The sequence below is a fragment of the Pinus tabuliformis genome, chromosome 8, assembly GCF_031772625.1.
Source record: "Pinus tabuliformis cultivar Carrire ecotype Pingquan chromosome 8, CPIR1, whole genome shotgun sequence".
In the NCBI taxonomy this organism is placed as follows: domain Eukaryota; kingdom Viridiplantae; phylum Streptophyta; class Pinopsida; order Pinales; family Pinaceae; genus Pinus; species Pinus tabuliformis.
Window position 1 is genome coordinate 1,924,966,414 of NC_142294.1, and position 72,089 is coordinate 1,925,038,502.

At 36.3% G+C, this 72,089-nt stretch overlaps 1 protein-coding gene across 1 annotated transcript; it reads right to left on the bottom strand.

Moving 5' to 3' along the window:
* Positions 1 to 39,397: 39,397 nt before the first annotated feature.
* On the bottom strand, positions 39,398 to 41,441 carry LOC149244210 (UDP-glycosyltransferase 91C1-like). The gene has a single exon (XM_089367946.1). The coding sequence runs from the start codon at positions 41,286 to 41,288 to the stop codon at positions 39,858 to 39,860; it is 1,431 nt and encodes a 476-aa protein (XP_089224072.1). The 5' UTR covers positions 41,289 to 41,441; the 3' UTR covers positions 39,398 to 39,857.
* Positions 41,442 to 72,089: the final 30,648 nt, after the last annotated feature.

The window sequence follows — 72,089 nt, forward strand, 5'->3', positions numbered from 1 at the left end:
GAAAAGGAAGGTCTTGCTTGTGGGAAGAAATATGGGTCACAACCACTACTTTCATCCAACTAACCTACTTACATTCTTGATGAAACCATTTTTCAAAAAACCTCAAAAGCCTCTTGTGAATGTGTCCTCATCTTCACCGAGCTTCTTAGTAAGTGCGAGGAGGGATTGAAACTTGTTGCTTGCAATAGAGCTTGACAAGTAAGATTGTTCCATCCATTTAGCGATTGGATCATAAAATCATGATGGTCGTTTGGAAAGCCTCGTGATATTGGAAAGGGTGAATTTTTTATTTGAGAGATAGGATCACGCTGCGAATCTTGTGTGGGAAAATGGACCTGATCATTCTTATCAATCATGCCAAGACAGTGAGGACTTTACATAACCATCAGTGAAGGCTGAAGTACCTCACCTGCTTGATCAAAATCTGAAGAGAGAGTTGTTAAACAATAAATATCAGAGAGTTTGAAGCAACTTTCATTGGATGTGCTGATGAGAAAATGATAAGATGAGTGACAGTCACCCAAGATAGAGAATTGGTCAAATGAGCTGGTTGAAACATCAGAATTCTCAATTTGCAATGAACAAACAAAAATCCATTTGAACAATCTTGGTGTGACAACTTGTGCATTCATTATCACACAGGGATAATTTCGTTGTGATGAGATGACTGATTTACAATACAAGATTCACAAGGAGTCTGAGGAGCTGACCATTAAGGGATAAATTTGATAAGTATGATTCTTGTGGGCAATGATAGTTTTTTAGATGATCAACTTCACAATTCCATGACTTCATGAGAGATGGACATTCCTAACCCGAGTTTGATGTGACAGGTTTACATGAAGATGAATGATCTACAACAGATTCGTGAATTTGTTCATAAGTGAAATTTTTAAAATTTGACAGATCACACTTGGAATACCAAACATGTTTTACACAGGAATCCACATCGAATAATATCATGAAAATAGACAAATTGTGCGAGAAAAACCATATTTGATTTGTTCAGGGGGCTTACTAGAGTCACAAGATCCTGACATAACCATCAATGGAAGTTGAAGTGCCTTGACTCCCTGGCAGGTCCCGGAACTTTCCAAAATTGTAGAATCACATTTTGAAGCTTGAACCTGATCATGCATAGTTTAAGGGTGGATTTTGTTGCAGGTTTCAAAACTATTCTCCAGATGACAATCATCTTTGTCACAGGTTTCACCAAATTTTTCAAATTCAATAACAATTAGATTACTTATTTGAAGAGGCTCTTCTGATAGTACATTCAAAGATAAACGCATTGGTTATATCTCATGAGAAAGTTGATTTGAAGTGTTGTCTTCATATAAAAGAAGAGATGACGGGGAATGGGAAGATTTCTCTGCGATTTCACTATTTTCAACTTCATCATGGATAGCCTCACTGCCTTGTGTCAATCAAGGAGATAACCCATTAGATGAAGAAACAAAAGAACATGGAGTGTCTTCATCACAAGTGGATGTGATTTAATTGTAGGACAGAAGGCAGCGTGAGGTGAAGAGGAAGTTTCTATGTGAACATCTTCTTTGACCAAAGAAAATTCTAGATCTAAATTAGAGTCTTCATTAGAAACCGGAATATCACATGATGTGAATGGGCATTCGTCACGGCATATGGAAATAGAGTTATCATCATTGGGATGACTACCGCACAAGGCTAGGGGTTTATTGAAAAAATTGATTGCACTAGATTTTCCATCTAGATTAGAAGATTGAGAATTGTTCAAGAATGGAAACTCATTGTTTTGATGCGGACAATTTTTAAATAGAGAAGAAAAATTGGGAGTGTCCTAACCTTTCTGCTCCTTTACCTACGTGATGTGACTGCTTTGTACCTAATCACAATTTGAGCCAGAAGCTTGAAAATCAAGAGAAGGTGAAGAACTGGTTGGTTAAGCAAATTGATCAAGCGAGTCATGGTACAAGGAGTCATGATGTGAAGAAGATAGAGGATAAAAATATGGATTAGTCTTGAGATTAGAGTTGTGAACGGTGACATCCTCTTGCAGAATGGAGGAGTGAGTCTTCATAATAGGCTTCATGAGCCATTCTGGAATTTCTTCCATTGAAACGGGAGACGAATGAGAAGATGGACTAGAGATTTGATTCGCAGATTTCCCAGTTTCATGATCACCACAAGGAGGCACCCAAATTGAGATAAAAAACGAAGGAGGACAAGGAGGAAGTGGTGTAGTGGGTTCCTCCTATGAAATATGAGGTGCCTCATGATCTACAAGAGTTGGGGAGGAAGGGAAAACAAGAGGTTCACCATATTGGGAAACATGAACCAAGCATTTAAACTCATGTCTCAAGAAATCCAGGTTCAATTTTTTTTTAAGAATTTCACAACAAATGTGAAGGAACCAATCTGCACAATCCTCAAATGATTCTTTAGACCCCATTCTTAAACGGCCGATTCTTTCATAGACATCTCGGTGGCTATACTTATCTAAAGCCTTAACCATCATCTCGGAAAGCTAACTGAATGAGCTGATAGAAGAAGTCGGTAATGTATGACACCAATGTTTAACATGACCTTTGAATGTGAGGGTGAGGAATATAAGCCAGACATCTTTGGACTCTATTTGGTGACATTGACAAAAAGTCATAACTTGAAGCAGATGTACAGGAAAAGATGATTCACCCTCACCATTGAACTTGAACTCGGACAGGTCATGAATAACCTCCACAAGGATGGTAAAATTAAGCTCTTTAGAAAAAAATCTTGGGATTATGATTCCAGGAACAACCATTTTAAATAAGAGACTCAAACAAGAATCTACGGGCACAACCTATTGGTTGGCCCTCCTTCTAGCGCCATTTTTTTGACGGTGCTAGAAATTCGTCAACCAAGGGAATCTCCTCGATATGAAGTCCCAAATAGACCTCACACCATTTTCTATAGGATTCCCATCTAGTATAAAGGCCATATTTCCATATAGTTAGAGTTTTTCCTTAGCTCTAGTTGTCAGCACATGGGAGTGTTATGCTGCTATCTTCAAACATCAAGTTAAGTGTGCCTGGTGAGTGCATAATGTAACTGTGTCTAGGTTCTCTTACTGTAAAAAAGTGAGAGTAAAGTGAGACTCTAAGTGAGAGGTAATAGTACCACCCAGGAAGAGACACGCGCAAACCAGAAAGTTTTGTCTAGCATCCAGTGGAATAGTCCACAATAGATTCGGCAGACATTAAAACTCAAGTACAGGGGAAGTCATGTCCACCATCCAGCAGAGTAGTCCACAATGGATGTCATGGTAGTTATAACCCATAGAAAAGGAAGGTCAATCTAGTATCCTTCGGAGTATTCCACAAGGATGGTATAGCAGTCACATTCCCAATAAGGTAAGTACTAAAACAACTGAAATAGTTCAAATATCTTAGTACATGTGAAATAAACATGAATTACAAATGTTGGAAGAATAGTCTTACAAACATCTACAAGACATGCATCAAAACGTGATGGCTTGAATAGGATTTTGTATTAAGAAAATGTTCCAAGACAATTATGTACATCATACATCACTATCCCTAGTAGTGGGACAATGGAGCCACTCCTTACTCCTCAAATGACTGACTGAAAACTCTCTATGCTTCGTGGGATGAACCAAGGTGAAAATTCCTTTCTCATACAATGGGAGGGGTATATATAACCAAGGGTGATGCTTGGCCCTTGTGACTCTTGGACTACCCTCATGATCGTTCAATTTCCTATGACTTTTCAACTAACATGACTCTTCATATTCTTCTATGTCCATTGGACTTTCAATTTACATTACATTGATTTACAACAGATATGTCCCATAATAGTGATGTGGCCTTGACAACTCATGACGAAACTTAACATGAAACTACTAACATGGACTAGTTGGCTATGGTGGCAATGCCAATCTATTGTTTCTACTAAGTGATGGATGTGTTCTTGCATGTGTTGTCATTTCTCCTCCACATGGCTTGATGTTGCAGGGTCTTCAATGATCTTGGTCTTGAAAAGTGGTTGCATGCATGTGTTCCCTTCTCTTATTCTTGATGAGATTCTTTCGCCCATCTAGGTGCAAGCAAGTCTTCTAGCATGTTCATTCCTTCTTCATCTCCTTCATTGTCTCGTCATGATCTAACAATGTACCTGTTCTTGCAATTCACTCATGACGAGACGACATCAAATCAAAAACCTCCTAATCTAAGATGATGCATTGTTATCCATGGACTGGGCCCAGGATGGATGATAGGCTGGGAAGAGGGCCCAGTAACTATGCATTGTGTAGTTCCAGTTGATAGGGAGGGGGACTAGTCACTGAGACTATGCAGTGCGCAACCCAAGCTTGCCTAAGGAACTGTGGAGCACAGTCTTCACTGCCACAAAAAATTATACAGAAACCACTCGAAGGCAGGATTTTGCAGTTGAGATCCTCTGTGGAAGCTGCTAGGTGAGACCTTGGGAGGCAAGTCTGCATAGTTTTCTAAGGGAGGCAGACTAGGAAGCAGAGGGAATAAAGAGGATAGATCTGCACAGTTTTTGGGATCAGTGGGTCCTGGCTGAGGGAGGACACTAGGGGGCAAAGTTTTTCAGTTCTAGGAGGAAAAGAATGATTGGTTCTCTGAGCATTGTGGGGTTCTAGCAGGTAGAACCCCATGACGACACTTGTGCGAAAGTGCTTAAAACTTTGTGTATGAATGTGACAGATGTTTATATGGCTAAGATAACATTTATACACAAAGAACAACCTTCGAGGTCACCAGAAAGGCTCGCAAACTTGACATAACAACCAAACATGCCAAAAGACGAAAATTGATCCAACAGCTGAAAAGGAGCAAGACACTTAGAGGAAACACATGGAATGACTATCAATGCTTACAACCATGCATGTCATTGAAGACATAATGATATGACATTGACAAGTGGCTCTTCAAGATACACTAAGAGGCGTATTTCAAAATATGTCCTTTGTTTTCCATACCTACCCTCCAAAGTGTTATGCATCAGATGGAGTCTTCATGCGGTCTCGATCTTCTATCATACCATAGGTTCCTTGGTGTGCTTATCTTTCTCCTCAGCTTCTTGAGAGTCATCTAGAATGTAATCCTTCTTTGTGATCACTGAGAGACAAAATTGTGCAGTTTAAGCAGGCAATGACTGCTGCGGGATGAGGCCTTGGGAGGAGACATCTATGTAGTTTCAGTGGCCAGTGACTGCTGTGGGATGAGGCATTGGGAGGAGACATCTGCGTAGTTTCAGTGGCCAGTGACTACTGCAGGATGGGGAGGACACATCTACACAGTTTTAGGATGCAAGGTAGACTAGGCAGCTGAGATTCCTAAAGGACAAAACTGCATAGTTTTTGGAGACAGTGGGTTCCGGATGAGGAAAGGACGTTGGAGGAAGCCACTTAGTAGTTTTGGATGCCAAAGGAGGTTTTTTTTTCTGTGCATTTCACAATTCCATCCACCAAGCGAAAATATTTATTGTTGCAGATGCAAAGTGCACAGTTGAGGAAAGTTGGATGAGGCTAGGTTTCTAGGGGAACTCCCAAATTTGGTTAAGTGTGAGATCAGTGGAACTGATGTGAATAGTGATAGAAATTCACTATGATCACACACTTGGACACTTAGTGATACAACATAGACCACCAAGAACATGTAAAAACATACTTCGCTTAATGCAGCAACCTTTGCAGCAGCTTACGACAAGTGCTTCGATGATATACTTTGAGAATGTTGTAGCATCCATTGTCCTTTTAATTTTATTTTCAGTTTTATTAAAAAAATGAAAAAAATCAAATATTTTGTTGTAGCGAAATAAGGGGAAAAGCGGAAATGTGAAAGAAATAACTTATTTTATTTTATTGATGGCTTTTGAATGTGATAAACCTGCGAGAAGATCTGAGTCATTCTCTTGCAAGGCAACAGATCCGATGGCAATCGCGTGGGTAACTAGAACGAAGTTTATTTCAGAAATCAGACGCAATGGTGTATGAAATGTAGTTTAATCCGTTGAAGTCTGGATAAATCATAGTCGTCCATCAAAACGGACGAGATCCAATGGATATTGTGTCAAAAAGTAATTGGGTTTTGTTTTTAGAATCGGACCCGATAAATCTTCTGGCAGTTTTATTTCTTATCAAGTTCAGGTGGGAGTCAAAGTGTTGTTGGAAAAACAGACACGATAAGGTTTTGTTCAATAGGTTTAAAGTTTCATTGAATTTTGAAGGATTAGACCGTCCATTGACTGGGTGATCGAACGGTGATCGCGCACAGCTCAGGCAGACGTTATAAGTTTATGAACCAGAGTCTAAATTCTTTTCAGTTCCGTGATTAGCCATATTTCATGTAAATAAACCGATTTTGTTTTTTTAGCAAAATAACCAAAGTAAGAGACGAACGACTAAAATTCCAAAGGCAACAGTAATTGGTTGGGTTTCTTTGTGTTTCCGCCAATCGGAACACTCTCGATACATACGTGGGCCCAAGTCCACGAATAGAGTTTTGTCAAAATGCAGTTTGTTGTGTTGAAATAGTTTAACCATTATCAGAACATCTAGAGAGAAACTTCATCAACAGCCAAGTCACAGATTTGAACAATGAACAACCATTCTAAATTTTGTTACTTCTTGTTATTTTATTTTCTTGAGAATGAGGTGTCTTTTACCCTCTAATGTAATATTCTGTAGTGATTTTTACTTTCGACAGTAAGTAGATAGTTAAGCAGTTTGACAGTTTTGGTGATTTCCAACTGTCTCATAATGTATAAAAAGAGGAAAAATTACAGAGAAAGGGTTCGAACTTTGGAGAACTTGGATACTAGGCCATTGTATTCTTGATAAAATCGTTGATTAATGAAAGAATCAGAAGTTTTCCACACATTGTTGGGTATGATTTTGTGACTTCTCTGTTATGTGTCATCATATGTTTTCTTCCTTTAAGTATGGTAATGAAGCTGCAGGTCTTTATTTGCTTGTGTAAATGAAGTTAAAATCCCTTAAAAGAGCGCTCCTATACTTGAAGTTCCTACCTCTGCAATTCTTCTAAGTTACAGATAGTAGTTTCTGTGTAAGACAACATATTATCTTTAACTTCTCCAAGTGTGACATATAGTATATTCTGTGTAAAACATCATATTATCTCTGACTTCTTCAAGCTTTCTTCATTCATCATTTATATTTAACAATCAAATGGAATTCTGAGATTTTCATGTCACCTAAGTATTAAGGGTTAAAAACCAAGTCTTTTAGGTCCTTCATTTGAGAGTACAACATACAATTAAGTGACAAACAAGTGACAATAATTATAAACATTAATTTCTTAAGCATAATTTCTACACATCCAGGAAATTGGTTTCTGAAGAGACAACATTAATTGGCACCATTGTCGGGGAGACAAGAATACTTTTCCCTGGGTTTTTAATATTTTCCTCAGGTTTTTCAGTGAGGAGGAAATATTTGGCTGTATTGAACAAACAATAATAACTCTGGCTACGAAGAGACCCCATACAAGGTCAAATACCTCACAGCAGAAAGTTCAAGCCCTTTCAGCTCCTGAGAGGCTAGTTTCCAAGAGGGTTGGAAGGCCTAAGACTCCACTTACACCAAGTCCTACAATGTCTGCACCAGGAAACAATTCATCACATCTTTCACATTCATATTTTATTGACCAAGAGTCACCTTTTACATCCAATTCATTTCAAGAACCCAACTATCAAGAATAGTCTTTAGAGTCTGTTTCTTTTTTAGTATCTGCTATAGTTATTCAACTTGAACCTATAACTACATGACCACCTCTGCACACTCGATTTACTCCTCAGTTAGGTTCCACATCTGCTGGTAATCAAGGTTCAGTAAATTTAGGAGAAAATATGGTAGCACTTGCATTTTTAATGAATAGGTATGCACCTATTTAATTTCCACAACAGTTGAATCAAATGCCGCAAGAATACTTGAATATTCTTCCTCATTTCACAGGGGAGGATGAACAAACACAGAGAATCATATATTAGTATTTTGTAATTTTGCAGAAAAGCTAAATGTTGAACACATGGATGTTTTTCTAAGACTTTTTATCCAATCCTTGGATGGAGAAGCAAAAAAATGGTTTAAAGGGATTCCTAATAACTCTATTACAACATGGGAAGAGATGGAGCACCTGTTCACCCAGAGATGGGGTGAGAAAAGAGACCATGGGTATTCACTCACAAATTTTAATGCTATCAAGAAGAAGTCTGATGAAAGTGTTGTTGAATTCATCAGAAGGTTTAATAAATTCTACAATAGTCTTCTAATGGAGAATAAGCCCCCTCCTGCTGGTGCAAAAATAACTTTTTCAGGGGCTTTTGAGTCAAATTTTGGATTTACATTGAGGGAGAGAAGATTTGCAACCCTTGATCAGATCCAAACTGATGCATTAGAGATAAAGGAAAATCTGGTGGTTGTAGGCAAAACACCAGAGACACAGCCTATCCAAGATAAGGGAAAGGCTAAAGTAGAGTCCTCTCAAAGTCAAACATTTGAGGATATGAGTAATGTAGTTAAAACTTTGTTGAATAAATTGATTAAATTAGAGTTGGAGAGTAAGAATTCTCAGAGGAAAGCACAACATAATAGAAATTTTAATCCTCAATATAGAAGATAACCTCTGCAAATTTTGCAGAAGGATAGAAAAGATAAAGATCAGATTCAAGCACCACTGTATATAGAAGCAGATCCTGATGAAATACCAGAGCATTCTAGGGACCATGATGATCAGATTTCCACATTGTATGCAGTAGATGAAGATGAACTAGGTGTTGAGGGAGAAGAACATGAATATGCTGAAACATATGCCATTTATGATGAGAATGAAATTGATGAGTATTGGAAACAGTTTTCTGATTTTATGCGGGCAGAACTACATAAGAAATATGACTTGAGATCAAGGAAAAGGTCTAGAAGTCAAGAAGATGAAGGTCAGCAGCAAGTTCCAGCTCCCTTACAGAAGGCGAATCCACAAGAACCACAACTTGCAAAACAATTGAATAAAGGAAAGCAACAGTAGAATACAAGTAGCAAGACTTAAATGCTTCAAGGTGAGTCTTCTCAAGACAAAAGTGAAAAAATTCCTTTAGAAAAACTTGTTTCCATTCCACAAGATATTTCAGTCTTCAAGAGAGGTGAAGATGAAAATGAAAGGAATACTAAATAGGGTCATGTGTTTAGTCTAACTAAAGAATTAGAGAAAAATAGAATCCAAGTGCCCCTCACAGAGTTGGTCAAAACACCAGTTTATCAAAGAGATATTGTTGAGTTTATCAATCTAAGAGAGAATGTGAATGTAAATGACACTGCAAATCTGCAAGAAGATAAACTAGTAGTGGTTTTTGGTCCACATGTGGAGGAGGTGGATTCCTCAACCCCTCCTTTCTACATTTCTCTATTGATTCATGACTTCCTCTTGCACAATTGCATGTTTGATTCAAGAGCTTCACATAACCTTATGCCATTATTAGTGATGAAACAACAAAACCTACAAGTTACTAAACCTTACAGAGAATTGTATTCTTTTGATTCAAATAAAGTCAAGTCTCTAGGGGTCATTAAAGATATGGTGGTGTCACTAGCCCAGATCCCAGCTAGAAGCTTGGAAATGGATGTAGTGGTAGCAGATATCCCTGCTAGGTTTGGAATGTTGCTATCTAAGTCATGGGTAGACAAATTGGGTGGTGTTTTGAAAGTAGATTTTACATATGTTGTTATACCAGTTTTTGGTTGATAAAAAAGGAAGTTGTATAGAGAAAACAGATTTGTAAAAACAATCACAAAAAACGGGGCAAGTAATTCACCTATATGTAGTCAAGAGAAAGATGATTTTTCTTACTTCGTGTTGCATGATAATGCAAATTGGCTGAAGATAACCAGAGTTTGCTTTCTTCAACCAGTGTAAATACAGAGCTGCAAACCGAAGGGGTGTGGAAGTGCTTCTTTGATGGAGCCTATTCTAAGGAAGGAACAAGTGTTGGTTTCCTTCTAATTGCACCTGGAGGTAATATGTTCCCTTTTTCTCTTAAATTGGAGTTCAAAGCAACAAACAATGTGGCAGAATATGAGTCCTTGATCATTTCTTTGCAAACAACAACACAAATGGGAGTCAAGTCAATTTTTGTCTTTGGAGATTCAGAGCTAATTATAAAGCAAATAAAGAACCACTATCAGACAAAACACCCTAGGCTTAGGGCATATAGAAACGAAGTGTGGGATTTGGTTGAGAACTTCTTTGAAGCTTTCAACATTCAGTTCATTCCAAGAGATGGAAACAGATTAGCAGATTCTTTGGTTGTGGCTGCTAGTATGTTTAGGCCTCCTATTAATCTGAAGCTAAGATATGAGGTTGAAATGAGGCACATGCCTTTTGTTCCTGACAATATAAAGCACTGGCAGATTTTTGAAGATGATTAGCAGATTAAGGAATTCTTGACTATGATTGAAGATTTTCAAGGCACAGAGATTGATCAAGATGAAGATGAAGCAACAAAAGGTGCGGATTTAAGTGCTTTGAAAAATTCTATAGTTGATCAAAAGATTATTCAATTGAAAGATAATACTCTGCCAAGGGGACTTGTCCCTCTTGAAAGACTTTTTAACTCCAATGATGTAGCTGTTAGTTCAGAGAAAATTCCATAGGATGAGAAAATTTGAGATTACAATATTGGAACCTAGGAGGAGCCCAGGTTAGTCAAATTATTCAATGGAGTTCCACCTAATTATAAGGAGAGATATAGTAAACTTTTCAAGGACTATGTTGATGTTTTCGCTTGGTCCTATGAGGATCTTAAAACATATGATGTAAGTATTATTCAGCACAATATTCCCTTGAAAGAGGGGATTAAACCATTTAAGCAGAAGCTCAGGCAAATAAACCCTTTGTGTTTACCATTGATCGAGAAAGAAGTCAAAAAGTTGCTTGATGCCAAGATTATAGTTCCACTCAGGTAATCTAATTGGGTGGCCAATTTAGTGCCTGTAAGGAAGAAGAATGGAGAGATAAGGGTATGTGTAGACTTTAGAAATCTCAACATGGCTTCCTTGAAAGATAACTATCCATTACCTAAAATGGATCATGTGCTTCAGAAGGTAACATGATCATTCACGATGTCAATGCTGGATGGGTTTTATGGGTATAAACAAGTGGATGTGGATAAAGAAGATCAGAAGAAGACTGCATTCACAACTCCTTGGGGAAACTTTATGTATGTTAGAATGCCTTTTGGGTTGATGAATGCAGGTGCTACACTTCAGAGGGCTATGGAAATTTCTTTTGTGGGAGATAAGTTTGTAGTGATATACTTGGATGACATCATTGTTTTCTCTAAGTCTGATGAGGAGCATCTGGACCATCTAAAAAAGACTTTTGAGAAATGTAGAAGATTTGGGCTTTCCTTGAATCCTAAGAAGTCCATTTTTTCTGGAGGAGGGAAAATTGTTGGGGCACATTGTTTCTAGAGATGGAGTGAAAATATATCCAGCAAGGGTGCAAGCTATGCAAAAAATACCTTTGCCCAATTGTAAGAAGGACATTCAAAAATTTCTGGGAAAAATAAACTTTTTAAGGAGGTTTGTGTCCAATTATGCAGAAATTGTAAAAGAAATTACTAATATGTTGAAAAAAGAGAATGAAGTGCATTGGACCAAGGAAGCCAGAGAGTCATTATCCAGGAAAGAAGCATTGCAAGCTGATCCAGTCCTAATAAGCCCTGATTATCAAAAACCTTTCCAATTTTTTTCATTTGCATCACCTAATTCAATAGTTGTTGTCTTGTTGCAGAAAAATGATGAAGAAAAGGAGCAGCCAGTTGTTTTCTTTAGCAAGATTCTTAGAGATGCTAAACTAAAGTATAATATTCTTGAAAAATAGGTATATGCCTTGGTAAAATCCCTAAAGGCCTTCAGGAATTACGTGCTGCAGTCACAGATCATTGCTTATGTGCCAAATGCTGTAGTAAAGGATATCTTAGTTCAGAATGATGTAGAAGGCAAAAAGGAAAATGGATAGCCAAGATCCAAGAGTATGACTTGGACATAAATCCCACAAAGCTGGTGAAAGGGCAAGGATTGGCGAAGATGTTGACATAGTCAAACTTTCAGGCATTGGGATTCAACTTACTGACATCTATGAATGAAGAAATAATTGAAAAAGGTGAAGAAAAATTAGACTCAGGTATGAAGATCAAGTAAAAGTTTTTATGTTTAGAATGGTACAAGCATATAGTCCATTATTTGTGTTTCCTCTCTTGTCCTCAATCTTTGGATAGAACAAAGTATATAGCATTAAAGATCAAAGCCCAACCATATGTGATTGTTGAGGGCAGATTGTATTGGAAGGATCTTGTAGGAATTTTGTTGTTATGTTTAACAGAGGATGAATTTACAAAGACCATTAGATATTATCATGAGAAGTTATGTGGAGGACATTATAGATGGAAGGCTACTGCACAAAAATCCTCCAGGCAGGGTTTTATTTGGCTACTCTATTTGGTGATACATATAAGTTTTTCAGAAGTGTCAGATTTTCGCTGAGAAGAAGAGGTTAGTTCCCTTGCCTCTGATCCCAGTCTTCATAGAAGAACCATTCAGACAATGGGGACTGGACTTTGTTGGAGAGATTAACCCACCTTCAAGTGGACAACACAAGTGGGTTCTCACAGCTACTGATTATTTCACCAAGTGGGTAGAGGTTATACATACTAAAAGGGCGAATGACCAAGTGGTGATGAAGTTCTTAGAGGAGAATATTTTCAACAGATTTGGATGCCCTGTAAAATTCATAATAGACAATGCTCAAGTCTTCAATTCAAGTAAGTTTATTGCTTTTTATCAAAAGTATAATTTTATTTTATCCCATTCAACAGCTTATCATCCACAAGGAAATGGATTAGCTGAATCCACTAACAAGACTTTGATGAAGATCCTCAAGAAAACTATTGCAGAGATCTAGAAAGACTGGGATTCTAAGATAAAGTTTGCTCTATGGGCTGCTAGAGTGACTACAAGAAGGTCCACAGGCAAATCACCTTTTGAGTTAGTCTATGGAACTCAAGCTATGTTCCCAAGTCAACTTGTGAAGATTGTGATTGCAATGATTCAGGAGGTAAAAGAAGAGCCCAATGCTCTGATAAGAAGAATGAATAAGGTAGTGGAGTTGAGTGAAAACATGGATAAGGTAAGAGACAACTTGATTATGTATCAATCAAATATGAAGAGTACTTTTGATAGAAAATATAAAGAGATTAATTTTAAAGTTAGAGACCTGGTATTAAGGTGGGATATTAGAAGAGAAGATAAGTGTAAACATGGAAAGCTTGATCCTCTCTAGTATGGCCCATTCAGAATTATAGAAGCAAGGAAAAATAATACATTCTTCCTGGAGGATCTTGATGGTGAATCTTTACAGCTGCCTGTCAATGGGAAGTACCTCAAACATTACTTCCAGTTCTGAAGCATAAGTATCCTGTCATTGTAGATACCAGAGTGAATCTATTGTACAAATTCCATAGAAGTTTAATTGGCTAAGAAATATGTGACTGCATGCCCAAGGTGAAGGCACTGATCTGCAGTTCTTAGTGCTTCTGTGGCAAAAGCACTATCCCCAGGTGGATCCAGATGTTGTAGCATCCATTGTCCTTCTAATTTTATTTTCTGTTTTATTACAAAAATGAAAAAATTAAATATTATGTCGTAGCGAAATAAGGGGAAAAGCGAAAATTTGAAAGAAATAACTTATTTTATTTTATTGATGGCTTTTGAATGTGAGAAACCCACGAGAAGATCTGAGTCATTCTCTTGCAAGGCAATAGATCCAACGGCAATCACGTGGGTAACTAGAATGAAGTTTATTTCAGAAATCAGATGCAATGGTGTATAAAATGCAGTTTAATCCGTTGAAGTTCGGATCAATCGCAGTCATCCATCGAAAGGCATGAGATCCGACGAATATCACGTCGAAAAGTAATCAGGTTTTATTTTTAGAATTGGACCAGATAAATCTTTAACTGGCAGTTTTATTTCTTATCGGGTCCGTGTGGGAGTCAAAGGGTTGTTGAAAAAATGGACGCAATAAGGTTTTGTTCAACAAGTTTAAAGTTTCGTTGAATTCCAAAGGATCAAACCGTCCATTGACTAGGTGATCAGACGTTGATCGCACATAGCTCAGGTGGACGTGATAAGTTTATGAACCAAAGTCTAAATTCTTTTCAGTTCCGTGATTTGCCATATTTCGCGTAAATCAACCAATTTCGTTGTTTTAGTGAAATAACCAAAGTTAGAGATGAACAACTAAAATTCCAAAGGCAACAGTAATTGGTCAAGTTTCTTTGTGTTTCTACCAATCGAAACACTCCCAATACATATGTGGGCCCAAGTCCACGCATAGAGTTTTGTAAAAATGCAGTTTGTTGTGTTGAAACAGTTTAACCATTATCAGAACATCTACAAATAAACTTCATCAGCAGCCAAGTCATAGATCTAAATAGTGAACAACCATTCTAAATTATGTTACTTCTTGTCATTTTATTTTCTTGAGAATGAGGTGTCTTTTACTCTCTAATGTAATATTCTGTAGTGATTTTTACTTTAGACAATTAGTAGATAGTTAAGCAGTTTGACAGCTTTGGTGATTACCAACTGTCTCATAATGTATAAAAAGAGGAAAATTTACAGAGAAAGGGTTCGAACTTTGGAGAACCTGGAGACTAGGCCATTGTATTCTTGATAAAATCGTTGATTAATGAAAGAATCAGAAGTTTTCCACACATTGTTGGGTATAATCCTGTGACTTCTTTGTTATGTGTGAGCATATGTTTTCTTCCTTTAAGTATGGTAATGAAGCTACATGTCTTTATTTGCTTATTTAAATGAAGTTAAAATCCCTTAAAAGAGCACTCATATACTTGAAGTTCCTACCTTTGCAATTCTTCTAAGTTACAGATAATAGTTTCTGTGTAAGACAACATATTATCTTTAACTTCTCCAAGTGTCACAGATAGTAGATTTTGTGTAAAACAACATATTGTCTCTAACTTCTTCAAGATTTCTTCATTCATCATTTATATTCAACAATCAAATGACATTCTGAGATTTTCATGTCACCTAAGTATTAAGGGTTAAAAACCAAGTCTTTCAGGTCCTTCATTTAAGAATACAACATACAATTAAGTGACAAACAAGTGACAATAATTATAAACATTAATGTCTTAAGCACAGTTTCTACACAACCAGGAAATTGGTTTCTTAAGGGACAACAGAGAGGATAAAGGTGAAACTTGTGCAAGAGTGCGTGAGATGAGTGTGAAACATGTCTATTGGTGATGACAACCCATTCTCACAAATATTTCCCCTAGAAGCAAAGAAAACTTCCCTTTGCATGACAAGTGATAATCGCCATGCCCAAAGATGACACATGCTATATAAAGATGAAAGTGTGAACGACTCTTAAGATCAAAGGGGAGAGCTTGAGATCATAATCTTACCAATCAGTGACTAAGGAATGATCAATCACAGGATCCACAGTAGGCTCCGAAATTGAAGTCTAGGCGAAAATTTTGGAGGTTGTTGCAACTGCTACAATAGCACTCTACGGTCTGATAATAGTGGTGAATACACATCTCATGCTTTTGAAATGTATTTGTTGGATAGTGGCATCAAACATCAAACTACAATTCCTTATAATCTGCAACAAAATGGTGTTGCAGAACGTATGAACAGAAATTTGCAAAATATGGTGAGATCAATGATGTTTTTTAAGATTGTTAAGTTGATGCTTTGGAGAGAAGCAAGACCTTGTGCATCCTATATTTGCAATCGTTGTCCTTATTTTTTCATCAATAATAAGTCTCCTTATGAAATGTGCTATAATCGGTTTCGTGTTGTTAAGAATTTTAGAGTTTTGGTTCTCTATGTTATGCATTGATTCCTAAACATCAACGCAAAAAATTGGGTGTCAGGATTTACAAATGTATTTTCTTGGGATATTCTAGTAATTCTAAAGCTTACAGGTTATATGATGAGGAGAACAATAAATTTATTCTTTCACAATATTAATTTTTCGTGAATCTGCTAAGTATGTTTCCACTATTGATAGAGAACTTAGTCATTTTTATAAACTAACTTCTAAGAAGTTTTATTATGAATCAGATAATGATCTTCCACATCCTGAAGGGGGGATTCCTATTCTATTCTAGTCTTTGGATTTTCCATATTTAACACTAAATGATAATAATTTTTTCGTTGAAGAAAAATTGGATGATAGTAATGTTTTTGCAGGATCATAAATTTCTCTTGAAGAGCTCATTCTAGAGCCTATTTTTCAAGATAAGCAACCACCACAACAATCACAATATCAACACACATCAAGACATTTCCAAGAAAGTATGAATATTTTGATACAAGGAGTTCTTCTAAACAGAATAAAGGAAATGATGGAAATTTTACTTCAAGTTCAGGTAACATTTCTCATGATTGTGAATTTAATTTTGTTGTTGTTAATGAACCTTCTACCTTTGAAGAAGCTACTATTTGTGATGAATGGAAAGATGTTATGTGGATGTCCTATATGATGCCCTCATAAAGAATGACACTTGGAGGCTGGTGGACTGGTCCTATTGGCATCAAATCTATTGGTTTCAAATGGGTTTATAAAATCAAGTATAAGGCATATGTTTCACTTGACAAGTACAAATCAAGGCTTGTAGTAAAGGGGTATGCATAAAAAGAAGGTGTTGTTTATATAGAGACATTTTCTCCTACAACTAAATGGGGCATTATTAGAGCTTTGTTTTCTCTTGTAGCTTAAAGCAGATGGAAAATACATCATATGCATGTAAAAACAACCTTTTTATTTGGATATTTGAAGGAGGATGTCTATATGTTTCATCAAGAGGGTTTTTATGTCAAAGGAAAAGAACAGAAGGTATGTAATTAGTAAAAGCTTTTCATAGTTTGAAACAATCATCTCATTCATGGTATGGAAATTTAACTGAACATCTTCTCAAATACAATTATAATCTTTTTGACCTAGATGATGCAACTATTTTTTCAAGAAAGTCGGAAGATCAGTTGTATATCTAGTTGTCTATGTTGATGATTTGATGAACATGGGGAATAATGATGATTATATAGCATCTATTGAAAGGGAGCTACAAAATATTTTTTATATGAAAGATTTAGGTTTGTTTCATTACTATTTAGGAATTGAAGTTGATAAAAAACCAAACATATTTTTATTTCTCAGAAAAGGTATAGTGTACAATTTTTGAATAAGTTTGGAATGCATTAATGTAATCTTCTTTCTACTCCAATGGAGAAGAACCTAAATCTCACTTCAAATGAAGGAAGTGCATTTGAATATCTGACAAAGTAGAAGTAACTTGTGGAAGTATAAACATTCTAACTACTACTCATCCTCACATAACTTTTGTTGTAGGAATACTTTCCAGGTTGATGCATTATCCCTTTGAAGGTCATTGGATCACAGCAAATAGAGTGCTCGAATATTTGAAAGGCACTTAGTCATATGGCATCAAATATTCCAAAGTTTCACACTTACATCGTACTAGTTATTTGGATTTTTATTTTGATGGAGACAAATGTGGGGTCTCTACTTCTGGTTATTTGATGAATCTTGGATCAACAACTATCGGTTGGATATCAAGAATGAAACTTGTTCCTTCTGATTCTACCACCATAGCCGAATATGTTGCAACAACTCAAGCTACAAAAGAAATAATTTAAGGCTTCGCAAAATACTTGAAGATTTGCAAGAGAAACAAAAGTCTTCACACTCCTCTATTCACTGACAATTCTTCTGCAATCCAATTGGCCAAGAATCTAAAATTTCATGATCAAAGCAAACATATCAATGCCAAATATCACTTGATTGGACATTATGTAGAGGCCAAAGTCATTCATCTGACACATTGTCCTACTTTAGAGCAGATCACAGATATCTTTACCAAATCACTTGGATGTGACAAGTTAGAAAAGTTCAAAATGTTACTTGGCATGTTCGATATCCCTTCGTATTAAGGGGGGAATGTTAACTAATCATTCGGGATTATGTTTGTACACTAGTAATTAGTTGTTAGTTTTTACTTTTCTGTTAAAGTTACTGAGACATGACTGTACCTACTTTATATATATATATATATATGTATGATTTCAGTATCAGTGCAATCAATTTTTCATCATGGAGTTTATTCATGGATTTGTCTACATAATCTAGGGGATTACAAAATAAATAGTTATTAGTATTCTACTCACACATCCATACTATGAACAAGGTAACATATGTATGCATGCACACATAGAGAGAGGAAGATAGGAAAAGTTGAGGTGGAAATATCAACAAGGAGTCTTTTATGATGTGATCGATAACAACCAATTCACATCACAGGTTCATGGTTATTTTGTACATTCCAAATAGTAGAAGGTAGCTCCAACTTCCAAATCTGCCTTTGTCAATCAAACTATCCCAATGGTTGACTAACTATCTAGTCAATTGAGTTTCGCATGATTGTTTACATTTGGTCAAATATTTGGCCTATCCCAATGGTTGACTAACTATCTAGTCAATTGAGTTTTAGGTTATTGTTTACATTTGGCCTCATAAACTAGTTGACTACCCCTACAACTGTTGCACATTATGGTAATTTTATAAGCAATAAATTATTTAGTCAATTGAAAAACCTTAGACAAAAAAGACTTAATTACAAAGAACATTGAACACTTTCAAAAATTAAGTTTTAAAGTGAAGAATGTCAAAAAAAAACATAAATTGTTGAATCTCTTTATGATAGTTTAAAGAAAAAGTTCATTTATTTTATTTTTTAAATCTTTTAATTAATAACAAATATACGTATTTTAATTACCCCTGTAAAAGTATTATTCTTTATTATTTCTTTAATTATAATTTAATTTATATTTTAGATTTAGCTTGTATTTTTCTTAAATCTGATTTAGTTCTTGATTTTATCTAAATTATTATAAATTAGACAAGATATTTATATTCTTATATTTTTTTAATTTATATAAATTTTCAATCTATAATTAATTTTTAAACAAAATATTTTATATTTTTATAATTCATTTATTTGAATCTATAATTAATTTTTATATTTTCCATAATTTTGTTGACTTCGTCCAGTACTTTTATCATAACAAAATATATAATAAAAATGGATTTAAATAAATATTCATTACAAATATAGTTTTTATAATAAACATTTTGTTATAATTAATATAATTTTAAATTAAAATTTTAAATATGAATTTTAAAAATAATTAATTATAAATTAAATTACTAATTAAATTTAACTAACTAACAAACTTGATTGGTAAAAGCATTAATTAACTAACTTAATTAATTGGATCCTTCACAAAGGGTGTTACCTTTAAATACAGTATTCATGATACTTGAAATTGTTAAGAATTTATTAAATCTGGTTTGGAAATTTACATATATTTAGTGAATGGTTATCGAATTATATTTTTAATTATATCTTTAATGTATTTTGGTGTGTCTTTGGGATGTTTTGATTTTTTTTGTTAAGTTATAAGTTTTTTTTAAGTTATATGTTGATTAGCAAAATATTGGATTTTAAATTTTATTTCAATAATTTTATTATAAAAATTTTAAAAATAAATTATTAAAAATCCAAAAATTAACTTGATAAAATAAATCAATAATAATAATAATAATAATATAATAATAATAATAATAATAATAATAATAATATTAATATTAATATTAATATTAATATTAATATTAATATTAATATTAATATTATGATGATGTGAAACCCTATAAATATTTACAATCCTAATATCCTAATAAAGTAAATCAATTGAAAATTTATTTTTTGCTTTTAAATACATCTCTGCAATGAAAAAGGGAATAAATTATTGGCACACATGAAAATGAAACCACATAGTTATTAAGAGGAACAAGGTCACCGCTCATAAACTTGGCCTTTTGCTGAGAAATACCAATCAAAGCACAAAATAGAGAAATGATTTAAAATGTCTCAAGATTTATGTATACAGACTTATAACTATTTAAATACAAAATCCAGATAACTTAAACCGAAACTGCAATTAGAAACCAATGACACTTTCTTAATTAACTGCTTTCCGTAGACTACCTTACCATTGGAACGTGTAGATTCCTTCCGTTTCATTTTATACTTAAAGTTTTCATGTCTTAGTGCAAACAAATGTCAAAGATGCTTAAAGGAAATTATTATTTCTAAAAGTATTTTTTTATAAAATTTCATCATGCTCTTATTAATAGACAAAATTTCAGAAAGGTTCTAATGTATTAAAAAAAAAAATCCTATGTTGACTACTTCTTAGGTTGTATAAAGTCATTTTTTTTTTTTACAATTTTGTACACCTTGCCTCAGTGGTCATATAAGTAATAATATATTGTTACAAATAATATATGTAGAAATATTTAATAATAAAATATATAGTAATGTTATATAATAATTTATTTTAAATTAGTTTTAAGGGTTAATTTATTTGGTTTAGTTTATGTTGTTAAAGTATTTTTGTTATTAAAAGGTTATAGTTTAATTTTCTCGAAATTTTGGGATTAAGTTCTATAATTGAGATGGAAGAAAGTGGTCTATATAGTAGTCACTAATCTTCCCGAACCATGAACCACATAGAAAAAATTGATAATAATTTATTTTAAATTGGAAAATCATTTTGTAATAACTTTTTAAATTTTTATTTACAGACTAATCATCAATTTATTAAATAAGTTGTATTGCATCAATTATTATAGGAAACATCATAGGGTACCAAAATAAAAATGATTTTATGGCTAGGACAAATTTAATCAAATATTTCATGCTTTTAAGCTTGATTTGGGTTAAACCAAAGCTACACATGACTAACCAAGTTTTCTAGGGTTATTCTTATCATGTTCCCCTTTCTCCTACTGTTTATATTATGTTCTTACAGTAGCCTTGCAAAACTAATCCAGATCTCTTCAAGTACTGGAATTATCCAAAATCTTTTACTTCTGTGATGTTAGCATAATTCTGTATAAAAGAGCATAAAATGAACACATGTGTATGCTTTAAAGAAGATGAATCATAAATACAACCATCAAATCAAGAGCAGATAACACATTGACAATGGAGCTCACCCAGTGTGGGTTACGTCTATGGGCCCTGGTGTCAAGAGTGTGGATGTCATTTCATTAAATGTTGCAAATGATGATGATGTACATGGTATGACCTTTTTCATTACAAGGATGAATACCCTGAACCAGATTGTCATGTCTCTCCATGATATGTTCTCAAGAACTCTCACTCATATGGGCAAATTCCCTCAACAAGAGTAACATCATCTCAACAAATCAGAAGAAAATCATGACATAACTACATCATATACCTCCACTTTCGGGGTTGGTCGACAAATGCAAAGCTTAGCTGCTAAAATGGACACCACCTCTAATTCATGGTGTGAAATCATGTCAAATGACTATAAACTTCTTCCCTTTTTGACACTGTCAAATTCTGGACCCTTGGGCATCTTGAAGATTCCCCCAAAGATTCATTACTGAAGATAGCCGAAAAATCTGTTGATCATATGAAAATTATGTGCACACCATTGTGCTCCCTGCAAAATTCTGTGAAAGATGACTATAAAGTTGCCATCATTTTGTCTCTGTTAAAAATCAGCCTCTAAGGGAATCTTTTAGATTCCATAAGATTCTCCAAAGATTCCTTGCTGTTAGACACCTGAATTTCTACTGCTCATATGGAGATTATGACTGCACAGTTAGACTCCTAGAGAGAAAACATGAAAAAATGACTATAAGCTTGATAAGATCTGACACTAGCACCTCTGGCAATTTAAGGGAATCTTTTTGGCATCAAGAGATTATCCTCACTCATGGTTCCACACCTTCTCCTAATGAAGGTTCTTTTGTCCTCCGTTGGTTACCCTCCATCGAATGAATCGAGTGGCTCATATATTAGTTTCCGAGCGAATGTTTCAAAGTGGACAATTTGGTCTATTGGCAAGAGCTCTATAATAGGATCGGGGTGGTTGGGAGTTCCGACCTCGCCGACCACTCGAATGGTATGTCACTTGTTATTTTAACCATCGCATGTTTAAATTTTAATTGTTATGGTTTTTGGGGCCTCTTGGGAAGCAGTCCAGTCAGACTGATCGGGTGTGTTCAAGCCCCACTGGCCTGAGTGGTCTTGAAACTTGGCGAGGGGGGTGTGCCGAATCCGCCTTTGAGGCTCTACCCACCAAATATATGTTATGTTTTATGTTGTGGGGTTTTGTGGGGTTAGCGACCCACCGACCCATTTTGGGTTTTTATTTTTAATATATATTACAATGTTGACCGGTGGGGTGGCCAGGTTTGGCAGGCCTAGCCCGTCCCCTATTTTTGAAAACAAATCGGTCATTTTTAACTTATCCAAAAATGAAGATCACTCGAAAAATTAACGGTTTGAAAATTCACTCGTTTCGGTGGTCGGATTTCGTGCACCAGGTTTCTTCCATTTTGTTTCCTCCTCAAGCCTTCCACTTGGCCAAGTTTGACCAAAACTTTTACCATCCATAACTCGACCATACGAACTCGGATTTGAATGTCTCTCACACCATTGGAATCAAGGCAACGTGAAATATTATTTGGTCCTATTTTCACTTCAATCTTAGGACTTTTATTTCTGAGTTTTTTTCAAGCCACTACTGATTTTGAGCATGTCTGGAGCCACCTAGATCTTCCTCCCCACTGAGGAGATTTTGGTCCTCCAAAATCATGAACATAATCTATAACTGTTGTGTACATTTTCTACACCACAAGTGTCCTAACAGGTCACACTTCCTTCTCCTTCACCCTTGTCCTTCGAAGCCATAAGTGATGAACTAACACTTGCATCCTCTGTAAACATGTAGTACATATTTGCAAATTACATGAAAAGTCATTACCCAAGCACCCCCACACTTTCCAAGGGTTTATAAGACACATTCTTTTGGTCAGTTTACATCAGGATAGAAATCAATCCCCAACTATCAATAAAAGGCCAAAACATCATCGTTGCTTTAATAAAAGATGGAAAACACGTCATCTCTTTTACAATTTAAATTGCAACACATGAGTTAAAAAATGTGGCCATGAAAAACTACCATATCTAGTAAAACCATCTCTCACTCATGAAATTGAATGGGTCATCATCTCCGTGTGGCAGATTGCATGTTGAACAACTTTTCCAACTAGTACCTACATGGGCGCTTTGTCCTTGAGACGCTGCTTTGGATGGAGCCTCCAACATGCGGATCTTTGATGTCCACCTCTATTGCAATGATTACAAAAATTATTCTTCCTCCAAACCTGCTTTACCTTCTTCGTTCCTTGATATGGAGAAAGCATTTCACATTCTCGTCCTCTTTCTTGGTGTCATTCTCTTCCAACACTCAACAACCACATGGTTATGTAAAACACAAAAACTACATAATTTTCTATGCCATGATATATGTTTATCATTAACATGCTTGTAATCAAAATTAATTTTAGAGTACTGAGACTCGTTATACCTCTCTTGACTGTCTCTGGTGAGAGTCTGGCGATGAGAGTTTGTGTTAGATCTTCCTCTGCAATGTGCACTGTCATGGGAGGATTGTGGTGTGTTCCAATCATTTCCTTTCTTCAATGGCTTTGAAAATGTCATGGAAGCTTCTACCACCTTTGAACACTCTCCTTTAGTGTATCCCAAACCTTTAAACTGAGGTCTTTTCACAGCCTCCAATCACTGAGTCATTCCTTTTCCATTAACACCAAGTCATCCTCCTATATATCCCATCTTCCTAAGGAGTCTTATGCAAGTTCCCGAAATGGGTACCTCTATATTTTCAATAAAAATAATATCATGAGAAAATGAAACTGAAGAATGATCCACATTGTTTACCTCAGTTGTCGATTCTGAAATAGGTGATGACAGCTTCACTAAGCCTTCGTTGTGCTTCAATTTTTCCAAGGTCTCTTTCGTGGATCGTAACTAAAGTTGCAATCTCTACTTCTACTCTTTTTCTTCTCGTAGAAGTCTCCTTAATTCAGCATTCTCTTCCTGAAGGCTCTGATTGATTTCCTCATCTGAATGATGAGAAGACGATGAAAAAGATGAATGTACACTCAAGGGGGTAGATGGTGCATCATCTTCTGCTCTTTCTTTCTCTCATTCAACTCTTGTCATCTTCTCCTCATAATCTGCATACATTATGTCTACCATTCTTGACATCTTGTAGAAGGCCTCGTACATATCTCAGTCATCCTCGATTTTCTTTCTTATTCCACGATCAATTGTTCACACTCATAATTCACATCAGTGAGAAGACCGCTCTTATACAAATTTGATACAGATCTCTTCAGCTATCGGAATTATCTAAGATATTTTACTTCTGTGATGCTAGCAGAATTTCGTATAAAAGAGCATAAAATAACCACATGTGCATGTTTAAAAGAAAATGAATCATAAAGACAACCATCAAATCAAGAACACATAACACATGATAACGGAGTTCACCCAGTGTGGGTTACATCTTCGGGCCTTAGTGTCAAGAGTGTGGAAGTCGCTTCATTAAATATTGCAAATGATGATGATGTACATGGTATGTTCTTTATCATTACAAGGATGATACTCTCAACTAGAGTGGCATGTATCTCCATGAGACGTTCTCAGGAACTCTCACTCATATGAGGGAATTCCCTCAACAAGAGTAAAATCATCTCAGCAAATCAGAAGAAAATCATGACATAACTACATCATAACATCATATATATCCACTTTCAGGGATGGACAAAAAATGCAAAGCTCAATTGCTAAAACAGACACGACCATTGAATTCGTGGCGCGAAATCGTGTAAAATGACTATAAACTTTGCCCCTTTCTGATACCGTCAAATTCTGGACCCTTAGGCATCTTGAATATTACCCCAAAGATTCCTTCCTGAAGATTGCCAAAAAATCTGACGCTTAGATGAATATTCAGAGCACACCATTATGCTCCTTATGAAATTCTATGAAAAATGACTATAAAGTTGGCCTCATTCTACCTCTATCGAAAATCATCCTCCAAGGGAATCTTTTAAATTCCACAAGATTCTCGAAAGACTCCTTATTGCTGGACACTTGAATTTTTGCTGCTCATGTGGAGATTATCACTGCATGGTTGGAATTCTGGCGAGAAAACGTGCAAAAATGACTATAAGCTTGACAAAAGTTGACATTGACACCTCTGGCCCTCTAAGAGAATCTTTTTGGCATAAAGAGATTCTCCTCGCTCATGGTTCCACACCTTCTCTTGGTTAAGGTTTCATTGTCCACCACTGGCCCCCTTCTGTTGAATGAATTAAATGGCTCATATAGTAGTTTGCAGGCGGATGTTCCAAAGTGGATCATTTGTTCCATTGGTAAGAGCTCTTTAATAGATGCGAGGTGGTCGAGGGTTCCAACCAATGGGAACTGCAATTAGAAACCAATGGCATATTCTTAATTAACTGCTTTCTATAGACTACCTTACCTTTCATCAGTGTAGATTCATTCTATTTCATTTTATACTTGAAGTTTTTGTGTGTTAGTGCAAGCAAATCTCAAAGATGCTTAAAGCAAATTATTGTATTTCTAAAAGGAATTTTTTATAAAATTTCATGTTGCTTTTAATAAACAAAATTTCGTAAAGGTTCTACTATATTAAAAAATAAATAAATAAAATCCCATGATGACTACTGATGTTGTATAAAGTCATTTTTTGGACAATTTTGTAGAAGTTGGACATATATTATTAGAAATAATATATGTAGAAATATTTAGTAATAAAATATACAGTAATCTAACATAATAATTTATTTTAAATTAGTTTTAAGGGTTAGTTTATTTGGTTTAGTCTCTGATATTCCCGAACCATGAACCACATAGAAAAAAATAATAATAATTTATTTTGAATTGGAAAATTATTTTGTAATAATTTTTTAAATTTTGATTTCAAGACCATTCATCAATTTGTTAAATAAATTGTATTACAACAATTATTATAGGAAACATCAAATGTTACCAAAATAAAAATGATTTTATGGCTAGGACAATTTAAATCAAATATTTCATGCTTTTGAACTTGATTTCGGTTAAACAAAATGTATGTATGACTAACCAAGTTTTATAGTGATCTTCTTATCGTGTGCCACTTTCTCCTACTATTTCTCTTATGTGCTTACAATGGCCTTGCAAAACCCTATGAAAACTAGCTACAACTTGGCATTCTTCTCAACTCATGAATTTTTTATTTTGTACAAACTCATCTCTATTTTCCCTTAATTAAATTGTCAACAATTCTAATAACATCAATGCAGCATATCGGTACACTTACAACCCTTATACCTATCCTATTTTTTCATTTCACTACTTGACCCAACATACAATGTTAAAATATCTATGTTTGATAACAAGCTTACAACAAACCTATGAAATAGAACCTACCAATAAATTTCCACATTGAGATATTCATATCTAGTTCATCACAAATCATAAGTCCTTAAAACAACAAATCTCCATGATTTGATACCATTTGTTAGAAATAATTGAACCTACCAACAAATTTCCACTCAGATATTCAAAGCTGGTTACTTGCCAACACAAAATTAGCAAAAATAGGACACATAAAAACAAGACATTATGAGTTGTTGGAAACCAACTCTTAATAGATGTATTACTCTTAGCTAAAAGACATTTTTTTAAAGAAATTGATATGAATATTTATGATAAAAAATAGATATGGGATCTGGCCCAAAACCCTTACATCTATTCAGCATTATCAATATCTCTTGTGGATTTGAAATTGAGTATGTTGCCTTAATCGAAACCCTCCCTTTCTAGCTAAGTTATTTTCCAAAATACTTCCAAAATCTAGATACGTTTATGTTTCATTTTCGCTGCTTGTCAATTTGATTTTGACTCACTTATCATTTTCCTTCACAATATATTTTTGGCCTTTTAGCATGGGGGCTTTACTAGGGGAGCAATACCATACCACATGGGTTCATATTGGGGGATATATATTGAGAAAAAAATGACATAATATCTTGGGGGATATATAGGGGGAAAAGGGTATTTATATTGGAAGGTATAAGAAATGAAGCTCAAAGTTAATGAAAAAATATAAAGGGGTATAAAAAATGCATACCTACAATATCTACTCGAAGTAGAGGTTTTTTTAATTGGGAATGTGTATTGGGTTCCTATTCATAGGGGGTTAAATAATGTGATTTTTAGGGGTATTTTCCAATATGTAGTCAAATTAACGGTATTATTTAATATGCCTTGAACGCACACGATAGGTCAAAGGTTCCTTGAGTGAAACCCCCATTCCTTTTTACCAGCTTGGATCCAACCCATATTTTCAGCTAAATATGAGATGTGACTGATTTGGGAGTGATCTTCATTGTCATTGTCTTCTTTTGGGTTTGATTCCTAATTAGCCCAGATGTTTCATTTCCCACCTTATTTCCTGTGAATTTAGAGGAAGGTCCAACATTCACAAGGGATGGCTAAATATGAGTGTCCTCTATCACTGGGCCTAAATAATACTCCTTAGCGTGCTCTTATTCCTGCCTAATTTTTGTTTCCTTCAATGAATCCTTTTGAACATTAACTTCTTCTTGGTAGTTTTTTGCCTCTTCTTTATTCTGGATCTATTCTTCCTTGAATATAATATAATGTTCACTCTGAGCTCCTTTCCACCATTTGGGCCTTTCACTTCTTTTACTTTATTATTCTGCAATTGCTTGGGGTAATTTTTATTACATGCCATGTTTCATAAAAAGCCCGACATTGAAATGAAAGATTTTCATAATCAAGATTATTAACCCATACATAGTTTGGCATCGTTAGATTTATATTGGTAGGGAAAACCTTATTAAAATCCATCTCCATGCATATTCGAGCATAAGTGATCTTATAAAAATTATCAATTTCTGAACTATGATAATAAAATTTCCCTATTGCATTTCCATTAAAAGTTAATGTTGGAAGATTTTAAAGATGTAGGGGAAGATTCAGGAGCCTTTCCGAAACTAGAGCCATACAGATCAATGCGATAACTGGGCCAAATGTAGTATTCCATGGTTGCATGAAGAGACTAGCACTACCCCAAAAATAGGGCTTAAATTTGGAAATAAGCTTCTTATCTTCAAGAGAACAAAAACAAAAACAAAAAACAAAAAACTTGAGCCATCGAGTAGATATTTTGTTCTTCAGATAGTAAGGGTTTCCAAGTTTTAGAGATCCACTTATGAAGATCAATCAACCATGGTCAAAACCCATTGAATCTACAGACCAAATCGAGCTCAAAAAACAAATTTTTCAGCTAAAGGCTTCATCCTCCAAGGGGACATTGTAGGCACGATATTCTTGAATAATCGAAAGTGCATATCCATATTTCAACATGACACTATAAGAAACATTAGCTCAATCTTCCTTACAAGTAGGATTCACTGAACCATTAACCATTCCATCAATAGAGACAATCCTCATTACTGAAACTTATGAGTTTACCATTAATCAGAAGTCTAGTGAGAGTCATGTATTAGGAGGCGGCTAATGGATTCATGCATTAGAGGAATGACTGGCTAGGGTGAAACCCTAACTTTCATGAGGGTTTTCAGAGTTTTCGTAGCAATCTCGCATCAAGAATTAGATAAAATACATCTTATAACAGAGTTTTCAACCCATTAAATAGGCTCTATTATATCAAATGTCATGGATTATATCAAATATCATGGGTGAATTATGAGAATTTTAAGCTTTATAATGATCATTTTAAGGAAAATAATGAAATGATATATATATATTACTCTAATTTCAAGTGTAGACACCCATTAGATGTGGAATTTGAACTCCACATCGAATGAGTACCTACTTTACATATCTTTGAGTAGAACCCCGTAAGAAGAAATGTGTATTAGTGTGGATTTACTTAAAAGTATGCAAAATGGTTACTTGAATTGCATTTATAATCGGTGTTTACACTGGATATTTGAAGAAACCTATAAGGATATAAGTTGAAAATAAAATTGAAAAAATAGTTTTCATTTTTCAGCTTCAAAGATATTTACCTCTAGGTATGCCATCATTATCTTGAATCTTTTCTTTTTTGTACCATAAATTTTTCTATTTTTGAAATCAAAGATGTATATCCAAAATATTTGAAGTACGTCTTGGTCTTCCATCAGGAAACAAAGACAGAGATAGAACTTCAATTTTAATAAAACCAAGTAAAAAAATGATTGGTAATTATCCAAAACACAAGGACTAATTTGATATAATAGGTCTCTAACACCATTATAGTATTGAAAACTAAAAATTGAAGAATGGAAAACTAAAAGAGAGGGTGGAAAGAATAATAAAACCAAGTAAAAAAATGATTGGTAATTATCCAAAACACAAGGACTAATTTGATATAATAGGCCTCTAATACCATTATAGTATTGAAAACTAAAAAATGAAGAATGGAAAACTAAAAGAGAGGGTGGAAAGAATATTATTTTTGGGACTTATTGGATTTTGATGCCTCCACTAGAATGAGCTCTTGGTTGCAACCTAAAGAGCACTAAGGGTCAAGAGGAATGCCCATTTGGAAGTAAATATTTCCAATCTTGGTATCCATAGGGCATGTATTCAATTCAATTTCATCTAACATCAAAATAATATCTTTCTTAGCTTCATTTTTATCAACCAAGACTGTTATGAAACCAGCTCAAGAAAAGATAGAAAAGATAGATCAACGCCTTAGAATTCGGCCTCTTCGAGGGGAAAACCTCCTTTACATTACATGAATGAACAATTCTTGGATGATACAAATGATAAAACCTCCTTTCTATATATAGGAGTCTAAGGAGTCACAATATAATCTAGCCGACCTAACAATAATAATATAAAGCCACAAAAGTAACAATAGAGGGATTCTATGGGGCACAGAAATAACAATATGGGGGTAATAGGGGCACAACAATATAAATAAGGGTATAACTACAATAGTAATGGGGTAATCACTAGTATTGTAGGGACCCAACATGCCCCTCTCCTTCAAAAAAGTGTTGTCCTCAACGCTTGAGCAGTTCTGGATACTTCTGCATAAAATTATCATCCTCCCATGTGGAATCTTCAGCGGATAAGTTCTTCCACTTGATAAGATACTCTGAAATTGATCGATTTCGTAGCTGTCGAGTTCTTGTTTCTGTCACTGCTTCCGGTTCCAATATAATTTTTCCTTCCTCGTCAAGTTCTGGCAATATTGTTTGAACTGGGAGCTTGTCGCCTATAACCTTCTTTAAACATGAAACATGGAAAACTGGGTGCAATCAAGAAGTTTTAGGAAGCTCCAATTTGTATGCCATAGTACCAATCTTTTCCAACACCTTGTATGGACCATAATACTTTGGTGATAATTTATTATCCTTCTTAGCTTGCTTTAGGGACATTTGCTTATATGGTTGTAGCCGTAGGAATACCCAATCACCAACATCAAAACTTCTTTCACTGCGATGTTGATCTGCCTGTTGTTTCATTCTATTTTGTGCCAACACGAGGTTATCCTTTAAGAGTTGGAGGACTTGTTGTTGATGTTCGATGTGATGTTCCACTGCCTGAACCTTAGAATTTTCTCTTAAATATGATGTGATTGATGGTGGTTGGTACCCATAAAGTGCCATAAATGGGGTCATTTTTGTTGTTGTATGGAAGGAAGTGTTATACCACCATTCAGCCAGAGGCAACCATTTGACCATTGTGTCTGTTTATCAGATACAAAGCAACGAAGATATCCTTCCAAACATTTGTTTACTATCTCAGTTTTCCCATCAGATTGAGGATGATAAGATGAGCTATGAGCTAACTGAGTACCAAGACAAGAAAATAATTCTGTCCAAAAATTTCCAGTGAAAATGGGATCTCTGTCACTTACAATAATCTTTGGGTTTCCATGTAGCTTTTGAACTGTTTCCATAAATGCAGTAGAAACTGTACTGGCTTTAAATGGATGTGATAATGCACAAAAGTGTGCATACTTGGTAAGTCTGTCAACTACCACCATGATGACACTCTTTCCCTCAGACTTGGGTAAACCTGTGATAAAATCCATTGAAACCTCCTCCCAACGTTGGCTTGGAATGGATAAAGGTTGTAATAGACCCGGTGTCTTAATTGTTTCAACTTTATTTTGTTGGCAAACCAAACATTCCGCCACAAACTTTTGAATATCTGATTTAAGGCCATCCCAAAAAAATTCCTTCTTAACCCTGTGGTAAGTTTTTAAAAATCCTGAGTGCCCTCCTAAGGGAGAAGTGTGCAATTCCATAAGAATCTTTTGTTTTAGCTGGAATTCTTACAGAGGTATAAGCGATCTTTGTACCATAACGAATCATTTTGCCAGCTAAATGTATCAGAAGTACTGGAATCTTGTTGTAGCTTTCGAATAAGTTCCCACACTTCTTCGTCATTCTTCCATTCCTCCTTTGCTTCGTTTATCCAATCTGGTTGGATAATAGAAATGGCACACAACAATGCTTCCATATCCTCATCCTTTCTTGAGAGTGCATCTGCCACCACATTTTGCTTCCCTTTTTTGTAGATGATTTCAAAGTCATAACCCAACATCTTTGTGACCCACTTTTGTTGCTCTTCAGAGGATAATCTTTGTTCTAAAAATTATTTAAGGCTATCATGATCCGTTTTTACCTTGAAGTGTCTTCCCATTAGGTAGGGTCGTCATTTCTTAAGTGCATGGAATATTGCCAACATTTCCTTCTCATAAATAGCTTTTCTTAAAAACTTTCCCTTGATTGGACGACTTTCAAAAGCAATGGGTCTTTCATCTTGCATTAGAACAACACCAATTCCATTTCCTGAAGCATCACATTCCACAATAAAGGTTTTTGTGAAGTCCGGTGTAGCTAAGACCGGTGCTTGGCACATTGCCTCTTTAAGATGTTTAAAGGCCTTTGTTGCTTCCGGAGTCCATGAAAATGAATCTTTCTTCAATAATGTTGTTAGAGGTGCTGCTATTCTCCCATAATTCTTAACGAACTTGCAATAATACCCTGTCAACCCAAGAAATCCTCGTAGATGCTTTATGGATGTGGGGATTTTCCATTCCTTAATGGCTTTAATTTTGCTAGGGTCTACCTTAACTCCTTCGTGAGATACAATATGACCCAAATATTCCACCTCCTGGACTCCAAAGAAACATTTTGATCTTTTTGCATATAATTGTTTCTCCTCCAATAGTTGTAGCACCTTGTCAACATGTTCAACATGATCCTTCCAAGACTTGATGTAGATTAGTATATCATCAAAAAATACCAACACAAATTTTCTAAGGAATGGTTTGAAAATTGAATTCATCAAACCTTGAAATGTTGAAGGTGCATTGGTAAGGCCAAAAGGCATGACCAAAAATTCATAATGACCCTCATGAGTTCTAAATGCCGTTTTTGGAATGTCTTCAATCTTCATTATGATTTGATGATATCCCGAATGAAGATCCAACTTGGTGAGGTAAATTGATCCATGCAATTCATCCAGTAATTCATCAATGACAGGAATGGGGAACTTATCTTTAATAGTGAGCTTGTTGAGCTCCCTATAATCTGGACACATGCGCCATGATCCATCCTTCTTGTGCACCAATACTACTGGAGCTGAGAAAGAACTTTGACTCGGTTGAATTATACCAGCCTCTAGCATTTCTGCAACCATACGTTCAATTTCACTTTTTTGGACATATGGATATCTGTATGGCCTGATGTTTGGAGGAACACTTCCTGGAATCAGATGAATAGCATGATCATGATCACGCATAGGTGGGAGACCTTTGGGAGTCTCAAATACCTTGGAATGATTGTCCAAGACTTTTTGGAGATCTGGAGAAATAGATGATTCCAATGTAGAAACATCTAGCGAACATAATTGTGCAATTACACCTCTTTGCTCCTTTTTTAGAAGCTTTGTCATGCCATTAGAGCTGATTATCTTTCCTGGTTTCCCTGCAATACCCCTTAATTCAACTTCCTTTCCTTCCACAAAAAATTTCATGAAAAGTTCTTGAAAATTAAAAGCTATTGTACCCAAGGATTGTAGCCATTGGACTCCTAGTACAACATCAGCACCTCCCATTGGAATGGAAAGCATTGGGCTAGTCAATACATAATCTCCCATGGATAGCTTGATATTATGGCACTTTCCAGAACAATTTATTGTTCCTCCATTTGCAATCATCACTTGACACTCTGGTGCTGGATATAGGAAGCAATTCAATTCTTTTGCTACTCTACAATGAATAAAATTGTGGGTGCTTCCTGAATCAATCAACACTATTACCTTTTTCTTCTTGATTTGTCCTTCTATCTTGATGGTTTGAGGAGTGGTAATTCCCGCCAATGCATTACAAGATATGGTCGGATTTATTTGTTCTTCATCTAGGCTTTGTTCCTGGAATATATCCTCTTCTTTTGACCTTTCTTGCTCTTTTCTTCTTCCTCTTCACAATCTATGTAGAATAATTTCTTCTCAGCACACTTATGACCTTTTGTGTATTTGCTATCACAATTGTAACAAAGCCCTTTTGCTATTTTTTCTTCCAATTGTTGTGGTGTCAACCTTGTAGGTTGTGGAAGACTATGGGAAACAACACTTCCATCTTTATAGTTGTGAATGGTATGCTTCCTAGTTGCCATAATTTTGCTTTCCATTTTTCTTGCTAACCTGAATGCCTTCTCTAATGAATCAGGTTCCCAAAGGCGCACATCATGTTGGATATTATCCTTTAAAGACCCTATGAACACATCAATCCTATGCTCCTCTGGAATATCTTTTACCCTTATGTTCAATTTTTGGAACTCCTCAATGTGCTCCATTATTGAACCCTTTTGTTTGAGACTTATCAATTGGCTATAAAAAGTGTTGCTTTTTGTATCCTCATAATGTGCTATCAATTCTTCCGTAAAAATTGCCCAAGTGATAAATTGTTTACGAGAACAAAGCCATTGATACCAGACAAACTGATTTGGTTCCAAATATAAAGTTTCCATACGTCCCTTTTGTGTGTTTTGCACATTATTGAGATCGAAGAATTGCTCCATCTGTAATATCCATGTGGTGGGATCCTTGCCATCAAACTTCCTCATATCGATTTTTGGAACATGGTGAGTCTTCGATCCAACATTAGCGTCTATGGTATCATGATTAACATTTCTTTTGTTCTCATCATGAGTTTCCTTTACTAACTTTTCACCATTAGTGACCCTTTCTTGTAGCAACTTCTTTAATTATTCCATATCTGTCTTCAAATCTGTCATGTCTCTCTTCAAATCTGTCCTCGAATCATCCATCTTAGCTTCCATGCCCTTTATCTTAGATTCCACGCCACTTATCTTAGCTTCTGTTAGCTTTTGTGAGCGTGACATTTGTTGCACTTGTTCTTGTAATTTTGATATATCATGTAGCATTTCTTCTTCTTCTTCATGAGTCATGCTGGAGCTTTCAGGTTCCTTACTAGGTGTTTTCATTTTCTTTCCTCGGGGCATCCGTTACCAATAATAATGCTTTACTATGCCCTTTGAATTTCGTTAAACCAAGCTTACACAAAAAATTAAAAAAAAACTACACACCTTTTTTCACTTTATAGAAGCCTGATATTGAATCTGATGTATCTCTGTAATTTCAGATCATCCAGTTCTGAAATTGCTACCTGCAGTAGCCTTCTACATCCTCTTTCCAATGCCACAAGTCTGAGCCAAATTGGATTCTCCAAGGAAGAGTTATGTGAAATCTCCCAGAGTGACTTGCTTTTAGACTGGTTCAGTAGAGCAAAATTGTACGACGTGCCACGAGTCACTGTTTTAACCTTTGAATCTAAAACACACATACAAGAAACTACAGTCCGTCCTCTTTCTGTACCTTTTTACGAAATTTCAATCCGATCCTCAGAGAGAGAGTTATGACGATTTTCCCCAGGTCACCTGTTTTGAATGTAATTTAGGAGTCTGCAAAAAGGCCAACTTCCTCAGATCATATCTCCGAAAATATCACGCGAAAAGATCTAAAATTTGGACCCAAGGTTCAGCGCCAATTCTTCTCAAATGGGTTTTTCCTGCGGCTTCTGAAACGTCACAGAAAAAAAGTTATAGCGAAAATACAACAATGACCTGTTTGGAGCAGCGAAACCCTAGAATCCAAAGCTCTGATACCAAATGTTATGAAACCAGCTCAAGAAAAGATAGAAAAGATAGATCAACGCCTTAGAATTCAGCCTCTTCGAGGGGGAAACCTCCTTTACATTACATGAATGAACAATTCTTGGATGATACAAATGACAAAACCTCCTTTCTATATATAGGAGTCTAAGGAGTCACAATATAATCTAGCCGACCTAACAATAATAATATAAAGCCACAAAAATAACAATAGAGGGATTCTATGGGGCACAGAAATAACAATATGGGGGTAATAGGGGCACAACAATATAAATAAGGGTATAACTACAATAGTAATGGGGTAATCACTAGTATTATAGGGACCCAACAAAGACTAATTCCCAAGTAAGCCTCAATTTTTCCAAGCCTAGTTTCCATAGAGTGTGTATTCAATTGCACTTCATCTAAGATCAAAAGAATATATATTTTTAGTTTCATTTCGATCAACTAAGACTCAACCCACCAACAACTTCATATGCTAGTATCTGTAAATGGTGTAGATATATTGGTTGTAACATCCTTTGGTGTCGCCAATGTCTAGGACCTAGTCAACTACCTCAGCGAAAACTTCTAAATTTTTAAGAAAATAATGGTCATCAAAAATTTCCCTTTCCACCTAAGGAGCGTCCTCCTGCATTAGTTGTAGGGTGTGTTCTTGAAATATCGCCACTGAGTTTCCCCCATATTGATGGGCATGATAGATGCACTGCTCTTAATAATAAGAGGCATTGTGTTGAACTAAAGCGCATTAGTGAGGCATGTTGGCTAAAACCAAACTAGTCATCGGTTAACTTGAAATAGAAATATACTCGAAGTTGTTTGTGACTGAATACATGTGACATGGGTGCAATCATGAAAGGGGTGACTCAAGTGACTTAGAACAAAACGGAGGTTGAAGCATTGTGAGATGGAGTGGGTATATGTTGCAAAGGAAGCACAAAGAATAAACCTTGTATAGTTTTAGGGAATAGAAAAAGGGGAAAAAGAAAAGGAAGACCTACCCACTGAAAAGACCTAAACAAGAAAGGGAAACAACCACCAAGTTCTTCCACTCTAAGACAAAATGATTGAGGGGTTAAAATGGGAAACTGAGAAACAACAAATAGAAGCAAATAGTATAAACTACCTACACCATAATGCACTAAGTAGAGAGCATATTGTCCATGGATAGCCATAAAACTAGACTTGACATCGTTATCAAGTTCCATTCCTTTCTTCTTCCATGTAGGGTTGCAACGTTGCTCATGATGTGAGCCTCCCACATCCAAGAATGACGAATGCACAATAAAGGGACTAACTAGATTGTATCATTCGACAGCCAAGAAAAAATAACCATATCCTAAAAGGATCTTTGAAATCTCTTGTGTAAATCAAAGGTTAAACTAAGACTAGAGAAAAATGACCTCTACAATCTTTTATTATTTATGGTCCATTAAACTCAAAGAATGATGTGATGGGAGTTCTAATAAACATGGGGGGACATGCTACCACGTTCACCTGCATTAATGTGTGGTGAGATACTAGTTGTGTGCCCCCCATTCATCTCACTTCTATCACCACATTTGAGATCATCATCCTGAATCTTATTGGTTCTTTTGAAGTTGATTTTGTTAATACATTTTTTATTTTGAGTCTATCTTTTATCTCAAAATTCTTTAATAAAATAGTGGGTTATAGAAACATCATACTCATCACTGAAACAACATATCTTTATATTCAAAACGAATTTAACCATATATATATATATATATATATATATATGCTATACAAAATGTAATCTAATATATATGAGGGGAGTCTAGTAAACACATTGATAAGCATCAATTTATAATAAGCATCAAAACACTTATTATATCTGTTGGCATTATGATGCATGTGTTGTACTTGATGGCAACCCTCTCATAGAAGAATATCTCACTTATGTATAACTGGATGAATCTTCAGAAGAGATATCAGATGTGACTGATGGAGGACAGCTCAAAGGAATCAGATGATAGTTCTAAGTGTGACAAGTTAGCTTTGCCATCAAGTCCAAAGGGGGAGATTGTTGGCATTATGAGATAAGTGTTGTCCTTGATGGCAAACCTCACTGATGACAAATCATAGTACAGAAGGTCAGCAGCAAGGAATTGATGATCAGACTATAAGAAGAAGAGAAAGTTCATACACGCAGGTTAGTTAAGCCCAAGTCGCGTGTACACGCAGGTTGGCTTCAGCAAAAGCGCGTGTATGTGGAAAAGTACCTTTGGTCCATGGCGGTTAGTCCTTGGAAGTTGTGCCTATGGTTTCGGACCATTGTGTCTCGACGGGCGTGTCGATCCCTAGTTTTGAAGTTGATGGTATTGGATTTCTATGGTTTTGGCTCTTGGTATTGAACAAGGCCTAAGGCTATATAAGGAGAAGGAAATCATTAGGCAAGTGCATCTGAAATGTCTTGAATATCTGATGAAGCATTAGATCCAGTATGCAGGGTTATGGGTTGATGATGCATTGCTTGATCTGAGCTAAGGAGAGATCTCACCGGTTGATGGAGAACTAGATCTAAGGAGAGATCGGGATCAAATGGTTTGAAATGAACTACCTTTATGATGCTTATTCTAGATCTACATACTAACGCATGTATTGTTCTATAAATGTTATGAGTATGACTGATGTCTGGTACAGCTGCAAGTTATGAGAAATTATTTTTAGATCTGTACGCGGCTTGTCTTTGGCAAAAGCGCGTATACACGCGGGTTTGATTCATCGAAGTAGCGTATACATTGTAAAGCTTGATATTTGAAGTTGCAGATGGATCTGATGGTTATTACAGAGTTCTGTGTCTGCTCTGTGTTCTGGTGACTGTTGTTAACAGGGTTTCAGTGATTCAGAGTTTAATGATTGTTTTGAGCTTCAATGATAGTTATGGGTCCAGTATGAAAATTGGATGAAAAGTGGCCTTACAGATTATGTGTTGTGCTTCAGTGTATCCAGTCTGAAAATTGATGAAACGTGGTACCTGGAGGTGAGAAGATTGTAGGCAAGCACCTACGTACTAGTATCTAAGCTAGTACAAAAGCTAAAGGAGATCTTTGGAGCATTGTAGCAGGTAGCAGCCTGTGTACTAGTAAATGGATCGGCTAGTACAAGAGCAAGGGGGGTTGTAGCTCCCGTACTGGTATAAGACTGCACCAGTACAAATATTGTAAAAGGATTTTCTTATTAAGAAGAAGATTGAGATGACTTGCAGCAGGTGGTTTTCACCCACATTGGGTTTCCACCTTATATCTTTGTGTTCATGTGTGTGGCTCTTGTGTGATGTTTTGTTCTGTTACTCTGCACCTGTTTACTGTTAATATGCTTAATAATGATCTGATGCATTTACTGAAGATTAAGCTAACTGAATTATAAGATCTCTGGATATACGCGAGTTTCATTAGACACAGTAGCGTGTACACGCGGGTTCACTTAATTGAAGTAGCGTATATGTTTATGAGTATGAAATTGAAAAAGTTTGATTGATCTGATAATACTGATTCACACCCCCTCTCAGTATTATTTCCAACAATATCATACATCTCATGTTACTAAAATTAAAAGTGTCATAAAATGTAACTATTATTAGTATTATTATAAAAGTAATTAATATATAAATTAAACATGTATACAATTAAAAAAACATCAAACAAGATTCTTAATCGTGGATGTTTACCCCATTTTACCATGGAAATTTTTAATCTATAAATAGGCTTGCTTACAATATCAACCATAAGTAACATTTGTTGGCATGATATTTTTTTTATCCATCAATTTAATTATAAAAAATGAGAGAGAGATTTTTAAATCTCAACTTTTTATTTGTCTAGATTGACATGAGTCTTCCAAAATATTGAGTGGAGATTGAATCTCTACCATCCACATAATAATTATCATATTTTTTATTAATTAAATTAACCTTTTGAAAGCAATATTTCAAAATAAACACACTTATTGACTAAAAAATAATAATATTCAGTGAAAAGTGGAGAAAATATTAGAAATTGTGTGAGGCTGTTTGGGCATAGAGGACCACCAGATTTGATGGAATCTAAGCTTCTACCAGAAGTTTAAACACGAAGAGAATCTGTATTAACTTATACACGAAGATCATCTCAGCTTCTACAAGAAGTTTGAACACGAAGAAAGACAATACATTCACCGTTAATTTATATGTAGTATACTACACATATGCAGAAAACCATTCCTTGTAGAATCGATATCTGCCGCTGCACCAACGACTCCAGAAATCGATATTTGGAAGTCGCAATTCTACCTTCTTGAATTAATAATTGCGCTCAATCCAAACGGAAATTTGAAGAAGATACATGCCATAACATGGAAATTTGAAGAAGATACATGGCGCAACATGGTATAGCTTTAAGAAATTTCTTTGAAGAAGCACCCTTCAAACTCTAGCAGCAGTAATGACAATTTTTTTTTAGGGTCTTCTCTAATCTTCAGGTGCTTTAGGTTATTACTATATTTGTCATATATTTTATCTATATTACTCTTCAGGGTAACAACTTTACATTACCTGCTTTTCTTCGTGTGCTCTTCAGCCAATTGTTCAATCTTTTCAATGAAATCATGGATGTAACTCTGCTTATTGGCCGCTATAATATCACGGGCCTCCGCCGCCTTTGATCTCAACTTCTGCCCCTCTTTTCCGCTCATTGCCATGGTAAGTGTTGTAGTTATTTTCTCTCTCAGAAAAGAGTCATCGTCCGCCTTTTCGATTTCTATCCCCGCCTTCAATTCTGAGGCTATTTGCCGGGCATTCAACCCCTGGTCGATTCGAATGGGGAGCAAAATGAGGGGTATTCCGAAGCTCAGAGACTCCATGGTGGAGTTCAATCCACCGTGGCTCAGAAACCCACCAACTGACGGATGCGAGAGGATCTGTAACTGCGGTACCCAGTCCTGGACGATCAGTCCCCGTCCCTGGGTTCGAGTCAGGAATCCCTCGGGAAGAAGCTCGAGCTGATCGTCTCGATCACCTTCCCAATACGGTGGAAAACGAAGACACCAGAGAAACGAGAGCCCGCTCGCTTCCAACCCTAGCGCCAGCTCGTGAATTTGGGGCCCGGATAGAAATATCTCCGTGCCAAACGACACAAATACGACCGAGGCCGCCCTCTGCCGGTCCAGCCATTCCAACAGATCTGAGTGGTCGCCTCCGGCGGCGGTGGGCGGGACGTCAGGCGTGAGCGGGCCGACAGAAAACACAGGTTTTCCGATGGCGTCATGGAAATAGCGAACATACTTATATTCTTCTTGGAAGCAGGATCTCACAGCCACGGCCACGCATCCTTCCTGGCATTGAGCGAACCGATAAGCTGGAAGAACATGGCCAGGTATTCCTCTGTAAATCCCTAAAAGATCCCGCGCTTCCTGCAGCCTGAGCGTTACCGCAGAAGACGGGAAGCCAAGGAGCGGAGCCGCCAGCTCCTCGGCAGTTAACTCCTGGTTCCGCAATTTAGAGGGGTCAAAGAACTGACAACAGAATGTAATGGAAAACACTGCGAAATAAATGGACGGAACGCGCATCTCAGAAGCCGCGGTCTGCGCCCAATACTGCACGAAGTCGTGGACCAGATAATCTGGCAATAGTTGCCTGATGAGGTTTCGGAAAGGCTTCTCCATGCCATCCATGGCTTTCATCAATGTGAGCGCCATTTCTATCGAGATGTCTGCTGTGCATTCAGCTCCGGGAGTCAGTCCCTCCGTGGGCGGTAATGGAAGTTCCAGCAGATCGATCCGGCCCGGCCAGTCCTGAAGCTGTAACGACGGCTTGATTCTGGAAATGTTAAGAGGAGTAGAGAGGAAGGAGACCGTGTGGCCATGGATTGCGAGAGCCTTAGAGAGCTGTAAGAAAGGATTTATGTGGCCCTGCGCCAACCATGGAAATACCAGAAAATGAAGCTTATTCTTGCCACTGTAACTGTCCATCATAAAAGTCATTACGGTGGTATCTCTGGTTCGTCCTTATAAATTACTCCTGAAGTTATTTGGATTCCGGAATCCGACAGACCGATGCCCGAAAATTACCGTTGAGGATTCCAATGGCATAGCAAATATTTTATTACTGGAAACTTTGGGTCACAGTTAAAATTGAAATTGAAGGGGAGGAATTGGGATGGAAGTTAATTTTTGGAATTAAATGTTACAAAGGTGGTGTTCAGGGTTGACTATACCTTGCACAATTTTGATAATAAATATTTAATGGTGAGAATTTTGATGATAAATATTTAATTGTGAGTATCTAATATACAGATTAATTTAATTTAATTAAAATAATGATAAATTAAATAATATTATAAAAGTGAGTGGGTTGGTCTTTTAATTAAAAAAATGATAAATTAAATAATGTTATAAAAGTCAGTGGGTTGGTCTTTTCCTATATAATATACCAGCTAATTCTAATCTAAACTCAACTTAATTAAAAATTTAATAAATTAAATATCAAGTAATATATAATATATAATGTAACCCTAACTTAAACTTAATTAAAAAATTGATAACTGATTAAAATAGTGTTAGGAAAGTAATGTGAAATCAAAGACAAAGACTTCTAAGTAAATAAAAATGGGGAATTCTGACTTTACTTTGGGTTTCAATTATGATTGTTTGAGTATATGAGTGGGAGAAGGGGAGTGCATTAAGTGGGTGTGAGATTATTGGATTAGTCTAATATACAGGGTAATTTAATTTAATTTAATTAAAAAATATAAATTAAGTTATATTATAAAAGTGAGTGGGTGGGTTTTCTTCTATATAATATACAAATTATCTCTAAGCTAAATTCACCTTAATAAAAATTTGATAAATTAAATTTTAACTTATATACAAGCTAACTCCAATCTAAATTTAATTTAATTAAAAAATAATAAATTAAATACTACTTAAAATAGTGTTATGAAAGTAATGTGAAATAAAAAACAAAGACTTCCAAGTAAATAAAATTGGGGAATTCTGACTTTACATTGGGCTCCAATTCGGATTGTTTGAGTATATGAGTGGAGAAGGGGAGTGCATAAAGTGGGTGTGAGATTATTGGATTAGTAGAAAAATGTAACAGTAAGATTAATTTAAAAAATAAATATATTTTTTTAATATTTAAAATATTAGATAATATAATTATAAAATTATGATTATGAGTAGTTGTTTTAATAGTGTAAATAGATTCAATATTTTCAAGAATAAATAGTATTTAAAATTCTGAAATTTTATTGTTATAATATAGATTTAAAAAAAAAAAAAAAATATATATTTTTTCAAAATCATGTTAGGAAAACCATTTTTTCAAAATCAGGTTCCATAAACCATTTTAAATCATTACTTATTTAAATCAGATTCCTAAAATCTATGTCACATAAATGCGGGCCCAGTTTCGAAGATAAAGAAAGCCTGAACCTCAGTGGCCCCCTCTTATCTTTCCATTGGTATATGTGAACCTTACAAAAGAGATAAAAACAAGTGAACATTCCAAGAATTTATGACTTTCTAATGTTTGCATGTTATTGACCATTTTTTAAACAATATTTATATCATTATTTAAAGGTTAACGATGTGTTCAACAGATGAAGATGGGCATCACGTGGGGGCCGTTTGAAGTTACATTTTTTTTTTCAAAATTATAAAAAATATTTTTAATACTTAATTTGGCTTTTCTCTTTAATTAGGTCTTGGATTTCATATATAATACTTTAAAATTTTAAATAATGTTGATATATACAATGATTTAATGTCGTTTCATTTTAAGATATATATTTAGATGAATTTTTTTTTAATATTCTTGCGAAAAATAAAATATAATTTTAAAAATGATACATAATAACTAATCAGCATTAAAAATTCTTATTATTAATCCCTATCAATGGGTCAAGAGGTTTGAAGTTATTTTTTTAGTTTTAAAAAATGTAAAAATTATTTTGACAATTTAATATATGGATATTTCCTCGTTAATATGTTTAAAATACTATATATAATATTTTAAAATATTTAATAAACATGATATCATCATTTAAAAATATAAAAAATTATTTAAATTTTTTATATAATATTTCAAAATTATTAATGAAATTGATATTAACATTTAGAAATACAAAATATATAGATAGGAGTTGTTTTTAGTATGATTTTTTTGGAAGTTTTTCCAGTGGATTAATTTATTAAAATCACAAGTTTGATGGGTAAACCTTGCACCATTCAAGTATTCTAGAGGTTTTTGAGGGTGCTGTTGAATCCATATATACAAACAAAAAACCAGTTTAAATAACACAAATTAAGGTTTCACCTCAAATTTTTCCTCGAAATTCCAACACCAAAAAGACTAAAAAATCACACTAAAAACAAGTCCTATATAGTTACATCTGTTTTTATCTTAAAATATATATTTATATTACCGATTCTTAATAATATCAATTTTTTATGGAAAAACTTAATATACTTGAATACCTATATAATAACTAATTAACACTTAAAGAAGCAATATTACTAGTCTTGGCCTATAGTAATGAGGTTATCATTTTGAGTGCATATTAGTTATAGGATATTAGGTTTAATTCAAAATTTGAAAGGTTGTATAAAAATAATATATTTAAAAAAAATATTTTTAATTTTTTTAAATATTTAAAGTTATTTGATGATGATGGTTAATGTCCACTGAGACCAAACTTTGGTCTATCGGAGCTAAAGAAACGAATTATTTAGTTTTTCCTATGCTAAAAAATCTTGGAGAGAAGCCTCCCGAGCTCACTATATTTTGACATTGTAAAAAGCTAGGAAGGTCAGTATTGCAATAGAGATTATGAAACTGAGATCTAATGTAGTTGTACGCAGGGCACTTTAAGAGTAAGTGATTTTCATCCTCAATGTTCATATTCTCATAGAGATGGCAGATCCTTTCCATCCATGGTGTTTTAGGCACTGCCCAACGACCGTTTCACTATGGAGCTCATGTGAGTTAGTTCTAATCTTGCCTATATTAATTTTCTTCTTTTAGCTAGTTAAAATAGAGAGATACTTTTGATCTTCTAGGGTGGGGTTGATGACCTCCTTATAATATCTTAATTTTCTTTTAGATGCTAAATCTTTCTCACACCACATTTTTCTTTGAACTTAGAAGTAACAATATTTTTAATGTTATTAATATTTTGCAATGCAACATTCTCGTCGATCTCCCAATGGTTTAACCAGGCCCTGGTGTCTTTATACCAAACTCGTTTAAGCCTTAGGTGTTTTTGGTTGAAATTTAAAGCTAGCTTAGGAAGTCTATGGTCTCCTATGTTATTGTGTTTGCGCTTGTACAACAGAAGCCTAGTCATAGCTAGGCTCTCGATAGGGGAAAGACCCACTTCTATAAGGAGAATAGGATAGGGTGTATTGCTTTTAATTTTGAGGTTATACGTTACAAAATGCTTCTGGATTTGCTCAATCTTTCTCCGGGATTCTCTAGAGATGTTGAAACCCCAAACCTCACATCCATATAAGATAACAAGAGTGACTAAAGTTTCAAAGAGGAACTTCTTTCTATCCCACATTACGAGGTTTGCCATTTTACAATTATTTTCAAGACCAAAATAAGCTTTCCACCCCCCATTAATCATTTTCTCAATGTTATAGTTCCAGTTGAGATTGTGATGAATATCAATTCCTAGGTACTTGTAAGAAGACACTTCCTCCAAGTTACTATTGTCATACATAAAATTAGTGTAAGTGTCCTTCTTGGATTTGATAATCATAACTTTTGTTTTATCACTGTTAACAGTCATACCCATGGTAGAGCAGAAATCCTTAAAAATCTAAGTTGCTTATCAAGATTAGATAAGCACCTTACGAGAAAAACAATATCATACAAATTGATATCTTATTATAATTTTTATAATTTTATATTATTTAAAGTTAAAATTGAATACAAAATTAATTATAGAATTACTTATATGTTCCACATAACTTGGATATATGTCTTACATATCTTTTTAAATGGTTTGTATATATGTCTTTCTTACTTATCGTCCAAATGAATTTGTTTTATATATCGTCTCGAGAATTTGAATTACTACCACCTTGAATTTTCATACACTCACACCATTGATTTTGCCACGACAATTACTATCACCTTGAATTCTCATACACACTCACACCGTTGATTTTGCCACGGCTAGTGTTATCACTGCCATTGCCATTAGAAATGACTTCAAAGCATGATACCAATCTTTTTGAAAAATAAAGGAAAAACCTTATTTGTCCTCGTTGAAAATGGAAAAAATTGTATAATATAACTTTCCAACTATCATAAATTTGATATGAATGTATAGAATGCACCACCATATGAAAGTTGTTGTATCTTATATCAATTTAATTGGTTATATACTATAATAAAAGAGTTCAATTAGTGTCTTGTTGTGCATTTAATTATCGCAATTTATTAGCAAATGCTTAAAATATCATCTCAATTTATTAGTAAATGTTTAAAATTTTATATTAAATTTTTTATCCATGAGTAATTGGTTAAATGACATGTCTTATTATCAGGTCCGACAACCATATATTATAATGCACTAGCCACATCTCAATCCATCTTATTGTTGGGTTTGTTGTTCGGTGTAGTAATTCTAAAGCAACAAAAGTAGCTTGTTTCTTCTTTCGACTCCAAGGTTTAGAGTTAAATTATTGTGGCTCTCTACATTTAGTCATCTAAGATACATCGTTTTACAAATAAAAAAAATGTATTTGAGTTCATAGTAAGTTGGACTTGAGTTTATAGTAAGTGGACTTGAGTTTATAGTAAGAGTTTCACTTAAGTTGTTGTTGAATTGATAGTAAGATTTGTTATATTTTCATTATGTATTAGTGATTTAATAATTCAATATTAAATTTCTTCTATATAAGTGATTGTATTCCTTACTATATTGTAATACTATGTCTTCTAAGTTGAATTAACATCTAAAAATATTATCTCAGATTAGATATATAATTGCATGACACTTTCTTTGTATGTCACACTCATTGTCACTTATAACTCTCATATACATGAGCTATAGATCAATCCAGATTGTCTCAACTCACATGAAACTTTTAAGCATGGTGAAAAAGTGTGAATGTCAATTAATGTTGGGGTGTCTTGTTGTAAAAAATGGTTGCAACATTTATTATTTAGATAACCGTCTATCCTTATTTCCCTCCCCCTCCTCAAACTTGTAATTGAGCTTATATGTGTATATATTTTAGATTCATATGGGATTATATTCAATTAAAATTTCATCCAATATTGAACCTTAAGAAAATAAATAGGATCATTCATAGTATTAGAGATATCTCATTAATATCCCTTGATTAGGGTGCAAGGAAAAATGTCTTCGAAGGTTGGGATAGGTGTCTGCCACCCTATCTCCTCCCACTACAAATAAGAGGGGGAATGTTGTGGCCAGCCCCTTCCATGCACGAAGCATGCATGGCTTCATTTCCTTTTGTGTGATGCTTCATTGTTCACAAGGCTCTTAGCTTGATTTTTTACCACATGCATTATGCTATTTATGCAAGCATTGGATTATGCCCTTATGCTGGTGGTATTATATTTCTCTTTGCTCATCACAATGGATTTAGAATCTGAGGACATATTGGTTGAGATATGGAGTCATGTTAAGTCTTTCTCAGTTCATGGGTCACTTTCATATGGTGCGCCAGTGGAAGTGAAAAATGACTACATTAAAATTCCTCTATTTTTGTATTATAGGGGCTCGGTTTGTCCATTCACGACAGTGCGTGGTGTCCCAGTACCAAGTTCTAAAGTTATAGCTCTAAAATCCATGATTATGGAGAGGCTGCAATATCTTCTAGTGGAGCTTGCTAGCGCCTTCACTCAACAACTATGGTTAAGGATTCTATCAACCCCGACAATCTTGGGTAGTGTTTCTTGGGTATTGGTTTCTCTCCCTCCCAATGAATATTATTTTCGCTATTATGTTTGTGGGTTACTCCTTTCCGATTGGTCTCCTATTTTACTCTCAAAGTCTCCTTGCCTTTTGTTTCTCAAGATCATTAAGTATTTAGTGGTTCACATGACATATTTATTTTTTGTTCCTTTCCATATCATTTTGGAGGTTTTATGGCTTAATTTTACCAGTGTCCTACTCTTTGACTTGGCCTTGTCTAGTGCTCTGCACCTTGTGGTTTCTTGGTTATTTGGTTTTCGTGCAAGGAACTGTTTATGTGAGTCATTTGATTATTTGTTTGTTGCTTTCTCAAGGTGGCTCGAGGGACTCTGTTGCTCTTTTGTTGATAGTTCACAGTCAGGGGGTATCTTGGTTAGCTTTTTCTCTCTTTAGGAGAGTCATTTTAGGCTCAGGTATTGTGTCTTACATTCTCTCTATTTGTCCTCAATGCCTTGTCATAGTTTGTGCAATTTTTTAGGGGTTGGCGTGCATGACTAGCAAGGTTGATGATGCAAGAAAATTAGACCACCTTTAATCAAAATTGAAATTTTGAGCTGTGGAAAGGGAAACGTGGACAATCATTGTAAATCAGGGCAAAAAGGAACTAAATTGATGGAATTGATGATCCAGGCGGCTCAAGAGACACACAGAACAAAGAGGGCTTATGAAAGCTCAAAAATCAAAGTGCTTAGAATGACTTTGACCTAGGACCAGAGCGTAGATCTCGTCGTCCTAATCGTGGAGGTGTGAACGGTTCGTCAATTTGAGCTCGTTTGAGGGAGAACGAGCCAGTCAAAGTTTTGGTCAAAGTTGGGCTCTGGACCAGGTTTAAGTGTCCTACAATTTGACCGACCCCGAGGCATGAAACCTAGCTTCCGAAATCCATCAAAATTGAGGCCTCATTAATTTTCCCAATATCTCTTATTTTCTAAAAGTTGGAAAATCTTCCCTTTTCTTAAAAGAAGTAAAAAATATATAAATTGTGGTGGCGGGCCATCACCCCCGCAACCCCAAAAAACTATTACAAAAAAATAATTTAAATAAGGCCGACTGGCCATGACTGCCGCCAGCCTAACCCCAAACTGCAACCAAAAATATGCATTAATGTTAAATGGGTCGGCGGCCATGACCCTGCCGGACCCTCCTCCCAACTCCGTTAAACATAACACATTACATATGGTTATGGGGTGGACATGGGCCACCTCTGGTGGACCCAGCCCACACCCCACCGATAAAAGCAATGCCGAAATAATAGTACGGGAGTCGGCGGGGGTCGAACCTACCCAGCCCACATGGCCGACCCCCAAGCGGGTGGCCCATTAACATAATGTAATGCCAACCCATAACTATATTGCAACGGCTACAACACATTAATGCGCCAATGGATACAGAGGTATGGGGCAGGCCACCCAATGCGGACCCGACCCCCCATTCAAATTTAGTGTGGTTTAAACAAAAGAAACAACAATTTGTTAAAATAGGGAGGGATGGGATTTGATCCCCGACCCCTCCTCAACTAATGCCTCAATTTACCACAATGCCAAAACCAATTTCTTGTTTAATCCGCCCTCCAAACTTTAAAAGAACCCAATTTTCTCAGTGCACAGACAGATGGAGGAACTAGGAGTGGGCACAAATTTCGAGACAAAGGAGGTAGAATCTTGGCACACAGTTTGAGGCAACATTTTGCAGGAGGGGTGAAATTTCACTTTGTCAGAATTTGACAAATTTTATGTGGTTTCAGCACTTCTCAACGCCACGAATGCAATGTTGTTGTTCATGTCTCCATCATAGTTCTGCATTTTTTAGCCATTTTCAGTATGAGGGTGGAACCATGATCGCTGCAAAAACAGGGAGCAGAACCACGATCCTTGAAATTTTCCTGAGGAGGTAATTTTTCTTCATGTCGGAATATAGTCAAGTTTACCGTCGTTTTTCATGGTTTTCCGCCGGATCGCAATGGCAAGGTCATATTTTCTTTTGGAGTTGCAGATTTCTAGTCCACCCATGGAGCAGAATCTTTGAGGAATCTAGGGGGAATCTAAAAGATTCTTTGAGACCCAGATTCTCAACTTCTCATAATTCAGAAATTGGACAGTCATTTTTGCACTATTCAACGTCACAAATCTGATGGTGCATTCAGATTTTTCATTTACTCATTCTATTCTTCAGCCACATTAAGTGGAATTCAGGTGTTATCATTCATGTGAGAGTAACCATTTCCATGTGATTGATGCCGTGAGATCAATGGTCTGAGCAGCTTCAGCAGTTTGACATCCGCTTCTGTAGATGGCCCTTGGTTGTGAGGTATATGCTGAGTTCATGTACTTCTTCTTTATGCATTGTGCTGCACAAGTCCTTGCTTGATGTTTGATGTGGATCCTGTTTCTTACTCATTTTCATGATTCCTACTTGATGTGACGTGGAATCGTCTATGTGATATACCTGTTGTCATGATTTTTCATGTTGTATTTTGAGATCCCTTTTTGTATGTTGATGGGATACTCATGTTTTCGTCATGCATGTTTTCTTTGAGATCCCTTTATGCCATGTTGGTGGGATGCTCATCCTGCATGAGTTTTGTGTCATACTGATAGGAGTCTTTTGATTGAGAGTTACTGTAGTGAAACATCTTTTGGAACCACTCCTGCGTGAGGGAATTTTTCCTTGTATGATAGTGACATCACCTCTTATGTACATCATCACTATTGACAGCACTTAATGCAACAGCCTACACCATCTTGACACCGGGGCCCGAAGACGTAGTCCGTCGTGCACGAACTCTATTATTAACGTCTTATGTTTTCGTGTGCTGATGATTGTCATGTTCCTATTCCTTACAAGATGTAGATGTATTCATTTATGTTCTTTTAAAAATAAAATTTAACACATCACAAAAGTAAAAGGTCTTGGAAGGGTCCTTCATCACACCCGGACCTAGATCAAGTGGTATTAGAGCGGTCTTTGCATGTATGTGAATTGCAGCGTGAACAATGGAATGTGTAGCGATAGAGGATGAAAAAGCGATGTATGAGACCATGCTCAAAATTTTCAAAAGGGTGGAAATCATGTATGAAACTCTACAGAAAGAGATAGAGGAAAAGGAGCGATTGCAGCTTCAGTTGCGAGCCACGGAAGAGGCCCTGGAAGAACTGAAGCATAATAAACACAATCTTCAAATAGAGAACGTTGAATTGAAGGTGCGTCTACATGAAGAGAAAGAGGAAAAAAAAAGTTTGCTACGACAGCTGCAAGCAAAGAACGAGGCCTTGGAAAAGCTGCAGCATGACCCATGTGAGGTAAAATGTAATTCTCCAAATTCATGTATGTTTCCCAATGATGATTTCGTTGTTTTTGAAAATCACACCACAAGAATTGGCTCCAAATTTTTGAAGAGAATGGGGTACGAAGGAAAAGGCTTGGGCGTTAATGGCCAAGGAAAAGTAAACCCCATCAAAGTAGAGGAATTACCGTGTCAAACAAGACTTGGGTATGTCAGAAAGGAAGTTTGGGAATGCATCGCGACAGCTAGAAAACCACGAATAACAGATGATGAGCAACCCTCATCAGTTCTTTCCAAATCGATAGAGGAGGTAAAAGATGTTGATTTCCTTTCAGTTTCATCTTCACATAGTATGATTTCTATTGGGGATGTGGAGATCCCAATTACAGGGAAAAACATGAGGCTCCTTACTAGGACGAGGCATAAGAAGGAAAAATAACTTGGTGTTAATAACCAAGGCATAACTCAACCTTTGGAGGTTATGTAGAGACCTCAATTTGTAGGCTCAAGATACACCAAAGTAGAATGCTCAAAGGTGTCATATGCTTCCGAGACATCGTCGAAATCGTCGAGGAAAGAGAATGATGGGAACCCATCCCCATCATCCCATGGAAGTTTCCATTACATGGAAATAGCTAAGGCAAGCTCTCATCGCCATACTTACACTAGAGACAACAAGGAAAGGTATAACCACTCTCAACATTTGAATGTTCATTTTGATTATGATCATGTTGTTAATGATGAATGTAAAAAATGGCATCGAAAAACATGTACCTTTTGTGGATTGCATAACCATACATTTTCTAAGTGATGGAAAAGAATGGAAGCACACAAAAGGATGAGGCATGAAAGAACCTCTCAACAACATGTAAAGAAACATGTTAAGCAGATTTGGAGGAAGAAAACCTATTACAGTCATTGTGACAGAAGTGGCCATCAAAGAGCCACTTGTTGGAGGCTCCATCCAGAGCAGCGCCTTAAAGACAAAGCATCGGTGCATGAACCAGGTGAAGCAGTTTTCAACAAGCAAAACCACCTCAAGGAGGTGACCCATTCACATTGATAAGTGAGAAATGGTTTCTATAAATCTTGTCGTTTCATGGTCATGCTTTTGTAAATCATTTGTTGCATTTTAAAATGTAAAAGTGATGATGTGTTTTCCATCACTTGTTCAACAACAATGATGTCTGGTCTTATTTGGTGTCACATGTTAAACTGTGAAAGTGATGTTATGTTTCCATCACTTGTCAAAACAATAGTGTTTGGTCTTATGTTTGTAAATCATGTGTTGCAGTGATGATGTGTTTTCCATCACTTGTTGAAGCAACAATGATAACTTTGCCTTGTTGTCATAGCTGAGGTCTTGCATCCATTTTGATGTAAACTTGACCACCGAGTATGTGGTATAAATTCGTGGCAAGCGTGGGAAATTTGGATCAATAGTTGGTCATAAAAGTCAATCATGTAATTTGCAAAACAATGTACTACAGGTTGTAGAGATAGCAGGTGTTGGCTCGTCACTTAAGGCTCTGAAGAAAAAAGGTGAAGGAGATGGAAGTGAGACCTTTTCAGGATGCTTGTGATGCAGACAAGGTATATAGAAGTTGTAGATTATTTTTCATGCTTTTGGAGGACCAAAAGCTCCTTAGGGGGGGGAGGATTGATCTAGGTGGCTCGAGAGACACACAGGACAAAGAGAGCTTTTGAATGCTTGAAAATCAAAGTGGTCAACATGACTTCAACCCAGGACCAGAGAGTAGATCTCGTCGTCCTGATCGTGGAGGTGTGAATGGTTCGTCAATCCGAGCTTGTATGAGGGAGAACGAGCCAGTCAAAGTTTTTGTCAAAGTTGGCCTATGGGCTAGGTTTAAGTGTCCTATAGTTTGACCAACCCTGAGGCATGAAACCTAGCTCCTGAAATCGGTCGAAATTGCAGACTCGTTAATTTGCCTAATATCCTTTATTTTCTAAAAGTTGGAAAATATCCTTTATTTTTAAAAGAAGAAAAAAATATATATTGTGGTGGTGAGCCATCACTCCCACCACCCCCAAAAACTATTACAAAAGAGAATTTTAATAAGGTCGATGGTCCCTGACCCCCGCCAGCCTAACCGCAACCAAAAATACGCATTAATGTTAAATGGGTCGGCGGCCATGACCCTACCTAACCCTCCTCCCAACTTAGTTAAACATAACACATTACATATGGTTATGGGGTGGGCATGGGCCACCTTCGGTGGACCCGGCCCACACCCAACCACACCCCACCAATAAAAACAATGCTGAAATAATAGTACAGGAGCCGGCGGGGTTCGAACCCGCCCGACCCACATGGCCGACCCCCAAGCGGGGGCCCCATTAACATGATGTAACTCCAACCCATAACCATAATGAAACGGATACAACACATTAATGCACCAATGGATACAGAGGTATGGGGCAGGCAGCCAAATGCGGACCCGACCCCCATTCAAACTCAGTTCGGTTTAAACAAATGCCTCCGATCGATGAAGGATCCTATCGACCTTAAGGACATGAAGGGTGTCTACATTATTCCTTGTTCCTGTGGGACCCCCTATATTGGGGAGACAGGATGCTCTATTAATCAAAGGATTAATGAGCACACAGTTGACCTAAAGCATGGGAGAACCAAGTCTTCCGCACTAGTAGAGCATGTAGAGAAGACCAAGCATCATGTTTTTATTAAGGAGGCCAAGGTTATTGCTAAGGTTATGCAGTTCCATCACCGAAAATTTAGGGAACAATTGAGATTGAAAGAAGGCCAAGAAATCTCAATAGAGATGATGGCTGGAAGATCAGTAGTTGTTGGATCCCTTCCTCTCTTCCTAGTCGTGTCTTCCCCCTCTTCCCCTCCCTCTTTTATTGACCTTTTCTAGCTTTCCAGGTTTCCCCTTGTTATCCCTTATCCTTCTTTATTTAGCCGTAATTCTTTTATCCTCTTGGGAAATCTCCCTTTGTTTATTTTATCTTAGTAATCGTCTTGTTCATGACTATCCTAAATAACAAGATGTCAGCTTTTCTAATATATTTATAATAATTAAATTACACAAACCTTTAATAATATTACTAATATTATTATATTAATATATTAATATAATCAATCCTTACTTGTACTAACATCCCTAGATCTATTAATCTATGCACCCATTAGATAAATCTACTAATAAATTGATATTAATTAGTTACCCTAACCATCAATAATAAGTTTAATACTTTTATCATAAAAAAGTACAATAATAACTAACATTATTTTTAATATTAATTCTATACTATTACTAATTATACTCGATTGATATTATTATAAAATATTTCCCCTTTTCATGTCTAATCTGAATAGCCTGGTACAAATAATATAACAAGAATTAATATTATTCTATTTATTTCCCTAGATCTATTAACTCTTATCCCCATTTGATAAACTTCAGTATTAATTTTTTATTTTTTATTTTTTTTACACAAGCCATTAATAAGAAGATTGATACCATTGAATTTAAGATTCTGTGATCCATATCAAGTTTAATGAGAAATATTTCGGCGGAAATCGCATTGTAATATTTTCTATCGACGCCTTTCGAACCAACGAGTGTGGTTCATCGTCAGGACAAGTTGAAGAACCATATCATGGCTACAGGTTAAATAAGGAGAGCAGATCTTCAAACGACTATATCTGATTAGGAAACAGCCATATTGGACCAGGCAATTTGACTGAGAAATGACTAAATTTGACTGGTCAACTTGACTGGACCGAGGGAGAGGAAAAGTTATTAATGAATATAACAATAACATTAATAACTTTTCCTCTCCCTCGGTCCAGTCGAGTTGACCAGTCAAATTTAGCCATTTCTCAGTCAAATTGCCCGGTCCAATATAGTTGTTTCCTAGTCAAATATAGCCGTTGGAAGATCTGCTCTCCCTATTTAACCTGTAGCCATGATCTGGTTCTTCAACTTGTCCTAACGATGAACCACACTCGTTGGTTCGAAACGCGTCGACAAAAATATTACAATGTGATTTCCGCCGAAATATTTCTCATTAAAGATTAATATTGTAACGTTATTATAATAATAATATAATATTATTATATATTAATTCCCTTCTATTAATAATAGTTATTATTTGGTAAATATTCCCTAAATTGCCTTATTAACTTTTTACTTAAAATAACACAAGATAAATATTATAATAATATTAGTTTTAACATTTTAATGTAATTAAACAATTTGAATAGTCAAATCTAGCCGTTTCTGGGTCTATTATAGCCATTTGTCTAGTATGGCCTAATATAGTCATTTCTTTAGTCAAACCTAGCCGTTGGAAGGTCTTCTCTCCCTATTTAATACATAGCCGTGATCTGACTCTTCAACTTGTCTTGACAATGAACCACATTGGTTGGGTCGAAACGTGTCGACAAATGTTTTTTCATGTGATTTACGCAAAAATACTTCTCATAAACTTGATATGGATCATAGAAGCCTCAATTCAACAAACAATAATTTGTTAAAATAGGGAGCGGTGGGATTTGATCCCCCGACCCCTATTGAACTAATGCCTCAATTTACCATAATGCTAAAACCAATTTCTTGTTTAATCTGCCCTCCAATCTTTAAAAGAACCCAATTTTCTCAGTGCATGGACAGATGGAGGAACCAGGAGTGGGCACGAATTTCAAGACAGAGGAGGAAGAATCTTGGCACGCAATTTAAGGCAGCATTTTGTAGGAGGGGTGAAATTTCACTTTGTCAAAATTTGACAAATTTTATATGGTTTCAACACTTCTTGACGCTATGAATGCAATGGAATTGTCTGTGTCTCCATCGGAGTTCTACATTTTTCGGCCATTTTCAGTATGAGGGTGGAACCATGATTGCTGCAAAAACAGGGAGCGGAACCATGATCCTTGAAATTTTCCTGAGGAGGTAATTTTTCTCCATGTCGGAATATAGTCAAGTTTATTGTCGTTTTTCATGGATTTTTGTAGGGATCAAAATGGCAAGGTTAGATTTTCTTTTGGAGTTGCAGATTTCCATTCCACCCATGGAGCAGAATCTTTGAGGAATCTAAAAGATTCCTTGAACCCCAGATTCTCATCTTCTCAAAATTCAGAAATTGGACAGTCGATTTTGCACTATTCGACGTCACAAATCTCTTGGTGCATTCAGATTTTTCATTTGTTCTTTCTATTCTTTAGCCACTTTTCTAAGTGGAATGTAGGTGTCAGCATTCATGTGTGAGTAGCCATTTCCATGTGATTGATGTCGTGAGATCGATGGTCCGAGCAGCTTCAGCAGTTTGACATCCGCTTCTTTAGATGGCCCTTGGTTGTGAGGTATATGTTGAGTTCATATACTTCTTATTTATGAATTGTGTTGCACAGGTCCTTGCTTGATGTTTGATGTGGGATCTTGTTTCTTACTCATTTTTATGATTCCTGCTTGATGTGATGCAGAATCGTCTATGTGATGTACTTGTTGTCATGATTCGTCATGTTGTGTTTTAAGATCCCTTTGTTGTACGTTGATGGGATACTCATTTTGTCATCATGCATGTTTGCTTTGAGATCCCTTTTCTGCCATGTTGGCGGGATGCTCATCGTGCATGAGTTTTGTGTCATACTGATAGGAGTCTTTTGACTAAGAGTTCTTGTAGTGCAACATCTTTTGGAGCCACTCTTGCGTGAGGGAATTTCTCCTTGTATGATAGCTACATCACCTCTTATGTACATCATCACTATTGACAACACTTAATGTAGCAGCCTACACCATCTTAACACCGGGGCCCGGAGACGTAGTCCCTCTTGGACGAACTCCATTATCAACATCTTATGTTTTCATTTCTTGATGATTTCCATGTTCCTATTCTTTACACCATGCACATGTATTCATTTATGTTCTTTTAAAATGCAATTTAACACATCACGAAAGTAAAAGGTCTTGGAAGGGTCCTTCGTCACACCCAGACATGGATCAATGATAAGTCTCTAGAAGACTTGATTTAATGTAATTATCTTCCATGTGTGAATATAGAGAGATTTAGGGGATTTGATTGAGCGATTGTGGGAGGAATTTTTGGATCCTGGCTGATCCACGCCTTTGTAATTTCCTATATAAGAGAGTCTATGTTGTATCAAAATAGAAATATAGAGAGGATACAATGTAGCTGCAGGGGTAATTTGTAGCTCGGGCCTGTTACAGATTTATTTGGGCACATCAACCCCAACCTACATGTCAATGTTATTAGGTTTCATCAACCCCTAATATAGTTGTTACATACCCTAAAGAACTTAGTCATAATGATGCCTTACTCCAAAAGAAATTCCATTACAGAAAGCATCCAAAAAGTGTCTCTAAAGGGATCATTGCAGGAAGCCCTTCATTAGGCTCCAATGCATTGCAGGTGCCACACTGACTAAGTGCTATGCATCGCACTTAGTCCCTCTTTAGCTTGCAATGAGAGAACTTGGGCAAAGTTCTGAGATGTTTTGAAGATTCCCTATCCATGGGAAACTTCTAGAAGCTTCTCAAGTGCCACCTTCCCCTCTGAGTTTGCCCAAGGATGACAAAAGGAATTAGGAAACATCAACCTCCTATCTCCCTCTTTCATGGAACCAACTCCTAAAATTAGAAAGGCATTCATCATTATTATTGATCACCCAACCTCCTTCACTCATCTATAAATGGATCACTCATCCAAGAGATTTGATGGTTTTAGTATTGAGGCTAAGTATTGTGGTAATGTTGGAATTTCTTGTTGGTCATGAAGTGAAGAAGGTTTTAAGCTGGAAGGATGACACTGGATCGAACTCATGGGTTGTAATCCTTCTTTTTATCAATAAAGATTTTCAAGTTTTTTCCCTTATGTTTGTGTAATCTGTCAATGCATTCATATGTTTATCATACTTTCGATTCTATGTTATTTATGAATCATGGATCATTATGCTTTGACAGGTCTTTTTTTCTGTAATTGCACAGGTACTTTCCAAGCGAGTTAAGTACGGAAAGGAGCAGCTGGATCAGTCAAGGGAGAGGGGGATCAAGCGAGGAATCAAGTGAAAGTTGCAGGTTGGTTCCTTATAATCTTTCTCTTATTTGTCGTTCATTAGGAAAAGTAGTGAATCGTTTTAACTGTTGTTTCTAGGTTATCTACCAAACCTAGAGGGTTAGAATTTTTTAGAAGCACCAATTATTCTCGAAACAAATTGGTGACTCCAATGGGGAAATAATTTTCCATTTTTGGTGGTTTAGTAGCCTCTCAAGACATTTCAATACACTGTACTTGCTGTTGTTTATTGAAGTCAAGCTTAATCCACTGAAAATTGAATCGAATTTGAGCCAAAAACACCTTCAAAATCGCTCACTGTAATCATCACACTGTCCTTAACTGAGACCTGCTATGCATTGCAGTTCCCGCATGTACCATTTATTGGAGATCAGTTTTCCCATCTAGGAACTGAAGTTTTTGACAAGTTTCATCTTTTATTGAATTTCTTGTTGAACATGAATGATGTCTCATCTCTGCAACCACCCTTCATCTCTTTAATTCGGCCCTGTTTAGACTAGGATTGGTGAATGTTTTTATGTGTTGTTGTGTCATTTGAAATCCATTGTCAAAAAGAAGTGTTGATCGATTGTTGTTTCGATAGAAAAGTGTCATAAAGTCCTCATTTTCTTCGAAAAGTGAAGTGTCATAAAGTCTTCCTTCATAGCTGATCGATTAATCTATTTTGTACATTTTATTTGATTTCATTCAAAGTGTCGAAAAGTTTCATTTCTTCAAACTTGAAAGTGTCGTTCAATCTTCCTTTCTCTCTTAGAAGAAAATCATCGTAAATCGCCATTTTTTATGAAACATTCTTAATCGTTTGTGCATTCGTTTTTCTTATTGTATCATTCACATTAAGAGAAACTGAAAACAAATACATGCATTTGCATTTTAGAGTTTTAGTTTGTGTGCTAAAAGGAATGGTTTAGGGAATTGCATTAGTTTGTGCTCTTTGTTGTTTGCTCAAAAGTACTTCTATGCTCTATCCCTTATAGTTTGGATTTTCATTGTTGAAATTAAATGAAAAGAGTGCTTATCATTCTAGTTGCATTCTTAGGAATTTCAGAACACATTTCGTGGTGAACCTTCAAAGGCAAATTTCTAAGCAAGATCAACTTAAAATGAAATTCAATTGATCTAACAACGCTTTGGAACTTAACACACAACATCTAGAGGTCTAGGCTAGAGATGTGTTCCAGCGTCTTTAAACCTAGTGGCTATCATTTTCACTGAAGGTTGGGTGATTCCTCCTCTTTGATCCAATAAGTTCTAGTACGGACTTGTGCTCCCTGTACCGTCACGTATATAGTGAGAGACCCCAATAGGTTGAAATCCTTTATCCCTAGGAAGCTGAGTCTGCCGCCTTACTAATCTCAATGCACTGAACAATGCATTTGGGAAGATTGACTGTCATACGTAAAGTAATTGGTAATTTCTCCTTCATTTATCACCAAGGTGTATATTGGAGTTTTGTGATTTGTCTAGTAAACCCTCTTTCCTAGAGTCTCCAGAGTAGTCACTTTCATTCCTTTTAAAATCTTTAAAGGTAAAAGTATCATCTGAGCACTTTTCCTTTCAGGCTCATTACAAATTGAAGGCAACTAGAGTCATTTTTTGCTTTTTCTCGACTCTTTAAAATTGAAAAAGCAGATGTTGTCCAAGTGTCGTTAAAATTAATTGACCACGAATAAAATCCTTATTTGAGTTTTAAGTTGATAAAGTAATCCACAACCGTGGAATAAAGTCAACCCAAACCCCGTCGTTCGCAGAGAATAGCGATTCAACCTCCTTTGCCTCCCGAAGTGACACAAATTCAGACAAAGCAGTCTCGTTTAACTGAGTCTATTACATCGAGAACTCTTGGTTCTTAATCTAGTTTGTTTGAGACATTTGTTTCAACAGCTTCAAAGACTCCAGTTACTCCAATTATTTCTGGTACATCCATTCTTAAAGAGGAAGTTTTGCAGTTACTTGAGGACATTAGTACTGATCCTAGTGTAACAATAATCGAGGTTGTCCAACAACAAGTTGATCCTCAATTTGAAATTGTTCAACCAGGAAGTGCTTCTGAACTTGAAACAACTCCATCAGGAGTTGGTCCGGAATCTATCCCAGTTCAAACCGAAGTTACAACTAAACCAGAATTTGTTCAGGAACCTCCCTTTGAAACTGTTGTTCATTTACCTGAACATTTGGACTTCGAATTTCAACATTCAAAATTTGTTACCCCTCCGTCATCAGTCACTGTAGAAACTACTCTTTCTTCAACACCAGAAATCTTTTACGGACCTCACAGTCAACCTCTTCCACCTGATTTGATTGCCATAGAAGAGATAGTAGTGGATTCCACACCTGGCACCCTGTTTCATTTTGGAACTGGAATTAATCTTTATCCTACTACTCCTAATTACTTTGCTTCATCTGCTCCTGCTTCTTTGCAAGTTCCCATCGAATCTTTAGGACAGCTTTTAGGCCAGTTAACTATGGCTAAACAACCGTCAACATCCAAAACTATATCATTTGATGCAACTGCATCATAATCTTCTTTTGTCACTCCCTCGATGTTTTCTACCACACCTCAGTCGCACCTATACGGTGAATCGTCCATCCTAGTTAGTTACCAATCATTGTCTAGAACCCACTCAGGGGTTGCTTCTACACCATGGTCAACACCCATAAACTCGTCTGGATTTCTACCTGGTTTTTCTCACATGGGAACTCAACAATTTGATCCTGCACATCAGTATCAATTTGGGCAATCTAGTCATCAAAGGCTGATGTATCCATTAAACACTAGATTTCCACCATATGGAGAGTAATATGCTTATTCACCATTTCCTCCCTTTTCCAGGGGACAACCATATGGTAATTTCCCACAGTATTCAATTCAAACTGGAGTGAGAGTTTTTCAATGGCAACCAGTATTGCCAGATCAACCAAGGCTTGTGTATCCAACACAAGTAATGCAAACTATGTCAAATATTCCTACTACACCTGTTGTTACTATTGAGCCATAGTCATAAGCTCAATATGTTGTATCTCAACCGGTACAAACTGATCCTTCTTCCTTACAACCACAAGTTTCAAGGCAAGAGGTCTAATTCTCTCAAGTTGTTATACAACAACCACTTGTTTCTGGAGCTCAACAACAACCTCAGGTTAGTATACCTTTATCTGGAATGACCCAGGCGTACACTGGTATAATTGATCCACAGCTTGGTCAATCTTTCATTACTGGGCAGCAACAGTTGGTTCAACAACCGTGGCTATCGCAATTTCAACAACCTCAATTCCAACAGTCCCAACCCCAGTTTGGACTTGGTTCACAAGCTCAAACTGGTTTTGGTCAATATCAAGCTTACCAAGGACCTGGGCAACAAGGCTTTGTAGGTTATGGACAACCACAATTCCAATCTGGTTATCAACAACCACTTTATACTGGTTTTTTCCAACAACCTTACCAAGGTTACCAAATGCAGATGCCCTATGCTGGTATGCAAAGACCTATTGCACAGGCGATTCCATCCTATCCTGGGTATGCTCCACCTGACTTGAATCGACAGTTGCCATTCGTAGCAACTTTAGAATTACCAGATTTAAACCGGCTCACTAATGATCCAATTGCATATGCACCTTGGTGGCCAGTGATTCCTCATAAGTTACCATCTGATATTCCAAAGTTTAATGGAAATCCAGGAGAAGACCCATCAAATCATGTTATGACCTTTCATTTATGGTGTTCATCCAATACTTTGAATGATGATTCGATCAGACTTTGTCTTTTCCAAAGAATGCTTACTGGTCCAGCTGCTAAATGGTATATTGAATTACCAAGAGCTTCTTTTGATAACTTCACCATTCTAGCCACTACCTTTTTGACCCACTTCCAGTTACCTATAAGGTATGAGATTGGACTAGAACTCTTGGCCAACTTTAAACAAACTACCTACACCCATATATCAGATCATATTCATGAGTGGCGGTGTCATCATCGAATGGTTAAGACATATGTTCCCGATCAACTTTTAGCTGAGTGGTTCATAAAGTCCTTGTTTCCATCAATCACCAAGGATGTAGCAAAAGTAGGAGTTGTCACAGAAGAGCAAGTTATCACTCATGCCCAATATTTGGATTTGATTTACACATAATCAGGCATGCTCTATGATAAAATTCCCGATGCACCTAGACCAGCCTTCACTGTTCCACCACCTCAAAAATTGAGTAGGGACTCTCATGTTGGCAACGGTGTGAACGGTTCCTCAAGCACACAGATGACAAGAGGACCATCTGGTAAAACTCTTGCTATTTCTAATCAAAATGCAAATCCATCATAAAACACTCTTGCCTCAAACATTATTTCCCTGTCATCTGACAAAGGAAAAAATCAAAAGCAACTAGGAGATAAGAAAAAGGGGAAGAATAATATAAAGAAACATGAAAATTCCACTCCTAAGAAATCATCTGAATCCCATACTGCGGCTAGGAAACCTCGTTATCCATGTCTGATATGTAATGACGAGTATTATACAAGAGATTTTCCACATCGATCTGAGGTCTCTAAACTTTTAAAGAATTTGAATACCTCAGCAGTGTTGATGAATCTGTTTCCAACCCCAGAAACACCTTTGGTTGCAACTCATAATTCTTCCACATCCCAAGTACTCATGTTATCTATCGCAAATACACAAAATGATGTTTTGGTGTCAACAAGGAATAAAGATTATGGAAATCCGTCATCATCAAATAACCAGGCTACTGATCAACCTAGTACTTCAACCTCGACTTCACTAGAAGTTGTTCCACCAATTATACCTGAATTAACAATAAAGCCACCAAAGGGAGTTGTACACAAATAAACATTTAGTCCTCATGCTCGAGCAACACAAAAACTATAATATAGTGGAAGATCTAGCTAAATCACCTTCCGCTATGTCAACACTTGAGGTATTTCAAAATTATCCCTCCCAGAAACAAGCTTTATTGTCATCAATAGGTCGAATAGATCCTACATATTCTAATCTTGTCGTTTTTAACCATATGGGATATGCACCATAGTTACCAGTGCAATTAGCTTTCTTAATACAAGTAAAAGCTCTCAATAAAAATGTTCGCCAAACTATTATTGATGAGGGGGCATCTACTTGCATTATGTCTATGAGCTGCTGGAAAACTCTTGGTTCGCCACCCTTATCACGATCACCAACTACATTAAAAGCTTTAGATGGAAGAACATACACACCGTATGGAATTTTGAGTAACCTGCAAGTTGAACTAGGGGTAAAACAGTAAATGTTAAGGTCGAGGTCGTTGACGGACTCCTTGATTACAACATTTTACTAGGAAGGCCTTGGGTATATGCTATGGCTCCCATTGTTTCCACATAATTTCGAACGATTGCATTTCCCTTCAAGAGTGGAATCATAGTCATTGATCAACTAGCCTTCTTTGCCAATAGTTCACAGGCCACGGGAAGCATTCCATTGATACACGGAAACTCACAATCGCTTCAAAATGTTGGAGTAGGTCTCCTAAAAGATCATTCCCTGATGGGAACTTTTACCCTCCCGTCACCATCTGGGTTCGTGAAAGTGGCAAGAATGGAGACCTGCAACATTATTTCTTCTACATCATCTGAGTTTAAGAAGAATTCCAACTACTTTGAAAGTGATGAGTATGGTGAGGCAATGCCGCCAAGCCCCATTGAATCGTTATAGCAATCAATCTATTGGGCTTGTGCACAGACCCTAATCTACACAACAATTGTATGGGTAGACAGGTCTTTAGAATATGGCACCTCTTTGGATCCTTTTTCGAGTATACATTCTACGGATGAAGGAATTGTCCAATCAATGATGATAGGAGAGACGCCATGGGAAGATTATCATCATCGTTCCCACCTTCGAGATGACAATGAAGATTATTCAAATGAACTCAATCACCCATCAATCGTTGACTTCTTGACGAATTCTGTAAATACTGTAGAGTTTGAGTGTAATCTGTCTAACATAGAAGAAACGATTTCTATAAACATTTCGACCAAGCCTAACATTGTAGAAAATATCCATGTCGGTAAATCTTGTTCTCCATTGGAACTAGATAATTACTGTGCTCTTTTCTGCAAATTTCGAGATGTCTTTGCATGGTCTTATGAGGAAATTCCAGGCATTGACTCAAGCATTGCTGAACATGAGATTAAAATGTACCTTGAAGTCAAACCAGTACAACAACGGCTTCGACCTGTTCATCCTAAGAAAGCCACTGCCATTAAAGCAGAGGTTGAAAAGATTTTGTGTGCTAGCTTCATTTTCGTTGTACCTCTTACTGATTGGGTATCTAATATTGTTCTAGTGATGAAAAACAAGGGAAAATTTGAGTGTGCATCAATTATAGGGATGTAAACGAAACATGTCCAAAGGACAACTATCCTACACCTTTTATCGACCAGATTATTGACGAATGTGTAGGATACGAAATATTTTCATTCATGGAAGGATTTTCTGGTTACAATCAAATCAATATCAACCTACAGGACCAATCAAAAACTTCCTTTATATGTCCTTTTGGCACATTCGCATATCAAAAGCTACCCTTTGGTTTGAAAAATGCATGGGCTACATTTTAGAGGGCGATGAATTATGCCTTCCATGACATCAAACATATTGTTCAACCCTATCTTGATGATTTGCCTGCTCATTCACGAAAACAGACTGATCACCCGCAACATTTGAGAGCAATATTTTTACGTTGTCGACACTACAAAATAAGACTCAATCCGCACAAATGTGTGTTTTGTGTTGGCTCTAGTCGATTTCTTGGATTCGTAGTTTCAAAAGACAGAATTCGACTCGATCCCATAAAGGTTTAGGCAATTCTTGACATGCCTCCACCTTCAAATTTGTTATAGATACAGAGACTTCAAGGGAAGGCAAACTTTCTGAGGAGGTTCATTCCAAACTATGCTGAATTAGCTAAAGGTTATACACGTCTATTGAAGAAAGGGGTACCCTTCCATTGGGACCAAGTTGTGCAAGCTTCTTTTGATGCTCTCAAAGATTCCCTGATCAAAGCATCATTAATGTATTCCCCAAACTATCAAAAATACTTTTACCTGTATCTCGCCGCTGCAAATACAACCATTGGTATGGTTTTAGTGCAAGAGGAAAGTGGAATCAAACATCCTATATATTATTTGAGTCGCAATCTTAATGATACAAAAATTAAATATTCATATGTTGAAAAGTTAGCCTTGGCATCTGTTCAAGCTGAATAGAGATTTTGTCATTACATCCTCCTTCATAAAACTACCATTGTATCAGATTGCAACCCTATGACATACATCTTGTCACGTCAATTGATGGGGGGCAAATATTCTAAATGGATAGTTATCTTGTAGAAGTTTGATTTGGAGTTCATAAAATCCAAATCAAAGAAATCTCTCGTCTTTGTTGAGCTACTTTGCGCTCTTCCCTCATCCTCCAATGGTTTAACATCAGAAGCATCAATCTTGGATCAGTCTCTATTTCTGATTTCATCAAGTGATCCATGGTATGGAGATATATTGCTCTATCTCCAGACCCAAGCTTTTCGGCCTAATACCTCTCACTCTAAATAGCGATGTACTCGATACCAAGCCAAAGGTTATCTGATCATTGGTGATACACTTTATCGTCGTGGTGTTGATACAATATTATGTAGGTGCCTTACTCATGAGGAGGTGGAGAAAGCTTTGAATGAATGTCATTCAGGTGCTTGTGGGGGGCATTTATCTGGTTACGCAACTGCACAAAAGATTCTACGAGCTGGTTACTTCTAGCCATCTATATTCAAATATTACGTCATTGCTATCAGAAGATGCCATGCTTGTCAGATTTTTTATCGTAAAACCATATTACCACCTACACCACTGCATCCAATCATTACTATTGGCCCATTCGCAAAATGGGGCATTGATGTTATGACATGTAACCCAACCTCAGCCGGGGGGGCATGGGTATATTATAGTCGTCGTTGACTATTTTACCAAATGGACTGAGGCGATGCCTACATTGAAAAACAGTGGCGAAATGGCTGCTCTCTTTTATTTTGACCATGTGGTTCCACGTTTGGTGTGCCACATGCTATAGTTACAGATCATGGGTCGCATTTTCGCAATCACATGATGATCGAATTCACTACCAAATTAGGACTGTCTCACAATAGTTCTACTCCATACTATCCACAAGCTAACAAACAAGTTGAGGAAATCAATAAAGTCCTTAAGCACATGCTGCAAAGAATGATTGGAGTCCATAAACAGAATTTGCATTTAATCCTATACTCAGATCTGTGGGCATATCGGTCCTCAGTGAGAAATGTGACCGGATTTACACCTTTTCAGCTGGTGTATGGTTTGGAAGTGGTCCTACCCATCTAATGTGAAATCTCATCCCTCAAGCTCGCTATTGACTTGCTAGCCTATACTTCTGAAGAAGAAGCACGTTTCTTGGAATTAATCCATCTGGATGAAACCCGTCGTGATGCCGCATTGGCTAATGAAGCACATAAGAAATGCATCAAGGCACAATATGACAAGAATGTTAAGCCTCATGTCTTCTCAGAAGGTGACCTGGTCTTGCTTTACGATCAGGATTCTGACAAACTAGGAGCAGGGAAGTTTGAACCATTATGGATGGACCCTTATATTGTTAAACGTGTGTTGACAAAAGGAGCCTACGAGTTAGTCGATTATGATGGGATTCCATTGTCGCAGCCCCGAAACGGGTTGTATCTTAAATGTTACTATGCTTAATTAAGTGTAGTAAAACTCACTGTACATATGCTTTGATTGCATTTTTGTGTGTTAGTTTTCTTTTAGAGTTTTGATTTGGTTAGGTAATCCACTTCACATTTGTTGCAGATGTCGAACTTTTCGAAACCATTTGTTGGGTATGCCGACAGAGCTAGTCGTAGTATGCAGAACTTATCTTCTGCAGCATGGGCCATTTTCGCTCCAAGTGTCGAGTTAGTGAGTTTCAGAGGGATATGTATTGGTCGATCGACAAACAATATCGCTGAGTATAGCGCGTTGATTGAACTCCTCTCTGATGCCATTTCACATGGCATACGCCGAATCATTGTTAGGCTAGATTCACAACTTGTCATACTACAACTTACTGGCATCTATTCTATCCGAAACCCAGCTATTCATCGCATGTTCCTTAGAGTTTGAATTTTGGAAAAACATTTTGAATTTATCCAATATCAACATATTTCTAGAAATTTAAACACATTAACTGACTCTCTAACAAACTATGTGTTAAATAGACATTTGCAACATATGTAAAGAAATAATTTTTCAAATCACACCATCATGTGAACAGGATTTCATCACTTAACCACAATAAAACTCTGAAAGTCAAATAGATAGCTGTATATAAGTTTCTACAAATAGTTTGTGTCCAAGACAAAATTAGTCATCTGACCCAAAAACTCAAAAATGAATGCAGAAAATATCCTAGACTAGAATTGCTGATGATAACAGGTCACAACGTGTGGGATCATATGCAGGAGTCTCATCCAACAACCCGGCACGCCAATGGTATGGCACTACAATCTCATGGGTAACTCCTTAATTCAGACATATGGAATATTGAGGGTTAAACCCTCTATGTGATCCTGCAACTGAGCCAAAGTCTCTGCTATGTCCAAATCTATGAGAACTGCCCTCCCAACAACTCTCTCCACTAGCGCACCTACCTCCCGTGGGCGTACCACTGGTCGAATGGATCCAACATCTGCATATATATACGAGTTTATTTAGTCTTGGTAACAATCAAAAAACACAAAAAAGTGAAAACTTAAAAAGAAAAGTGTGGTCGAATCAATTTACCAATAGTGCTCCATTGCGCCCCCACTGGCAATACCAGATCTGGATCACACAAAAATCCATCCTGGCATATGGATATTCTGTGAAGGAAATCTCCTGATGGTTGAACCACTCGAAGAAAGCGGAGGAAAATGAGATCAGTGACTGGGCAGCATGCATAGCCATAAGATCTACCCACCGCTGCATCCATGGTTCTCTAGGTCTAGGTACTCCTAGAGAGATGTGTTGTGGCTTCATAAGCGGGATTCTCTCCAAGGCGAAGGAAATCAAGATAGACTGATAACCAAAATTTTTTGTCTTTCCAGCCTTCACCTTGGTCATTTGTTCTCTCATAGATGGAAGAATTGCCTCGCACCAGTTGAATACCTTTGGTTCCAAGCATTCTAAGTCACACTGCATAGAAGGTCTATTTGCTAAATGTAAAGCCACACTGCCAGCCAATCTAGCAAGGGTAAAAAGGATTGTTCTCAAAGGTCAATCACTAACATCTCGTATATGAAACTTTCCATCTCTGTTGGGTTGAGATCCTTCCTGACAGAACTAACGAATATAATCTCTCACTGATTCACCTCCTCTGGTGAATCCTGATAGTGAAATGGGGGCACCCCGCCTCAATAAACCCTTTAGAAAGTAAACATCCTCGATGGTAAAGGGGATTGCTTGACCCCTAATTTGAAAAAACTGGTCAGTAGGGTCCCAAGCACGAACAAGATACTGTAGCAGTTCCATTTGTTGTTGCATGCTGGATAAGCGAAAGAACTTCAGCAACCCATAGTTCCTTAAGGCATCAACTATACCCTGATCATTTAAAGCAATCATGTCTTGTTCCTTGTGTTCTCGTTCTCGCCATGTAATGACCATTTTTATCTGATGAATATCTTAAACACAATCATTAGATAAATTAGGATCCAACTTGGGAAAAAAATCAGTTAAAAATTTGCGAAAAAAAACCAATTGTTTAATTTTAGTTTTTGCACCCATCGCACCTGCCCCTTAGAGACAGTGCTATGCATTGCATGCTGCCTTCTAGGTGCATGAAATGCATCGCACTTTTCAATAGGGAAAGGATGCGATGATCTAGAAAACGCAAGATGAAACCCTAGGGGTTTGAAAAGCTAAGAACTTTTGCTCAAAATTGAAAAAGAATGGAATAGAATGAAAGAGCACTGGGATAGCTCCTAGCTGGTCTTAACGGCGTGAGAAATGATCCACATAATCCTTCACAATCAGCTGGTGAAGTTGGGGGTAAAAAACTGCTCCAGAGCTCCAAATCCAATGGTAAAAATGAAATAGTTAAAATGAATTACCAAAACTTGTTTTTTTTATATTTAATTTTACATGTAAATCAAGTAAATGTTGGTTTTTTATTCATTTTTATCCATGAACATGTATTTTTAATCATCTTTGGTGGATGTTTGAGAAGGATGGACAATTGAAAGCAGAATCCGATATACTAAATGGCGAATTGAGCATCTTTGACCACAAAGAAAACTTTTTGTTTTCTTTTCGAGCTTTGATATAAAATGAAAATAAACCATAGAGTCCTCTTTAAACTCTTTTCAGACTCTCTAAATAAGAAAATATTGTCGAGCGCTTGTCCATTCCAGCTCGTTAAAGTATTGGAAATGACATCTCTCTTGTATTATTTCAGACTTGAGGGATTATTTTACGAAAAAGAACTTATAGAGTTTACTTTTTGTCCCTTTTCAAACTCTTTAAACATGAAAAGGACCGAGTTATCTATGTTGTTAAACTTGTTAAAATATCATAATAACAACAAACTTGTACATATAGACAAGCACCGAGTTTCACCATCGCTAGACTCGTTAAAACATCAAATAGCAATGGGTTTGTCCGAAGGGTGAATTATAGAATAAGCATATGTTATCCTCCTCAAGCTTGATAAAAATAAAGTGGTATTGGTCAGAAATGACTGGGGAAAATGGGAAAAGTCTTGAAAAACTTATGGTAGCGATTTGCTCTTGAACATGACACTTTCACTTCATCTACGTGACTAAGTTGGGTTGGGTCATTCAGCTTGATTGTTATTGCACCGTTCGTCTATCACACCATCCATCACTTTCGTTTTGGGTCAACGCTACCAATTCATCTCAGTGTCGTCAATATGTTCAAGAGAAGTCATCTAGTTAAAACTTCATCTGTCGCAATACTGTAAACCTTCATTTTCATGACCGCCAGTCTTGAAGCTTTGTGTCGTCAGTCAATTTTCATATCCAAAATCATTTACTTCATTTTGTGTCGTAGATGTTGGATACATCAAGTCCCTCCTATGACGAGTCACTTCTTGTCGACATCATCTCATCATCCAAGAAGTTGACTTAGAAACACCCTTTCAGTTCTTTGAGGCTTGCATACATCAATGGCAAGTTTCTCACTTCTGGCGACAGGTTGACATCAATAGCCTTTGACCGAAATATTTTGCACGGTGTTAGACATCAAATCATTTATTCACACATGCAAAACGTACTACAATACCTTGAGGATCATCCTTATTATCGGTGATCCCTCTCATGTCTGTTAACAGCTTACATCATTGGCTAGTAATCAGGCAATGCCTCTCCATGTTCGACCTCAGAACATCTATTCACATGGTTAGACTTGTACATTGAGTGAAGATTGAACGAGATTGAAGACCCCGGATCTAGTTTCATCCATCTGAGCTGCAATATATACAAGAGTACCAAATCAAATGTACAAAGGCTTTACACAGATGGTCATCCTAATAATGGATTACAAATCTATATCTGTAGAATCATAAGTCTATATCTGTAGATGACTATCTGATCTATGTACATGTAATGAAAGTTTATCAGCTGAGCAAGGGAATTCCTCCCTCAACTAATTCATGAGAAAAATAAAATTATCATGATGTATTGTATTGTAATTGATACAGGTCACTTTCTGTTTTGAAACTTTTGATCCTCATGATAAAGCATTTCACCCAACATAGATATTTACGACCTCATGCTTTAGGGGCCAACTGTTACAGATTTATTTTGGCACATCAACCCAAACCTACATGTCAATGTTATTAGGGTTCATCAACCCCTAATATAGTTGTTACATACCCTAAAGAACTTACTCATCAAGATGCCTTACTCCCAAAGAAGTTCCATTACAGAAAGCATCCAAAAAGTGTCTCTAAAGAGATCATTGCAGGAAGCCCTTCATTAGGCCGCAATGCATTGCAGATGCCACACTGACTAAGTGCTATGCATCACACTTTGTCCCTCTTTAGCCTGTGATGAACAAACTTGGGCAAAGTTCTGGGAAGTTTTGAAGATTCCTTATCCATGGGAAACCTCTAGAAGCTTCTCAAGTGCCACCTGCCCCTCTGAGTTCGCCCAAGGATGAAAAAAGGAATTAGGAAACATCAACCTCCTATCTCCCTCTTTCATGGAACCAATTACTAAAAATAGAAAGGCATTCGTCATCATCATTGATGACCCAACCTCCTTCACTCATTTATAAATGGATCACTCATCCAAGAGATCTGAGGGCTGAATAGTTCTGAGTTGTAAGGAGGTGTTGATGGTTTTAGTATTGAGCGTAGGTATTGTGGTAATGTTGCAATTTCTTGCTGTTCATGAGGTGAAGAAGGTTTGAAGCTAGAAGGATGACACTGGATCGAACTCATGGGTTGTAATCCTTCTTTCTATCAATAAAGCTTTTCAAGATTTTTCCCTTATGTTTTTGTAATCTTTCAATGCATTCATATGTTTATCATACTTTCGATTCTATGTTATTTATGAATTATGGATCATTATTCTTTGATGGGTCTTTGTTTCTGTAATTGCACAGGTAATTTACAAGAGAGTTAAGTACGGAAAGGAGCAGCGGGATCAGTCAAGGGAGAGGGGGATCAAGCGATAAATCAAGCGAAAGTTGCAGGTTGGTTCCTTATAATCTTTCTCTTATTTGTCGTTCATAAGAAAAGTAGTGAATCATTTTAACTGTTGTTTCTAGGTTAGCTACCAAACCTAGAGGGTTAGCATTTTTTAGAACCACTAATTATTCCCGAAACAAGGCCGTGAGGCCTTAGTCTGTAATCGAGTTCTGTATATAATAGAAATATGTGTGTTGTTTGCATTTCATGTGTCTGTGTATGGTTTACATATGCATTCTTTACTCTAAGTTAATAACATGCGTGTGCGAGTGTAAAGGATGAAGTTCCTATGAACTTCGCCTTAAACAAAGTATGGCAGAGATAACTCTTTGTTATAACGTAATTCCACTAATAAGTGAACGATATCAAGTCTGTTAGGAAACTAGCTCACAAAAAGATAGATCAACGCCTTAGAATTCAGCCTCTTTGAGGGGAAACCTCATTTACATTACACAAATGAACAATTCTTGGATGATACAAATGACAAGCCCTCCTTTCTATATATAGGAGTCTAAGGGGTCATAATATAATTAGAGCCCACATAACAATAATAATGTAAGGGCACAAAAATAGCAATAGTGGGCTTCTATGGGGCACAATAATAACAATATGGGCACTACATGGGAACAACAATATAATAACGGGGTTGTACTAATAACAATAGGGGGTTACACTAGTAGTATAGGGACCTAACGTGCCCCTCTCCTTCAAA

Bases quoted from the DNA above. Each gene is read 5' to 3' on its own strand.
- LOC149244210 (XM_089367946.1), bottom strand. From the start codon at position 41,288: ATGACTTTTATGATGGACAGTTACAGTGGCAAGAATAAGCTTCATTTT.